At 42.5% G+C, this 72089-nt stretch overlaps 1 protein-coding gene across 1 annotated transcript; it reads left to right on the top strand.

The window, feature by feature from the left end:
- The first annotated feature begins 7773 nt into the window (after positions 1-7773).
- On the top strand, positions 7774-42071 carry ALPHA-SNAP2 (alpha-soluble NSF attachment protein 2). The gene is made up of 9 exons (XM_086482946.1): positions 7774-8045; positions 8293-8342; positions 9097-9169; positions 9250-9329; positions 40653-40804; positions 40888-41047; positions 41127-41174; positions 41278-41358; positions 41570-42071. The coding sequence occupies exons 1-9, from the start codon at positions 7901-7903 to the stop codon at positions 41645-41647; spliced, it is 867 nt and encodes a 288-aa protein (XP_086339072.1). The 5' UTR covers positions 7774-7900; the 3' UTR covers positions 41648-42071.
- Positions 42072-72089: the final 30018 nt, after the last annotated feature.

Here is a 72089-nt window from a genome sequence, read left to right on the forward strand (position 1 = left end):
ACGGCACCTTTTGGGCTTCAGTCCCTTGACATGGGGAAGATGGGATCTCCATTTCTTTGATAGGATCAACTAGTCCCTTTGTAAACATTCTTTCTATCAAGAAGTGAGTACACCCACTTTCCCATGACTTTAAGTCACTTTCTTCTTGGATGACACTAGGTATGGCTAAGGGTCTATGCACTTGGTGAGGTTGTTGTTGCGTAGGGAACACGGTGTCTGTAATCTGGATCTGCCTAGGTGCTGGTTCTAGATCCCTTTGGGTATCTTCTATCAAATTCCTTAATTGCTTGACTTGCTCAATCTCCTCTATAGGGTTTGGATAAGTTTCTATCTTCTTCTTGGATCCCTTTGCCTAGATCCCTTTGGGTATCTTCTATCAAATTCCTTAATTGCTTGACTTGCTCAATCTCCTCTATATGGTTTGGATAAGTTTCTATCTTCTTCTTGGATCCTGGCCATTGTGGCTCATGAAGATCTTCCTTGTTGGTTTCTATTTTAGTGGTCATTTTGGTCTCCATGGTTTCTCCTGAATCAGAATCCTCTTCAGTATCGTTCATATATACGGGGTCGTCACCAGTCCCTATGTTGGTCTTTGAACGGGGGTCTGACTTCGCTGCTTTTTGCGATCTCTTCCTTCGTGTTTTCTTCTTTTTTTGAGATTGGGCAATTGATGTCGTGTCTCTTTCCTCAAGAACATAATTTTGTTTTTGGAGCATTGATCGTGTGAGTACGTTTACTAGTACCACATGTGTACTTTGTGATGACTCCTCGGTAACCTCAATCAAGTTTAATGGCGTGATCTTCGATGCATTTGGATTATTTGGACATTGGGCAATCAAATGATCTATGCCACATCGATTACACATGAGTATCGGCATTGTTGACGTGCTCGCTTGATTGGTTTGCATTAGTGTGGTGTTCTTTTGTAGCCTAATAGGACACACAGCCACACGATGCGGACCTCCACACTCATAGCATAGAGGAGGTGGTCTCTTAGCAGTGTAATTGATATTTTGGCCTCTTGCAGCAAGAGCAGCTACTTGATAGACATGTTTGACTTGTCCCCAATAGTCCTCCATGTAGTATTGTGGACTTTCTTCAAGCACATCCATCCCATAGGCAATATTAGGATCTATATCTTCCTCACATCCTTCCAAACAAGCAATAGATGACTCACAACCCACTTGATTCACAGAAGTGATTCTCGGATGTGGTGGTTGCGGTCCTAGCACTGGAGGTGGTAAGAGTGTTGTTTGAACAACATTTTGGGCCCTAGGGACCATGTGTTGCGCTGTTTGTTCAAGAGGTGGGGCCGGCATCAATGCAAGCACTCGAGGTGTGTCCGTTCATGCTAAGGCTGGTCTATTGGCCATCGTGCGCTTAAATACTATGCAATCCTTAGCTTGATGACCATACCTCCCACATGCATTGCAGTTCCCATTGATTTTTACTCTAAAAGTAGGGCATTCATTGGTACTATGCGGTCCATAGCATACCAAGCACCATTGTTGCTCCCTTCTTGGATACATATGATTGTTTTGCAGAGCATGATTGTCTCTAAAAATCTCTTGAATAGCCTTGGTGAGATCTGCTAAAGTCATTTCAGATATCTTTGTCTCCTTAGCAATAGGCTTTAGGGCCATTGGCTGATGCCCCGATGCTTGCGAGCTAATAGATTTAGGCTCAACAGACATTCTTTCTCCTTGCATCATTAAATTATCCTCCAATTGGATCGCATTGGTGGTGAGTGCTTCCCAAGTGGTGATACCTCTAATGACTAGGCCATTGTAGATATCCTCATGTCGTAATCCCCTAATGAATCTATCAAGCAATTGATTATTATTGAAGCACTCATTTGGATTACAACGAGAATTCAAATGCTTCAAGCGACTAATAAAGTCTCTCCCCGACTCTCCTTCCTCTCGTTGGGCTTTCTGGAGCTGAGAGGCTATACCCCAAAGCACTCCCTGTTGTATGTATTCTTTCAAGAATAGTCTCCTAAGAGTAGGGTTTTCTTCCACCCTTAAGGTTCTATACCAATCCCTAGCCTTTCCACTTAAGGTTAGGCTTAAAGCATTACTCTTATGCAGGTCATTGTGTTTTCCTAGAGAATGGCATATTTGTTCAAACACTTTGATATGCTTTCTCACATCCCCGTCTCCACTAAATTTTTGTGTGAGCTTGGCTATTTGTACTGCCTTACTTCTGGGTTCTCTATCAGGCGTGTTACGCATATTCTCATCAATAGATCGATTGATAGCTTGAGCAAATGTTGCCAAGTCACCTAAGTGAGCAGGAACCATGGGTGGAGGCGCTCCAAAGACTACATGTGGAGTAGGTATTGGCATTGGGCTTGGCGCATAGGAAGCCCTTGGGTTCCACATTTGGTATGGTGTTGTGCTATGTGGCGGCCCAAAGTTTATATGGGTGGCCTTGGGCATAACAAATGTCGGATGTGACATGCTAATGCTAGCCGATATGGTCCCATGGAAATAAGAGCTTGGGTGTTGTGGTTGTGGAGCATAGGTTGTTGAAACAATGGGAGGGGTAGGAACTACATAAGTACGAGGATCCATGGGTGTATACGATTGGTACACACTTGTAGGTACTGTTGCAGGCATTGAGCTACCATGTAGCGGTGCTTTACTAACAAATGAGGTCCATGGCGTGTTTCTCGGCATGCTCATCATTGAGGTAGGCATGGTAGTTGTGGTGTCATCAAGGGAAAGATGAGCTAGACTTGGAAAGGTAAAGCTATCATTTGTGGGCTCAGATTGCACTGAGACCCCTGGCGAAACAACATATGGAGGATCCATCGGACTTACCGAGCGAGTCTCCATTTGTGATAAGGTCGGTTGTTTAGCCTTCCCTGTATCCAAGAATCTCATGAGACCCGTTGAAGGCATGTGGATCCCTTATTTTGTCTCTTTAGCTCAATAACCGTGTGGATGACCTCACAAACTCTTTGTTGTTGATCCTCCACACTAGTAGCACCCGTTGTGGATTGTAGGACATCTAACCAACCCACGTGATAGGTGTGACCTGTGTATAGGTCAGTTAGAGTTTCCGTTTGTAGTTCGTACTCCCAGTTCTCATTTCGGAATGCTCCATCTAAGCTTGAGGTGCTAGGGGTGTCTTTGAACTAAATGCAATGTGGCTCTCTATGGGTTGACCCTTAGTGGTGGCTAATTCAAGAGCACTTGATTGCTCTTCTATCAAAGATATTGACATAGGGGCTTTCTCTTTTAACTCTCTTTGTTGCTCCACCTTGCGTAAGCTCTCAATTTCCTTTTCCCTAGCCGCGATGATATATCGCTCAACCTCTTGCACTTCGGCAAGGCTTCTACCATCAGGTAATATAACCTCGAAGGTAAATAACTCTGAACAGTCAGGGGGTGCAATGAATGGAGTATTCACGTGCACATTCTCTAAGGGCATAGGGTCTACGTTGGTCATGAATGGAGAATTTACTTCCCCACCCCCCTCATTTACATCATTAGCTCCATGTTCGGAGCGAGTGGCTCTACTAAAGGTTTCCTTCAAGCGGCTAAGCACGCTCGGCCCGGACCGTGGGCCCATGGCATGCATGTCTTGGCTTGAGCGATCAGGATTAGGCATTGGGAAACCCTCCATGACATCGTAGTCAGAGAAAGAGTCCCTAGCCGCTATGTTTGGGTCTTGGTTTATACTACCTTGGGTCCCTGCCGAGGGCCCGGAACCTAAGGTAGGTGGATATTGAGAACTCGCGTAAGTCAAAATTATCTCTAGTTGCTCCGTCTCTAGCACACGACCAGAGCGCAGATGCATGTACCTTTGGCACCCTACAAGCGTCGGCGAATAACCTCGAAGGTTAACCGCTTACTTTTTGAGCCATCCGTTTTCACTCATTTTTTATGTTTTTTAATGATCGATTTTTTTATTAAAGTGTGTGATAGCTCGAAACAAGCGTATCACGGAGAGGGTTGTGGTGTGTTTTACAACACAATGTTCGGTTACTTGAAGCTTCGTTGGTCCTCAAAAAGATCGATTTTTAGCTACGTGTGAGGCTAAAATACGTAATTTTAAAGGGCGACTGAGGCCTGAGCCTAAGCGCGAGCTTGGGCTTGGGTCTAGGGAATATTTCCGATCCCGGTCCCGATCCTACTTTTTTTTTTTTGGGATAAGGTCGCCGTGACCATGCTGTGCGCACGAGCACACACACGCCTAACCTACCTACTTACAACTAATATAACTACTGTTACACACTAACACACTACTACAGTAACTCACCCAACTATCCATAAAACATTCAACGACAGTGTGCAGAGGGTGGGAAAACACCACCCCTTTCAAGCTCCCATATCCATCCAAAACACAAGGCCTATCATGACTAAGATCAATAACCCATGTAAAAAGCATCAGTATCAAGCCAACCTCCAAGCATATCAGTAAGCATCAGTAATAAGCCTGGTCCTACCCGTTCGCCGTGCTAAGTGATAGTATAAAAAAACCAGTTGAACAGTTTATCGAACAATAGCCAGTAGGTAAGTTTCTTTATTAAAAAACCAGAGTTAAAGCGGAAGCCGCTAGTAAGCCATACCCCAAACCACCTATACAGAAACCTTGAAAAAACCTTTAGAACAGAAATTACATGGAATCGATAGCAACCAAAATCCCTGTAGTGGGATTAAAGCTATGCAAAAAACACCAATGTACCTTATTATACTGTGTGAAAACCACTCAAGGTGCCCTACCATTAAAGCAACACAGTAATATTGCCCTAAAAACGTAGGAGCGAAATGAAAAACTTATGAGTAAAAGTAGCCGACCTGTGTTACTTGTGTTGTGAGCTCCATACTTTGGTGCAGTAGAGGAACAAACACGCAATTCTATTTTATGCAAACAAAAAGGAGCACAAACAAAGCTAAGTGAGGGGCAGAGTTGCGCCCTCACCTTTTAAATAAAGGAGGGAGGAAGGTCGCCATTACAGCATAGTGTGTAGATCGCCATGAGTGGAGAGATCCCCAGCTGAGACGGTGAGGCCGCCTACAAAGTGTAATGAAGATACTACCCTAGTGACTTCACGACCGGGTTAACCCAAGGTAGTACCACGACGTATCACTTATGTTATAGAAGGGACGTGCCCCATGGTGGATACCATAGGAGGCATGTTTCAGTAGAATCCAAGGTGCCAAATAAGCTAGGGATTCATTAATAGGTGGGTAATACTGTGTGTGTGTGTGTGTGTGTGAATATTAACCAAGGCAGTAACCCGCCACCCCTTTTTTTGACCAAAACATATTCCTTGTATTTCAAAAGGTCAGGTCCCATGGTGGAGATCTAATAAAGTGAAGCTTAGGAAGTACATGACCTAATAAGTTAGGGGTTTTGAAGTAATACAATGTGTGTGTGTGTGTGTGTGTGTGTGTGTGAGAGAGAGAGAGAGAGAGAGAGAGAGAGAGAGAGAGAGAGAGAGAGAGAGAGAGAGAGAGAGAGAGAGAGATAGATCAGTATCAGAAATTGTATGACGAAGCCAGGAAAAGAGAGGCAAAGGGGAAAAGAGAGGATAAAAGGCAAGTATCTATCATTATGTGGGCCCACTAGGCAAAGAGACACACACGCACGCGCGCACACACACACACACACGCAGAGAGAGAGAGAGAGAGAGAGAGAGAGAGAGAGAGAGAGAGAGAGAGAGAGAGAGAGAGAGAGAGAGAGAGAGAGAGAGAGAGAGAGAGAGAGAGAGAGAGAGAGAGAGAGAGAGAGAGAGAGAGAGAGAGAGAGTATAGTGCAGGTGCTTAAATGCTTCATATTGTGCAAAATCGAAGATGTCTGAATATGGCCAACCAATATTAAGACACACAAAAACATTAATACATTGGGCCCTTTGTCGGCTCTGTTTTACACATCACCGATAAGAGAGCACCCACTAGCAGCATTGTGCTAACGTTCTTGTTTTTGGCATCTTCTTCTCAATAATGCCTTTGAGAGTCTTACTCTGCCATTTTTGGCAGAGCTGGATTTTGCAAAGCTTCGTTGCGAGGAAAGGACAAAGGTAGTAGCCAACTTGTAGGTTGAATGCAGTGTTCGCTAGTAGCTCAACGACAATGAAGCTCACACAAGCTTCAATGAGGCTTCAAGCCCGTGCGAGACCTACCAAAGAGCTCCATGCGTCTTTTATCGCACACTAAAGCTGGCTTGGGGCTTCGTTGGTTTGAAGTCCACAATGATCACCCACCAAAGTGGGCTGTTACTTTTGGTAGGAGTCCATAACTTCTATGAGGTAGTTGTGCTCCACGCCTTGGATCTTCTTACAACACAACAATGTAGTTGTCAAACTCCCTCCAAGGGACCTTTGGCAATCATTTGTTGCAAAGGAATCTGCCAATCCTTGATGATGACGTTTACTTGCCGATGACAAGATGCAATTTCTTCTTTTTATATGTAGTTGCCTCATCCTCTAAGCATCTTGTGAGCACAATGTACATGTTCAGTCCCACACCCATCAAAACTAAGTCATAGTGAAGCAGCTGCCACAATAAGAGGCTATAAAACACTTTGTTTGGAGAGTAGCAAGTTGCATATTTTAACATGCACAAGAAACACATGCAATGTTTGAGTATACTTGTGCTCAAGGCCACCTTCCTCATATGTTGTGCTTGATTAAGAAGGATGAATACAACAAACTATCTCTAGTGAAGTGTACAAGAATAACCTTTTAAGCAAGAGGATTTTCATAGAGAGATACTTATGTTTTCCCATTGCTCTTTGCCAAAGTGATTATCTCTTTTACTCATTGTTTGCTTGAGAGCATTGTGGTAGTGACATCCATGTAGATTATGGGACGTATATATGACCACATGTCTTGATTGAGTGTGACCAAGCCAAGTGACAATTTTGAGAATTTTGGATGGAATGAGCAAGCTGCAATGTGTGATGATCATGTTCAGGTTAGACTAAGATATGGAGCAATAACAACATGGGTTTCGTGGCTCATGATCTCTTAGCCTCTCTTTAATACCATATTCCTATGGCTTTCACAAGAACTCAATCAAAGTTATGGCCAACAAATCTCTAGGTTACCGTTTAACGTCTCTCAAGCTTGCTTTGACCCAAGCTTCCCTATAGTGCCTCTATATGAGCCATATATGCATTGAGTGCTTGTATAATAAATATAGAGGAGAGGAATGTGATCACATAGGGTTAAAGGGGCTATTAAAAACCAGGTCCCTGTAAAGGGACATGTGGCTCCCCAAGTTTATAATGGTATTGGGACAACAGGAGCCTAGTGGTGGAGTGGATAGATAGCTCACGTGAAGGTTAATTCTTGACCATTAGATCTGGGTTCAAACCTTGCTGGTCACATTGGCTCTCTATTCACCCGAGTGTGGCTCCCTTCACAAGGCCATTTTTGATACACAAAATTTTTTAGCTGTTGTGCTGCATAGTTCGCGCGTCTTGGATTAAAGCGTCGCTTTTACTGTGTGCGTGCCTTACAACACTCTTCCAATTGAGCTTCTCAAATTGAAAATCTCCAAAGCAGGACTTCGAAAATTGTCCTTCTTCTTAGGCGGACTTAACTTGGGCCCTTTACCCAGCTGCACCACCAAATTGTTGAGGTGTCAAACAAGCTAAGCTATCTCTTAGGATAAAATTTTTAAAGAAGGGAGGGCCTAGTTAGTAATGTGTCATCAACGTATGTCGTTATGTGACTTTTGAAAGCCCTAACGCACATTTTGGGAGCTCTTATCTTCTTCATGGCAGCACACAAACTCATTCACACTTTTGTCGGCCGGACATGGTCTAGTGCCTTGTATAGTCAAGTTTTATACAGGGAGAATTTCAAGTTCGCCAATATACGTGCGCCACACAGAATCTCTCTTTCTCTCTCCTGCCTGTGGGTCTCGTGCCTGCATCGGTGATGGGCGATCAGGAAGCGAAAGGGGATGAATACGAGAAGAAAGCAGAGAAAAAGCTTAAAGGATGGGGGATCTTCGGCTCCAAGTACGATGATGCTGCCGAGCTTTTTGAGAAAGCGGGAAACTGCTACAAACTCGCTAAAACCTGTAAGTCTCTCCTTCATCAATGCCTATTTTTTCATCAGGTTTTCATGCCCGCACAACCTCGAAATGGAAGACATAGATGCGAACTAGCGATTTATCTTCTCCTTAAAATTTTCAAGCAACATGAGATGTAGTGTTTCTTGTGTTATCCAAATGTGCACATGCAAGAAATCGATGCTCATACATGTGATGTCATATTTGTTGCTGTGATTTCCTCTTAATATAAATGATCTGGCTGTGTTTGTTTCAGGGGATAAAGCAGCAAATGTCTACATCCAACTTGCAAATTGCCACATGAAGGTTAGAAGCGCACAGCTTGAAAAGTCTGTTCCAAGCTTGAGATTTTCTCCTTGTAATGTTTGCTTTAGATTTTTTGAAGCTGCATTTGTGCTGAAGGTAATTGCTTCCTTCTTTATTTGCTTTGGGACAGCACTTTTACTTTGTTGTCCAGGGGGTGCAGTAAGTGGAAGGGATTAGAGAGTGTGTTTTGGGTCACTCAAATCAGTGAAGAGCTCCACACCCAATATTGGGCACCACTAACACAAGTTGGAACACTAAGCAAATCTGCGCTAGTCTGGTGGATAACCACTATGAGTTTTTGAACTTGCACTTCTCTTATGTTTTGCTTCTTCTGGCTTATCGAGGGTTTAAATTGGTCAAGTGGGATTTTGCATGCTGCATGTCTATCTGTCTGGACAGTAGTGGAAAGCAATGCATTATGGAGTCGATATAGTCTGATGGATGACTACTATGAGTTTGAACTTGCGCTTCCCTTATGATTTGAATCTAGGCATCTCCTGGCTTATCAAGGGCTTAAATGGTCCGAGTGTGGATTGTGCATGGTGCATGTCTATCGGACATTAGTGGAAATAAGGTGCAGGATTGAAATCTGTCCCATTGTTTGTGTTTCACTTTGACTGATATCCATTGTACAGTTTTACTTGGAAATCAGACAAATGAGAACAATGACATTCACATGCACTTAAAGGCTGCTTGTACAGTTCTCTTTGAAATATTTGGACTTTGAAATCTTAGTTTTTGCATCTAACTGCAGCTTGAGAGCAAGCATGAAGCTGCTTCGGCATTTGTTGATGCTTCTGTTTGCTACAAGAAGTTTGACTCTAAAGGTAAGAATCTACTCCAGCATCTCTGATACCTTTAAAGGCTTTCTGACATTATAATGCTCTTCATGGCTTTACTCCTGCAGAAGCAATAAAATACATGAATCTGGCAGTTCAGATGTATATGGAAATTGGAAGGCTATCAATGGCAGCAAAATATTTTAAGGTTTGAGATTTGGTTCAACAACTTGCAGGCATCAAACTTGTCATTTTTTTTCTCTCCCTATGCAGGAGCAAGATCAGATAGCTGTTTGTGTTGTGTTATGTAGCTATTGTTCTTTACTGTGTTGATGATATCTGTAGCACAGATGGTGAGATTTTACTGACAGTAGGTGCACAATTGCTTGGATGATGCACTGATGGTTTTAAAATTTTTGCATTAACAAGAGTATTCAATGGCCAAGTTTTGGTATCTTCTGTGCTGTGTAAGGTATTTCTGATGAAAGTGACTGAATCAGCTGCCCGGCAGTAAAGGCTTATTCAGTCGCTTTCACCAAAATGCCTTACAAATCACAGAAGATACCAAAACTTGCTGAGGGAGTGCTGCTGGGTCATCAGTACTAATGTGGTAACCGCCATATTGCAATTATCCCATGAGAAAGTTGACCTACAGCCTGAAAAAGCAGCAGTAGTAGGGATCCTAGCACTACAACAAGATCAGAGCGAGTTCTCTATGCTTTTTGTCACAAAGTGATGACGCGGCGGACAACAGAAACCCTAATTTCTGCCAGAAACCCTAAAATTCCTGCAAACCTAATTTCTGCCAGAAACCCTAATTTCCGGAAATCGTGGAGGTTGATTTTTTTTTTTTGGAAAAATGATGAGCGACGCGAATTTTGCTTTTTTTTATAAAAAAAGAGAAAAGACTCTCTAAGAGAGAGAGAGAGAACCGATGCTTTTTTATTTTTAAAAGCTTTTGGGGCTCTGCTTTTGGGCATCCCTTGTAATCTTTAAATTAGTGGTGAGGGCCTCACTTCTCAGAGCATCTGGACGCAGAGTCTGAGAGTGAAACCCTAACCGCTCTCTTGTACTTTGATGATTGATTAATACAAAAAGAAATACCGAAAGGGGCGCCAGTCTTTGGGGCCAATATCTCTAGGCACGGAACTCCGCTAGGCCAGTGCAAATCTATTGTGATCCGTGAATTGTTTTGAAGTGGTTATTTGGTGCTGTCGCAATTGATTTTTGACAGTGTCCAAGTGTGTTACAGTGGTATCAGAGCACGGCCGATTTCTCTTCTACGGGAAATCCGATCCCCGATTTTTTTTTTCCGTGGCACCTATGGCTTCAGGCAATGATTAGTCGACTCCCTCTGCATCTGGAGATGCGGGCAGGGATCACAACGAAGATTCCGGCAGAGAGTATGGCCCGCCTTAGCCTACTTAGGCGGAGCGGTGAGAGATGGAGCGTCGCCAGTTGATTGGCGATGCAACAAAGATGATGCTCAATTTTGCCAAGGACCCGAAGATTGCAAAATATATAAACCAGACCTCTTTGGAAGAGGTACAGATGGAGTGGCAAAGAACCACAACACCACTCCCGAAACCCACTCTCAAGAAACCTTCTGCCTCCAAGAAAATATACGGAGAAGGAATTGGAGAACGTGGTTGATGCACGGATTGCTCAGCTTTTTGACGTGCAAAAGAAAGCCAAAAAGCATGGCAAAAAGTAGAAGAAAAGCACTGACATTCCTGGTTATTTGGGTCGTCGGTCGACTTTTGACAAGGCAAAGAAACAGAAGAAGCGTGTTCGATTTGAAGGAGTACCCAGTTCTTCTTCTTCTTCTTCTTCTTCTTCTGATAGTTCTTCTAGCTCCTCGGATTCGAGCGAAGAAGACAGAAAAGGTAAAAAGCGAAGCAAGAAACAAAGCTTCGGAAAGGGCAAGAAAAAGGCAAAGAAGGCTACATCTCGCCCAGAGACTGACAGTTCTACTGAGGACTCGTCTACAGACAGCTCAGATTTCGATGACGGAAAGTTTTATGCGAACAAGAAGAATTTTTACAAAGCCAACCAGTATGACTTTCTCGAAGATAAAAGCAAGAAAGTCCGAGAGTTTAAGGAAGGTGGCCACTCGATCAAGTTTGATACTTTTCAAGATACTCAGATGCTTCGAAGGCTTTGTCTTTTATACAGCAGTTTGACATCGCTTTCGCGGGAGGACGCTATTCAGAACACTCCAAGATTCGGAGAGCTACCTCTTACCTTAAGGGGAATGCTCGTACTTGGTGGTCCACGCTTCTTTTAACAAGAGTGCGCCAGTTAAATGGCTGAAATTAAGAAGCTTTTTATTTCTTCTTGGTTGACGCAAGAATATGAACGAGATTTACGAGCTGCTTGGAACCATCTTCGGATGACCAAGAAAGATACAATCAATGCTTATTGTGAAAGATTCTGGAGCTCTTTTCTACCCGCCTCTTCATTCAAGAAGATCTCATTCAGAGAACAGATTCAGCGGTTTACCTTGGGTCTACCTACAGAGATCCGAGATCACTGCTTGGAACAGAAGTCAGCTTCTATTCAGGAGTTGATGAGTCATGCGAAGCGGGGCTTTGCCATTCACTATGGCAGTCTGACCTACCCCACAGATGAGGCCATGACACAACGAGCCGAACAGACTTCTGGGAATGAAAGTAGAAAGACAAAGAGCAACCCAGAGAAAAAGATGCACGACCCAAGCTTACTCCCGAGGAGAAAGCTCGCTTCATTAGAGAGGGGAAGTGCTTTGGATGCGGGGAATAGGGACATCTCTCCGCGAAGTGCCCTAATAAGGCACAGAAAGAACAGAATGATAAAGACGACGACAGGTTTGAGAGTTCGAGAGCAGCTGAGAAACGTGGCAGAAAAGACAGATAGAAAAGCAGAACTGGTACCACATGGCGTGGGACTTGCACCGAATATAATGAATGAAAGTACAAACTTTGCCGCTTTTGGGGCAAAGTGAAGGATCAGGAAGCTCTTTTGAAGGAGCCAAGGCCAACTTCTTTTCACTTGGAATTGACGGCTCGATTTGGAATTACGCCCGACAGACTGACGCCACAGGTAGAGGTAGTTTGACTGGCACCCGGATGGGATGTTGCCATTACACCGAGCATTGGCAAACTTTGTTTGCAATGATAGGGGTGTTAAGGGCACGCGAGTGACGTTCTACTCAGGATTACTTGGTACCACAAGAACTACGCCGTGGTTGACTTCCGGGCCGAGAAAGCGACTTTGATAAATGAAGGGCTTAGAGATTGTACTTGATGTTACTCATTCTTTTGGGAGAGAACTGAACGCTGGATAAAGGTTGAATATGTTTTGACTTGATTAAAAGAACGCCAAGATTTTTCTCCACACTCATGCCGATTGCTTTTCAGAGGGCCTGAAGATCAAACCATTGATCTGATATCCGGAAGCACGCCACCGAATTGGCCACCTTACCGTGTGAGCCGAGTACATAATGAAAAGATTATGAACGAGTGAAAGACCTCTTGGAAAAGGGTCTTGTCTAGCCTAGTACTTCACCGTATTGCTCTCCAGTGTTGTTGGTTTTGAAGAAAGACGGATCTTGGAGAATGTGCATCGATTATAGCGCTCTCAACAAAATCACCATCAAGAACAGATTTCCGATTCCTAGGATCGATGATATACTCGACGGGTTACAGGGATCCTCGTGCTTTAGCAGGATTGACTTGAAGAGTGGATATCATCAGATTAGGATAGCGCCAGGAGATGTCTACAAGACAGCTTTTCGAACGACTTTTGGGTTATTTGAGTTTTTGGTGATGCCTTTTGGCTTAACCAATGCTCTTGCGACATTTAACCGGATGATGGACAAGATTTTTCGAGAGTACAGGCTATTTGTTGGCACTTTCTTTGACGACATCATTGTTTTCTCCAAGAATGAGGCAGAACACAGAGATCATCTGCTTCAAGTCTTTCAGGCATTACGAGATCACACGTTAGTGATTAATGCAAAGAAAAGTGAAATTTTCCTACCAAAAATACACTTTTTGGGACGCATTGTGTCAGCAGCAGGAGTGCAAATGGACCCGGCCAAGATAGAGACTATCCGTGATTGGCCCGATTTGAGGAATGTCCATGAAGTTAGAAGCTTCTTGGGACTGTGTTCGTACTACAGGCGGTTCATACGAAAGTTTGCAGAGGTTGCTTCCCCTTTGCATACCTTGACACCGAAAGGAGTACCTTTTTCATGGGGACCCACAGAGGTGACTGCCTTTCGGACATTGAAAGAGAAATTGACTACAGGACCAGATTTGACTTTGCCGGACTTGCAGAAGTCATGTGAAGTATTTTGTGATGCTTGTGGTCGTAGTCTGGGTGCGGTCTTGATGCAAGCAGGCCATGTCATAGCTTACGAGAGCCGTTTGTTCTCTAGGCCGGAGATGACAGCACAGATTTATGAGAGAGCTTTTGGCGATTATCCATGCTCTTACTCAGTGGTGGCATTACCTACTCGGAGCGATTTTTACTGTCTTTATAGACCATCAGAGTTTGCGCTACTTCTTGTCACAGAAGCAGCTTTCGGAAAAGCAGATGCGGTGGGCGAACATCTTGTCATAGTTCCACTTCCAGATTGTCCATGTGCAGGGATAGAAGAATGTGGTGGCAGATGCTTTGTCTCGGAAACCGTTGGTTCTGGCTGTTTTCGTAATACATCATAGAGCTTCGAGGATATGGTCGATCAGTATGCCACAGATACAGATTTTGCAGATATTTTCACACGGATACGGGATGGGGAGACAATAGCGGGATACTCCCTTCGGGAAGGCTACTTGATGAAAAAGACTAAGTTGTGCGTTACACAGCCGTTGAGGGATAAGGTTATGACTGAATGCCATTGTCCACCTTTTACGGGTCACCGCGGCATTGCTACCACCATGAAGGGGGTAGAGGGAGACTTCTTTGGGCCGAGACTCAAAAAGGATGTAGAAGAGTTTGTGCGCAGTTGCTTGGTATGCCAGAAGGTCAAGTTTGACAGGCATAAGGCACATGGATTGTTACAGCCTTTACCCATACCCACCTACCCCTGGGAAAGTATTGCAATGGATTTCATTTTTGATCTCCCAAGAACACAGAATGATCACGATGATTTTTCGATTACATGGCGTGCCTGAGACAATTGTCTCCGACAGAGACCTTAGATTTACGAGTTTGTTTTGGAAGGCAATTTGGGAGAACATTGGCACGCGGTTGTAGTTCTCATCATCGTTCCACTTGCAGACTGACGGACAATCTGAGATTGCCAATTCAGTGATTTTAGATTTATTGAAGTCTTGTATCTCGGATCAGAAGACTCAATGGGAAAGGAACTTACCTTTGGTGGAATTTGCCTACAATAACACGATACACTCTTCGACGAGGAAGACGCCATGTGCGATTGTTGAAAGTGCTGCGAAGGTTCCATCCTTCCTGAGCACGAAAGATTAGATATTGGAAGTGGATGAATATTCGCGAGATTTGGATACGGCTTTTGCCAAGGTTCGCGAGACTTTGCAGGAGTCTCAAGAACGACAGAAAAAGGCAGCGGATCACCATCGTCGCGACTTGAAATTGAAGGAGGATGATTGGGTGCTCTTACGTTTTGAGAAGGCACGCCTATGAAAGAAAAAGGGAAAGGAGAGGCTTTTTCCAAAGCTTAGTATGCGATACTACGGACCTTTCCAGATAACTGAAAAGATAAATGATGTCTCCTTCCGATTGAAACTGCCAGATACTTGGAGGATTCACAATGCATTGCATGTGAATCTCTTGAAACCTGTTAAGGGTGATGTGCCTGATGATGGGGAGCCTGATGAGCAACCCGAAGTGGAAGAAAATGAGGAGATCCTTGTTCCTGAACAGATTTTGGCACATAATGATACGAAGAAAGGTAAAGTCCGAAGGCGGTTCTTGGTTTAGTTCAAGAACTTTTCTGCATTTGATGCTAAGTGGATGGAGGAGGAGGACCTAGCAGATACTCCTCGGATTGTGAAACTTTACCTCGATGTTTTGGTTTAGCATAGTCTACTCCAAACGGAACCCAGAAATTCAGCTTGGCCGAAGATATGGTGCAGTGGGATGCACAAGAGGGGAGTCACTCCGCTCCTTTGTCAACAGATGCCTTGATTTTGATACTAAAGTCACTGATGTCTCTTTGAGCTTCAGGGATACTGAGAGCTGACAGTATTCTGTTGGATGACATTATGAAATGGAATTCCTGATAATGATACTGATTTGTTCTTGACTTCTTGTGAGTGCATGAATTGATAGCCGAAATGACTGCAGCATTTTGGTCAGATTGATCTCGAATAGACATGGTTGCAATAGGGGTTAGTCAATCGGACATTGTTGAGGTCCCGATTGGACCTAGATGTGATTGCTAGCTACATTGCCAATAAATCATGGTCTAAGATCTGAATGAATGTTGAATGTCATGTGATGTCCTGTGATGTCTGGTGATGTCCTGTGATGTCGTGTGATGTGATTGTCGATTTTGTACATGTGCTAGATGTGTGTTTCTAGTACGTAGGTACTAACAGTCAGTGTCTGCTAAGACGGTTTATGGCTTTTGTCGGTTTTGCAGGCGTAATCACGGTCGATTACAATGCTTTTAAGAGGGGGGTATGTCACAAAGTGATGATGTGACGGACAACAAAAACCCTAATTTTTGCCAGAAACCCTAATTTTCGAAAATCGCGGAGGTTGATTTTTTTTTTTAGAAAAATGATGAGCGACGCGAATTTTGCTTTTTTTTATAAAAAAAGAGAAAAGACTCTCTAAGAGAGAGAGAGAATTGATGCTTTTTATTTTTAAAAGCTTTTGGGGCTCTGCTTTTGGGCATCCCTTGTAATCTTTAAATTAGTGGGTTGGGCCTCACTTCTCAGAGCATCTGGATGCAGAGTCTGAGAGTGAAACCCTAACCGCTCTCTTGTACTTTGATGATTGATTAATACAAAAAGAAATACCGAAAGGGGCGCCAGTCTTTGGGGCCAATATCTCTAGGCACGGAATTCCGTCGGGCCAGTGCAAATCTATTGTGATCGGTGAATTGTTTTGAAGTGGTTATTCGGTGCTGTCGCGATTGATTTTTGACTTAGAGTGTCCAAGTCTGTTACACTTTTAGTTGCAAGAAAACCTGTGTTTTTTTCTAGGCCAGTGCTCTATAATCTTCTGGGTTTATGCCTAGATCTAGGGATCTTGGTGGCTGTGCCCAGGTCTTGTGATGCTAGTCTCCTTGGTTGGGTTTTGGATTTGTCCAAGATTTAGTCCGATATGGTCTGGGACCAGTGGGGTGCTGTGTTTTGGGGGAAGTGACTTTGGGTTCATCGATAATTTTAGGGGAGTTGGGCAGCAATTTTAATCCCCTCTTATTAGGGGGTTGGGGGAGCCCTAGAGATAGTATAGCCCAGTTTTATTTGCCATAGCTCTTGTATAGAGGTGTCTAGCAGGGCTTGTTCCCACCTCTCTCTCTCTCTCTAGGCTGGGATAGGGAGGACATTGCAGAAGAGTTGGATGATTGTATCCTAGAGATAGATGTTCTCAAAGCCCAATTGAGGAAGACAGGCCTTTGTGTTGACCTAGGTGTCCCCTTCTTCATTACACCCAAAGGCACTCTGTCAAAGGTTTTATGCATGGATGGATCTGAAAAAATAGGAATATTGAACCAGACAAAGTTTCTTTAAGGGACCAAGGTATGGATAGCTACTCCAAGGATCCGAGTTTTGCCATGCACAGTCGAAGGTTTTATACATGGACAGATTTGAAAACATAGGAGTAATGAAGCAGACAAAGTCCCTTCAAGGGAAAAAGGTATGAGTAGCTACTCCAAGTATCCCAGTTTTGTCATGCATATTCTAGAGGAGAGCATGAAATTCATTTTCAAGGAGTCGAAAAAAATTGATTTTTAAGGAGCGGAAGTGAAAGCACCCTGTGTTCCTCCGAAAAGGGGAAAGTCATGCCTCGATTGACTTCAAAGAGGAAAGTTGGATTATTGACTTCAAGGAGGAAAGTTGGATTTGTTTATGGATTACTGGGGTTTGGATATGGACAAGGTGTTTTCAATGGATAAGGCATGATCCCAGGTTTTCAGGGATATCCACAGGGATCCATGTAGGGTATGATATCGGGTATTTTCCTAGATGGTATCTAATGTTCGAAAGAACTAGGCATAGAAGAACCCCACATTTTTTGATGAACAGAACAGGGAAAGATCTAGGTAGGAATTGTTTCAGCAGGGAAGGTGTCTCACTTGTGAAGAACTGGGACATTTTTGCACAGCGTTCTACCATGGAGGACGATAGGACTATTGAACAAAGAAAAGACAAGAAGAGAGCAAGAGCTTGGGTAGAATAAGAGCCGGGTCTCACTATGTTTAATTAGGATTTGTGAGATTTACTTGATTGTACAAAATAGTGGTTACACATATTGCGAATGATTTTAGTGGTATAAGGGAGAGAGCTTTCACAAATATCAAAAAGTTGCAAATACAATAGAATTCGTGTGTATGAAGAGACTTCAATGGATATAGCCAATGATAATACATACCTTCATTCTTGGAGAACGGGTAAAACACCCTTTTATATGTAATTAGTAAGTGAGACTTTGTACTCTTCTTTTCACGTTTTATGTGAGACTACATATTTTACTCTTAATTTTTTATACCACAAACGGTTAGACATGGGGGGCCTTGGCTTCAAGTGCCTTTGGACACAATTTCAGGGATTTGCAAAATTTCTTTGTAATTTTATTTTTTTAGTAATAAAAGGACAAGTTTTTTGTAGAAGTAGAAAATATGCAAGTTGTTGTGTGCAAGATCCTTTTGAGCGAGGCATTAGGTAAAGAATATTTTATCTGTTGATGTAAGCAACAGGTGCAAGTGAAAGATGATTCAGGTAGTGAGCTACTTGACCTGACATGTCACGTGCACATCTAACCCTATGTGCATGTGGACAAGCTACTTCATGACAAGGGTTCAGTCAACCTAGCTTAGGAAGTGTTATGGCACTTTTGTGAGTCTGTTCGCAGACCGTGCATGTCCAGACACTTAGAGTAGATGCATATCCTCTGGTTGCACACATCATGATCATCAACATTACCATCAGAATCCATCAAGAGCATTTTACAGTGCACAGAACATATTTTCCCTATTTTAGCCATGTTTAATAAGTGACTGTTGGAAAACTGGGTAGGGCAAAGTTGCTAAGTTAATATATAAGGAAACCGGCAGTCACTTAGTGGAAGCAGAAGAAGCAAAGAGATCACAGGCAAATCCTCTTGGAGCAGGCCCTCTAGCTACCCTTCTGAAGCAAGAACCCCTCAACAAAACCCTAGCATTTTCAGCCTGAACTACTAGCGTTTTTCAGTCGGATTTGACAGCGTTTTCAGCCCTGGTTTGCTGGCGTTTTCAGCCAGCTGTCCATAGAAAGTTTTCAGAGATCTGCATCAGCGTTTTTCAGCAAGGTTAAATCAGCATTTTTCTCGTGCTGTACCAACGTTTTTTACAGCCTGCTGTCCAGCGTTTTCAGCCATAAGAAACAACGTTGTTCAACACTAAGAAGCAGCGTTTCCCACAGCCATCAAGCTAGTAGATCAGCCCCCGACTTGGTGCAACAATTACCTATTTGCAGCATTCAGTTTTCAGCCTTAGCATCGTCATCGTCATCCTCTCTGTTGACATCGACATAGCATCATCTAGGACTCATAGCATCCGCACCTTGTATCAGATTCGTGCAATCAATAGCAATAGACCAGCTTTCGCCATAGAAAGTGGGGCCTTCGGAGGAGGGTTTGACAACATTCTGGTGTCGTATTCTTCTCTCTCTATCTCTCAGTCTCAGCACCTTCATTCACAGTGTTTACCACTTTGTTTGTGATCATTTGCACTCTCTCACTAAAGGAACGGAAGGCTCTCCCTTCCGTAAGTAAAAGGAACCCTTGAGCACAATTCGGAGCACTCGTCTTGAGCAAAGTTCAATATTCACTTTCGCTGCACCTTACATTGGTATCAAAGCTTTGGTAGTGTTCTGTATCACTCAAGGAAAGAATGTTAGGTGCAACGGAATGAAAGTTTGCGCTTTGCTCAAGATGAGTGCTCCGAACTGTGCTCAAGGTTCCTTTTGTTCTTATGGAAGGTAGAGCCTTCCGTTCTTAATGAGAGAGTGCTATGATCACAACAAAGTGAATGGACACTGTGCAAGTGTATGAGACTGAGACATAGAGAGAGAAGAGAATACGACACCAGAGACGTTGTAAAACCCTCCTCCGAAGGCCCCACTCTCGTCGGCGAGAGTGGTCCACTAATGATTGCACAAACTGTTACAAACGGTATGCACGAGACTAATGCAAGTCTAGGCTATGTCGATGATGATGACGGGGATGATGACACCGGTCTAAGGGCTGAAATCTGCAAGTGAGTATTTGCTGTCCGAAAAGGCTATGGGCTGAAATCTGCGACTAGTCCAAAAATGCTGATTTGGGGGTTGTTTCTGTAGGTCTTTGATGCTGAAAATCTGTAGGTTTAGGGCTGAAAACTGAGGTTCTTAAAGGCTGAAACTGATGGTCTTTCCGGGCTGAATCTGCTACTTTCTTAGGGCTGAATTTGCAGGTTATTCATTGCTGAAAACGCTGCACTATTGTGGCTGAAAGTGCTGCAAATTTGCAAACGCTAGGATATGCAAAAACGCTAGGGGAGTAGCTTTGCAAAAACGCTATTTGATGGGGGATGTGTGGCGATGATGTTGAGGCAAAAAACGCAAGGCTGATGCAGGGGCTAGGCGATGATGCTTTCCAAAAACGCTAGCTTGCTGAGGCTGTGGATGAAGAAAACGCTAGATCTGGGTCTTGCTTGAAGGAAAGTCCACCAAGGGGTCTTGTTGAGAAGTTGCCTGCTGAGCTTCGCTCTTGTTGCCTCTTCTGCCGAATAGTGCTAGTTTAGGTTTGCTTATATACAAACTTACTCAATTTGCCCTACCTACGTCCCGATAAAAGTCACTCAAAAATAATAAGTAAAAAATTGTCAAAAATAGGTAAAATAGGCTAAATGCACTTGAAAATTCCCCTGATGGAATTTGATGGATTCTGATGGGAATACTGATGATCATGTTGTGTGCAACTAGAGGATATGCATCTATACTAAGTGACTGGGCATGCACGGTCTACGAATACTCACAAAAGTGCCAGATCACTTCTAATCTAGATTGATTGGACTGACTGAACCCTTGTCGTGTTGTAGCTTGTTCACGGACACACAGGGTTGAACGTGTCATGTACATCCCCTTCTTTTCAAAGTGAGGTACTGGTACCGAACTATATGGCGTCGAGGGAGATCGCTAGTAGCATCCGGAATCCTGGAAGGGACTCTTTGCTGGCCCACTCTGATGTGTGGGTCGTGCGGTACTTGAACTTCATAAAGGTCTGCAACGCTTGCTTCTTTGGGCCGCGCCGAAAGCGACACAAAGTCTTCTGTGGCTCCTTCGATGCTTCAACTTCGTCGAGAGTCATACTTCTTCCTTCTTCAAGAATCTCCATGGCTGAAAATTCCTGAAACCATTTCTAGCACAAAACCATGAACATACCTATTCCATGTAAAGTGAGTGGAAAAAATCCTGTCGTCCTAATAGACTGTGCATGCAATGTAGATGAACAATTAGACGGAGTGCTGACCCGTTCACCACACACACGCAAACAATGAGATCGAATCTGTCTCTTTTGGTCTAGAGCAATCAACTCTGGCAATTCACAACGGAAATGCGCATGCTTGGTGCTCATACTTCATGTGCTCATTCTACGAATGTGTCATGCCAAGGAAGAGACATGGAATGCGACTTCCTTGAATGCATACTTTTCAGCTTTTCATGAAAAATCCGCATACATTCGTGCTCATTCATGAGTGAAACGTGCTCAACGTACAATATGTCATGCCTAGGAAAAGGGATCACATAAAGACGCTGACTAAAATATAGGAAACGATCACGAATGAAACCCTCGAACAATGCATGCGTATCAATCATGCGAACACATAATACTTCCTGGGGGGTTTCTTTGGACCTAGGCTCGAGAGCCAAGATCGATCTTTCGTGATTGATCGAATCTGCAACGAGGTTAGCTTTGCTAGAAAAAGCATCAACTAACTCATCATCCTTGTGAACAATCACGCCATCTTCATACAAATCATCATGCTTGTGAGAAATCACATCTTGATCATGCAAATCATCATACTTTGTCATTGTCATCCAAATCATCATGCTCATCATTGTCATTCAAATCATCATCATGCAAATCATGTGTGTCATGCTTTGGAGAAGAAGAACTGAGAGAGAGTCTCCTTCTCCTGAATCCTTTCAATCTTGTCCTGCATATTAGCAATGAGAGAGGGAGAATGAACAATGTCCTCTCCACGAATGACAATGGGAGAATCACTTTTGGCATGGAGAGTGAAAGTGTTAGCCTCCCAATCAATGAGAGGGTTAAGATCACGAAACCATCGAATGCCCAAAATCATATCACATCCTGAGAGAGGAGAGACAAAAGATCTTCTAGTGAAGGCAGCTTGTTGTTGAATTGTTAGGTGCAGCGGAATGAATATTTGCGCTTTGCTAAAGATGAGTGCTCCGAACTGTGCTCAAGGTTCCTTTTGTTCTTATGGCAGGGAGAGCCTTCTGTTCGTAATGAGAGAATGCTATGATCACAAACAAAGTGAATGGACACTGTGCGTGAAAGTGTATGAGACTGAGAGATAGAGAGAGAAGAGAGATACGACACCAGAGACGTAAAACCCTCCTTCGAAGGCTCCACTCTCGTCGGCGAGAGTGGTCTACTTATGATTGCACAAACTGGTACAAATGGAATGCATGTGATTGATGTAAGTCTAGGCTATGTTGACGACGACGACGACGAGGCCGACACTAGGGCTGAAATCTGCAATCTTTCTACTGCTGTCTAAAAACGCTATGGGCTGAAATCTGCGACTGAGCCAAAAATGCTGATTTTGTGGCTGTTTTCTGTGGTTCTTTGACGCTGAAAATCTGCAGGTTTAGGGCTGAAAATTGAGGTGTCTTTAGGCTGAAAACCGCTGGTCTTTTTGGGACTGAATCTACTACCTTTTTAGGGCTTGAGTTTGCAACTATTCCATGGCTGAAATCGCTGCTTTGCTGTGGATCCAAAACGCTAACGGATGCTTGCCAAAAACGCTAAGTACTGGGTTCTGTTGGCGATGCAGATCAGATGCAAGAACGCCAGGCTGAGGATGTGTTGCAAAAACGCTAGCTATGGTTGGAATGCGGCGAGGACTTGCTGATGTCAGAAACGCTAGGCCTTGCTGATGTCAGAAAATGCTAGGGCGGGTGCTTGGAGAAAACGCCAAGGCTTGGGATCTTGCTTGGAGAGGGAAACCGCCAAGGTTCTGCTGAGAAGTTGCCTGCTGAGCTTGGCTCGTGTTGCATCTTTTGCTATTTAGTGCTAACTTTGGTTTGCTTATATATTTTCTTACCCAAATTGCCCTACCTACTTTTGTTGGAAAGTCACTTAAATTAATAAGTGAAAAATACCAAAAATAGGTAAAATAGGCTAAAATCACTGGAAAATTTCCCTGACTGATTCTGATGGATTTTGATGGGAATGCTTATGATCATGCTGTGTGCAACTAGAGGATATGCATCTAATCTAAGTGACTGGGCATGCACGGTCTACGAATAGACTCACAAAAGTGCCAGATCACTTCTAAATCTAGATTGACTGGACTGACTGAACCCTTGTTGTGCTGTAGCTTGTCCACGGACACATAGGGTTGGATGTGTCACCTGACATGAATTGTAAACAAAACACCAAGACACTCCTGCGTGATGAGAGAGTCCATACCGGGAACAAAGCCAGAGACCTCGAGAGGAGATTTCTGACTAACTTCTAGGCGGGCTCTCTCAACAAGAGAGGGACTGATCACATCATGCATACTACCTGGGTCAAACAATATGACAAAACGCTGCCTCGACACCTGACTTTAACATTTAATGAAAGAATCATCAATGGAAGGGTCAAGAGAAACTTGGGGCACACTCGTGCTATCAGTAATTGCATTGACAGAGGAAGTGGGTTTTGTGGATTCTTTAGATTCATTCGATTCAAGCTTAGGGCATGTTCTTTTTATGTGACCCTTAATGTGACAATGAAAACAACGACCTTCCTTAGAATAAGTGCTTTGCTCTTCCGTCGTGATGTATCCTCCTACAATTTCTTGTGCTACCTTTTCATCTAGAGTAAGCTTAGGTTTAGCAATTGTGTTAGCCTTACCGTTAGGTTCATTGGAAGAATTCCTTTCTGAGAGACTGTTGGAAGATTGGTTAGAAGAGTAACCATTCTTACCATTCTTACCGTTCTTACCATTCTGAGGGTTCTGAGAAGTCTGCGAGGTACTTGTGGAAGTCTTGTTCTTCTTAGGCTTTCCCTTGTTGTGCTTCATCTCCTATGCGAGAGCTATCGCTACCGCCTTGTTGAGATCGATTGGATCGAGCACCTCGACATCGTACTTGATATACTTGTCCAATCTATAAAGGAATGCCTCTTTGCGCTCATCATCCGACTTGCGTAATTGGGTATCTAGCTGCAAAACACGATTAGAAAAAGACATAACCGACATACCATTTTACTTGAGAGCGCACCAATCGTCCTTCAATCGTGCGAGGTACTGAGGTGGCATAAACCGCGCCTTGAGCTTGTCTTGGAAATCAACCCAATTGAAGGAAAGGGACGTGAATTCGTCGGCTTCCTCTAGGTGCGCGGCTAACTGTGCCTCTTGCCATGGTGGTACCAATTGATGGCATCACCGGCAAGGTACATGGCTGTCGTCAAAACTTTGCTATTTCCTAATCTTCTTAGTTGTCTCAAAATAAGCATTAAATTGATGCAACCAAGAATGAATAACCGTAGCATCCATCTTACCATCATACTTACTAAAAGTCAACTTCTCTGTGACTGGATTGTTGGAATCCGCATCGTGGCTTGCGCCACTTGAGGAACTCCCACGATCTTTGGCTGGTTTAGACTTCGAGGCAAGTACTTGTCGAACCAATTCTTGAGTGCGTAGTTCTCTTTGAGTTTCACGCTCGACCTCCAAGGCCACTCTTTGAGCTTCACGCTCGGCCTTTCTTTCTGCTTTTCTTTCCTTTCGTTCATCGCGCTCGCGTTCTAAAGCAATGCCATTTGATTCTTGTTGTGTGGCAATTCTTTCGTTTCTTTCTTCGCGCTCGCAGTCCTTGGCTTCATGTTGTTCTGCTTTTCTTGCTAGTTGTGCCAACGCAACTCGATTCGTTTCTTGTTGTTGTGCCATCATCTCCAACATCGACTTGACCATCACCTCCATAGAAGTTGGTACAACTCGTGGCGTAGATGGCGAAGGGGGAGGGTCGGAAAAATCTCTTTGTGGGGAGAACTCTTCGTCGCCTCTCTCATGCTCACCACCTGTATGCGAAGTATCCATTCCGCTTTGGGTGATGACCATGCACTGGGGTCTTGGGTTCTTGGGTTCTTGAGGTTCTTCAGGTTTTCTTTCGCTTGCAATCTGTGTTTGAGAAGGATCTTCTCTTCACCCAAGTTCTACTTCTTTCCGCGGGGGCACCCCTTGGTGGCCTTGCGCTCACACCAAGGTTGCTTTTTTCCACCTCACGTCGATTGGTCGGCCGGTAAGTGCACGGTTCGCTCTCAATGAGTGAAAAGAGACACAAGGGGAGGCTGGACAAGCCCTTCTTTCTTGGGATTCCTATCACTCTTCAAAAGCACGATTAGGAATCGACACGCCTAAGCGAACAAGCAAAAAAAAAATCCTTGTGATTCTTGTGGTTCTTTCCTTGAGTGATACAGAACATTGCCAAAGCTCTGATACCAATGTTAGGTGCAACGGAATGAATGTTTGCGCTTTGCTCAAGATGAGTGCTCCGAACTGTGCTCAAGGTTCCTTTTGTTCTTATGGAAGGTAGAGCCTTCCGTTCTTAATGAGAGAGTGCTATGATCACAACAAAGTGAACGGACACTGTGCGTGCAAGTGTATGAGACGGAGAGATAGAGAGAGAAGAGAAATACGACACCAGAGACGTAAAACCCTCCTTCGAAAGCCCAACTCTCGTCGGCGAGAGTGGTCTACTAATGATTGCACAAACTGGTACAAATGGTATGCACGAGATTGATGCAAGTCTAGGCTATGTCGACGATGACGACGGGAATGACGACACCGGTCTAAGGGCTGAAATCTGCAAGTGAGTATCTGCTGTCCAAAAACGCTATGGGCTGAAATCTGCGACTAGTCCAAAAACGCTGATTTTGGTGGCTGTTTCTGTAGGTCTTTGACGCTGAAAATCTGCAGGTTTAGGGCTGAAAACTGAGGTTCTTAAAGGGTGAAAACGATGGTCTTTCGGGCTGAATCTGCTACTTTCTTAGGGCTGAATTTGCAGGTTATTCATTGCTGAAAACGTTGCACTATTGTGGCTGAAAACGCTGCAAATCTGTAGACGTTGGGATATGCAAAAACACTAGGGGTGTCACAAAGTGATGACGTGGCTACCCACAACAGAAACCCTTATTATGCAAGAAACCCTAATTTCCGGAAATCAGAGAAAAGAATACGACACCAGACTGTTCTCAAACCCTCCTCCAAGGGCCCCCCTCTCTATGGCGAGAGAGGTCTATGCTATTGATTGCACAAATCTGGTACAATGGTCTAGATGCAATGGACTTGCCGACGATGTCGACGACAATGATGACGACAAGGATGACGGGCTGAAATCTGAAAACACCAGGGGTGAAATCTGCAAATTTGCTAACTGTTGAATTATGACACTGTGTCGGCGAGGGCGATGATGGCGATGACGCAACGGCGATGCATTGAAAACGCAGATGCTGAAATCTGCGGACAACGGGCTGAATCTGAAAACACTCGCTGATTTGACGGTACGGCGGGGATCTGTTGCGGGCAGGTGAGATCTGCGAGGCTAGGGACTGGATCTGCGGGGTCCAAGTGCTAAAAACTAAAAATGTTGATGCACTGGGCTGATCTGACCCCGGAATTGCAAAACGCTAGGCTGAGTCTGCAATTGAAAAACGCCTCTTCGTCTGCACATGAGAATTGAGAGGCAAAGAATGCAGACCCTCCTCACCACAAATGATCATGGGAGAGTCACTTTTGGCATTTAGAGTGAGTATTGTCCGCCCAATCAATGAGAGGGTTATTCTCACGAAACCTTCTAATGCCCAAAATCATATCACATCCTGAGAGAGGAGATCGACAAATTTTAAGTGGAGGCAGCTTGTCGAACATTGAATAACACATCAAGGCACTCTTGCGTGATGAGAGTCCATACCGGGAGCAAAGCCCGACACCTCGAGAGTTGTTGTCTGGCTAACCTCTAGGCGAGCTCTCTCTACAAGAGAGACACCAATCACATGATACATACTACCTGAATCAAACAATATGACAAAATGCTGACTCTTCACATGACCAAAACATTTAAAGATAGACTTATCAGTGTGTGTGTCAGAAACATGTGGAGTCTCAGATGGTTCATTAACGTGCTTGTGGTAGCTGTTGGTGCTTTGGGTTCTTTAGGTGGTGCTGTCTTAGAACAAGCCTTCTTAATGTGATCCTTAACGTGATATTGATAACAACGACCTTCCTTAGCATAAAATAAATGACGTTCTTTTGCCGTTATGTATCCTCCTATAATTTCTTGTGCGGCTTTTTCATCCGGGGTTAGCTTAGGTTTAGCAGGTGTTTTAGCTTTACCCTTAGATTCATTTTGAGAGTTCTTTTCTGAAGGATTAGAGGAAGATGGGCTAGAAGAGTTACCGTTCTTACCGTTCTGTGGGTTCTGAGGAGTTTGAGAGGTACTGTGAGAAGCCTTGTTCTCCTTAGACTTTCCTTTGTTGTGCTTCATCTTTTGTGCGAGAGCAATCGCTACCACCTTGTCGAGATCGATTGGATCCAGTACTTCGACATCAAACTTGATATACTCGTCCAATCCATAAAGGAATGCCTCTTTGCGCTCATCATCCGATTTGCGTGATTGGGTGCCGAGCTGCAAAACACGATTAGAGAAAGACATAACTGGCATACCATTTTGCTTGAGACCGCATCAATCGTCTTTCAACCGTGCTAGGTACCGAGGTGCTTAAACCGTGCCTTGAACTTGTCTTGGAAGTCGGCCCAATTGAAGGAAAGGGGCATGCCTTCTTTGGCTTCCTCTAGGTGCGCGGTCAATTGTGCCTCTTGCCATGCATGATGCCAATTAATGGCATCACTGACAAGGTACATGGTTGCCGTCAAAACCTTGCTATATCCTGTTTTCTTAGTTGTCGCAAAGTAAGCATTAAATTGATGCAACTAAGAGTGAATAATAGTAGCATCCATCTTACCGTCATACTTACTGAACGTCAACTTCTGAGTGACGGGGTTGTTGGAATCCGCTTCTCGACTTGTGCTACCTGATGATTTGTCCACGTCCTTGAGTGGCTCAGACTTCGAGGTGAGTACCTGTAGGACCAACTCTTGCATGCGTTGGTCTCTGTGCGCCTCACATTCTAATTCAAGGCCGCTCGTCTTTCTTTGGCCGCCAAGCGCACACGCTCGCGCACACGCTCCAAGGCTACCCTTCTTTCTTCTGCTGCCAAGCACGCTTGCTCGCACTCACGCTCCAAGGCTAATCGTCTTTCTTTGCGCTCGCGATCCAAGTCTGCCTTTCTTTTTTCGGCCGCCAAGCGTGCTTTTCACGCTCACGATCCAAGGTGGCGCAACGTTGTTGTAGCATCATGTCCATTATCATCTTGACCAAAGCCTCCATAGGATTTGGTACAACCCGTGGGGTAGATGGGGAAGGGGAGGGTCGGAAAAACCTCTTGGTGGGGAGAATCCTTCACCACCTCCTCCATGCTCATCACCTTCACGCAAAGTCTCCATTCCGCTTCGGGTGATGACCATACATTGAGATCTTGGGTACTTAAGTTAATGAGGAACTTGGGGTCTTGAGGTTCTTGTGTTCTTGAGGTTCTTGAGTGCTTGAGGTTCTTTAGCTTGCAATTTGTGTTAGAGAAGGCTTTTCTCTTACCCGACCTCGACTCTTCCCTGCGGGCGCACCCCTTGGCGGCCTTGCGCTCACACCAGAGTTGCTTTTTCCCACCTCACGTCGATTGGCCGGCACGGTCCGCTCTCATTGAGTGAAAAGAGGAACAAGGGGAGGCCGCACAAGCCCTTCTTTCTTGGGTTATCTGTCACTCTTCAAAAACACGATTAGGAATCGACACGCCCAAGTAGACTTGGGTTACGTCGACCGCAACAAGCAAAAAGTTTCTTGTGGTTCTTTCGTTGAGTGATACTGAACATTGCTAAAGCTCTATTACCAATGTAAGGTGCAACGGAAGTGAATGTTGAACAGATGAGTGCTTCGAATTGTGTTCTAGGGTTCCTTTTACTTACGGAGGGAGAGCCTTCCGTTCCTTTAGTGAGAGAGTGCAATGATCACAAACAAAGTGAATGACACTGTGAATGAAGGTGCTGAGACTGAGAGAGAGAAAAGAATACGACACCAGACGGTTCTCAAACCCTCCTCCAAGGGCCCCCCTCTCTATGGTGAGAGAGGTCTATGCTACTGATTGCACAAATCTGGTACAATGGTCTAGATGGAATGGACTTGCCGATGATGTCGACGACAATGATGACGACGACGAGGACGGGCTGAAATTTGAAAACACTAGGGGTGAAATCTGCAAATCTGCTAACTGCTGAATAATGACACTGTGTCGGCGAGGATGGCGATGGCGATGGGCTGAAAACGCAGATGCTGAAATTTACGGACAGCGGGCTGAATCTGAAAACGTTGGCTGATCTGACTGTACGACGAGGATCTACTGCGGGTAGATGAGATCTGCGAGGCTAGAGATTGGATCTGCGGGGTCTAAGTGCTGAAAACTAAAAATGCTGATGCACTGGGCTGATCTAATGCCGGAACTGCAAAACGCTAGGTTGAGAGTGCAATTGAAAAACGCCAGGATATCTGTAGCAAAACGCCAAGGCTGATCTGCCATCTGTTGAAAACGCTATGCTGAATCTGCTGTAGAAAACGCTAGGCTGATATGCAACCAAAACACTATCTACTTCTTGTTGGCTGGAAAACGCTAGGCCTCCTGCCGGTCTTTCTGAGAAGGTGCACAACAAGTTGCTGGAACTTCTGTTGCCTCTTATGCCAAAAAGTGCTAGCGCTAGGTTTCTTATATACTAACTTAGCAAATTTATCCTACCCAGTTTTCCAACTTTATCCTACCCAGTTTTCCAACAAAGTCACTTATTAAATATTAAGTGAAAAATGGATAAATAGGAAAAATGGATTTTGTGCACTGTAAAATGCTAATGATTGGTACTGACTGTCATGCTGATGATCATGCTGTGTGCAACCAGAGGATATGCAACTACTCTTAAGTGCCTGGACATGCACGGCCTGCGCACAGGCTCACAAAGGTGCCAGAACACTTCCTAAGCTGACCTGAACCTTGGACCTGAAGTAGCTTGTCCACATGCACATAGGGTTAGATGTGCATGTGATAAGCGTCAACTTCTGCCGCTCCTCCACAACAATCGAGTTCCCAACCGTCCAAAGATGGATTATGCACACTTTGCGATGGACCTCATCGATGGTTCCAATGTGATAAGCGGCCTCAACCGTCTAATCTACGACGAAACGCTAATGTAGAGACACCTTCATTGTTACCTTTTATTTTGACCAATCTGCGGATTCTACTTCACAGCAAGGCAGAGGCAAAATGTATTGTTAAGACAATACACGTTTCCAAGGTAGCTACATTTCTAATGAAAAATGCCAAGAATACTATGTCCATACCGAGCAGCTTGTCTAATAAGTCTTAAGTCTCCTTGGCTTCATTCATGGAAAATCAATGAACATTTTGGTCGATAGCGGATGTTCCAATAATTTTGTGAGCACCAACATTGTGCATTGACTACAATTGCCTACTGTCCAGAGTACTCAGCCGTACGATATTGAGCTAGCAGATGGTTCATTTTTAACGTGCAACACAATTGTTCAGCAATTGCCCTTTGATGTAAGATTATCAGGACAACCTTACTTTCAAAGTAATGCCATTATCGACTTATGATATGATTCTTGGCCAATGTTGATTATACCAATATGATCCTCTCATCAGCTTCATCAGCTTCTGATTACATACTATAACCCTTTGCAAGGATGGTCAGCTTATTACTTTGAATGGCTTATTCCGCGTACAACTAGTGATTGTCGTTTTTGCATTGCAAGTTAAACGGATGGTACGAAAAACCGATAACTTCACAACACTTTTAATGATATGTAGCACCGAAGATGTCGCAACTGATACAATCCAATCCAAATCAACACCAAAGCCAACATCTTACCTTGAGCAACCTTTCTATAAACCATACTTGGATCTTTTTCTTGATGATTTGCCGAGCACTTTACCTCCTCATAGACTAGTAGATTGTCGGCAAGTCCATTGCATCTAGACCATTACACCAGATTTGTGCAATCTATACATAGACCTCTCTCGCCATAGAGAGGGCGGGCCCTTGGAGGAGGGTTGAGAACGCTCTGGTGTCGTATTCTTTTCTCCCTCTTTCTCTCAACACCTTCATTCACAGTAGCATTCACTTTGTTTGTGATCATTGCACTCTCTCTCTAAAGGATGGAAGGCTCTCCCTTTCGTAAAAGGAACCCTTGAGCACACTTTGGAGCACTCATCTTGAGCATTATCAACATTCACTTCTGCTGCACCTTACAGGTATCCTGAAATGCTTGCCATGGAAACCCTAGAAGATTACAACTTGCAATCTTTAGACATCTCTCAGCAGGTGTCTCTTGTTGATAAGCTTGGAGGTCCAGTGTGATTGCTATGTCTTGGGACGACCATCGCCGCCGGAAGAACACTGTCTGTCCAAGAGCTGATGGACCATATTGTGGTCGGCTACGATGTAATGGAAGGAACCTAACCCTAATTTTTGGTGCAGGTTTCAAGTTGGAAAGTCAGGCGACTTTTCGAGCTTGACTAATGTCAAGATTGTTTTTTTAAGTTTTGAGTTTTGTTTGAGAACTTGTTTGGTGATCCTGTTTGAAATGGATGGTATTTGTTTTGAACTAGTCTAGATGTCGCTTTGAACTATTTGACTGTGGTTTTAATATTGGTTTCAATGATTGGTGATTTTACTTCCGGGTGGAGTAGTGACAAATAATGTTTGAGAATACTTGCTCATTCATACTCATGGCCCGGACCCTTGTGGTTATTTGCGCGGGGAGTATTGAATGTTTGAAAAGTGCTGTTTTTACTTATGGCCGGACCCTTGTGGTTATTTACGAGGGGAGTTTGTTGTTGTTACTCATGGCTCAGAGTTCGATGGTTATTTACGGGAGGAGTATTAAGAAGTTTGAGCAGTCGCTCTCAGAACCTCCAAACGACGCATGCTGCGGTCTGGGGGGCGTTTAGGTCTGTATATCTCATGGCCCGGACCTTTTTAGGTTATTTGCGGGAGGATTGATGATGGAGTCGTTGAGCAGCTCATGGCCCGGACCTCGATGGTTGTTTGCGGTGGGAGTGTTCATCGGCGACTTTATGTTCATATGTCTTGTAACATGCATATGTTAGCATTTGTGTTGCATTGTGATGTGTCAACCACTAAATATTCCTAATTCGATGAGATTGCTTGGGTATGTACTTTTAGTGCATCAAGCCCCATGGAAGATCATTGCAGTTCGTGTGTGATGGCTAATTTTATTACGCTGAAATATCAAGAGTTTCGATCTGGACAAAAGGAGAAGCAAACTCCTTAACAAAAAGAGCAAACTGATCGTCTCTCAGAATGATCCTTGGAAATTTTTGAGCTAACTTGAGTTGTTTTGCAGCTATGCTGTAAGATTACTTTCTTTCAAGAAGGGGGGATGTCACAAACTGCTGACGTGTCAAGTCACTGAAGAACGGTGTAAGGTGCAGCGGAAGTGAATGTTGAACTTTGCTAAAGATGAGTGCTCCGAAATGTGCTCAAGGTTCCTTTTTACTTACGGAAGGGAGAGCCTTCCGTTCCTTTAGTGAGAGTGCAATGGACACAAACAAAGTGGTGAACACTGTGAATGAAGGTGCCGAGATTGAGAGATAGAGAGAGAAGAATACGACACCAGAATGTTGTCAAACCCTTCTCTGAAGGCCCCACTCGGCGAGAGTGGTCTACTATTGATTGCACAAATCTCTACAATGCTTTGGACTTGCCGACGATGTTGACGACGACGAGATGGGCTGAAATCTAAGAATGCTAAGGGCTGAAATCTGCAAATCTTTATCTGCTGAATTCTGACTCTATGTCGATGACGACGATGCGACGACGACTCGCTGAAAACGCAGATGCTGAAATCTGCATTTTTCGGGCTGAATCTGTAAACTACACTGGATCTGACCGTGTGGCGAGAATATGCTGCGGGAAGGTGAGGTCTGCGAGGTTCGGGACTTCTAGAGCAATGTGTGACTGCTGAAAACTGAAAACGCTGGTCCTTCTTGAGGTCTTGTGGCGACGGAACTGCAAAACGTTGACTGTTATGCTGCTCCAAAAACGCTAGGCTGATTTGGGGTCCTAAGGGGAGAATCTACTAACGCTAGGGCTGATCTGCTGTACTGCTGTCGCCGGGGCTGATCTGCAATACAAAAACGTTGGAGGCTCTGCAATGCTGAAAAACGCTAGGCTTGGTCCTTGGCTGAAAACGCTAGGTTTATCGCTAGTGGGGGGTCTTGTTGAGAAGGTGCCTGTTGAACGCGAAGTTCCTGTTGCCTCTTCTGCCAGAAAGTGCTAGCGCTAGGTTTGCTTATATACTTGGCTAGTCAAATTGCCCTACCGAGTTCCCAACAAAAGTCACTTAAAAATAATAAGTGAAAAATGTTAAAAATAGGGAAAATAGGTCTATGCATTGTAAAAAAGGCTCCTGATGGGTTCTGATGGAAATCTAATGATCATGCTGTGTGCAACCAGAGGATATGCATCTAATCTAAGTGTTTGGGCATGCACGGTCTGCGAACAGACTCACAAAAGTGCCAGATCATTGCCTAAGCTAACTGAACTGAACTAAATTGAACCCATGTCATGAAGTAGCTTGTCCACGTACACATAGGGTTAGATGTGGACGTGACATCCCCTCCTTTTCAAAGTGAGGTATTGGCACCGAACTGTATGGCGTCGAGGGAGATCGCCAACAGCGTCTAGATAAATCCTGGAAAGGACTCTTCGCCCGGCCCACTCTGATACGTGGGTCATGCGATACTTGAACTTCATAAAGGTCTGCAACGCTTGATTCTTTGGGCCGCGCCGAAAGCGACAAAGTCTTCAGTGGCTCCTTCAATGCTTCAACTTCGTCTATAGTCACGCGTCTACCTTCTTTAAGAATCTCCAAGGCTGAAAATTCCTGAAACCACTTTTAACACAAAACCATGAACATACCCATTCCATGTAAAGTGGCTGGAAAAATTCTAGTCTTTCGAAAAGATTATGCATGCAATGTAGATGAACATAGAGACGGAGTGCCGAACCGTTCATCAAACACACGCAAACAATGGGGTCGAATCTTGACTTTCGGATCCAAATCTATCAATTGTGGCAAATCATAAGGGAAATGCCGATGCTTGACGCTCAATCTTTCTTGTGCTCTTTCGGATATTGTGTCATGCCAAGGAAGAGACATGGAATGTGAATTCCTTGAATGCAAACAATTTATCTTTTCATGAGTAATCCGCATACATTCGTGCCCATTCATGAGTGAATCGTGTTCATCGTACAATATGGCATGCCTATGAAAAGGGAACACATAAAAACGGTGACTAAAATACAGGAAACCGTCACGAATGAAACACTTGAACAATGCGTGCTGACTAATCATTCGAACACATAATACTTCCTGTGGGGGTTCTTTGGACCTAGGCTCGAGAGCCAAGATCGGTTCTTCGTGATTGATCGAATCGGCAAGGAGGTTAGCTTCACTAAACAAAGTATCCACTAAACCATCATCCTTGTGAACAATCACATCTTTATCCTGCAAATCATCATGTTTGTGAGTAATCACATCGTGATCATGCAAATCATCATGCTTATCATCATCATGTAATTCATCATGCTTGTCATTATCATCCAAATCATGTGTGTCATGCTTTGGAGAAGACGAGACTGAAAGAGTCTCCTTCTCCCGAATCATGTCAATCTTCGCCTGCACATTAGAAATGAGAGTAGAAGAATGAACAACTTGCTCCCCACGAATGACAATGGGAGAGTCACTTTTAGCATTGAAAGTGAATGTATTAGCTGCCTAATCAATGAGAGGGTTATGCTCACGAAACCATCGAATATCTAAAAGCATATCACATCCTGAGAGAGGAGAGACTACAAATTTTCTGCGGAAGGACGCTTCTTGAACAGTGAACAAAACATCAAGGCACTCTTTCGTGATGAGAGAGTCCATACCGGGAGCGAAGCTTGACACCTCGAAAGGAGATGTCTTGCTAACCTCCAAGCGGGCTCTTTCGATAAGAGAGTCACTGATCACATCATGCATACTGCCCGGGTCAAACAATATAACAAAACTCTGACTATTCACATGACCATAACATTTAATGAGAGACTCATCAATGGGAGGATCATGAGAGGCTTGGGTCACACTCGTGTTCTCATTTATTGCATTGACAGAGGAAGTGGGTTTTGTGGGTTCTTTAGATTCCTTAGATTCAAGCTTAGGACATGTTCTTTTTATGTGACCCTTGATGTGACAATGAAAACAACGACCTTCCTTAGAATAAGTGCTTTGCTCTTCTGATGTGATGTATCCTTCTAAAATTTCTTGTTCTACCTTTTCATCTGGAGTGAGCTTAGGTTTAGCTCTTGTGTTAGCCTTACCCTTAGGTTCATTTGGAGAGTTCTTTTCTGAGAGACTATTGGAAGATTGGTTAGAAGAGTTATTGTTCTTACCATTCTTACCGTTCTGAGAGGTTTGAGAGGTACTTGTTGAAGTCTTGTTTTCCTTAGGCTTTCCCTTGTTGCGCTTCATCTCATGTGCAAGAGCAATCGCTACTGCCTTGTTGAGATCGATTGGGTCGAGGATTCGACATCAAACCCGATATAGTCGTCCAACCCGAAAATGAAAGCCTCCGTGCGATCATCATCCGATTTGCGTAATTGGGTGCCGAGTTGCAAAATACGATTAGAGAAACACATAACTGGCATACCATTTTGCTTGAGACTGCGCCAATCGTCTTTCAACCATGCTAGGTACTGTGGGGACATAAACCGCGCCTTGAGCTTGTCTTGGAAGTCGGCTCAATTGAAGGAAAGGGGCGCGCCATCCTTGGCTTCCTCTAGGTGCGTGGTCAACTGTGCCTCTTGCCATGCGTGGTACCAATTAATGGCATCACCGGCAAGGTACATAGCTGCCGTCAAAACCTTGCTATTTCCTGTCTTCTTAGTTGTCGCAAAATAAGCATTAAATTGATGTAACCAAGAATGAATAATTGTAGCATCCATCTTACCATCATACTTACTGAACGGGATCTTCTCTGTGACGGGGTTGTTGGAGTAAGAATCTCGGCTTGCGCCACTTGATGAACTACCAATGTCTTTGGCCGGCTCGGATTCCAGGTGAGAACCTATCGAACCAATTCTTGCATGCGTAGTTCTCTCTATGTCTCACGCTCTACCTGTCTTTCTTTTGCTGCCAAGCGCGCTTGCTCACGCTCACGCTCCAAGTGTCTTGTTTGTGTTGGCGTTCACGCTCCATGGCTTCCTGTCGTTGTGCTTTTCTTTCTAGTTGGCCATCGCAAAGTGATTCGCTTCTTGTTGTTGTGCCATCATGTCCATCATCGTCTTGACCAAAGCCTCCATAGGATTTGGTGCAAACCGTGGCGTAGATGGGGAAGGGGGAGGGTCAGAAAAACCGCCTGGTGCGGAAAATTCTTTCTCCCCTTCTTCATGCTCATCACCTTCATGCAAAGTATCCATTCCGCTTCGGGTGATAACCATACATTGAGATCTTTGGTTTTTAAGTTCACGAGGAACTTGGGTTCTTGTGGGTCTTGGGTTCTTGGGTTCTTGAGGGTCTGAAGGTTCTTGAGTTCTTGAGGTTTCTTCTTTCGCTTGCAATCTATGTTAGAGAAGGATCTTCTCTTACCCAAATTCGTCTCTTTCTTGCGGGTGCACGCCTTGGCGGCCTTGCGCTCACATCAAGGTTGCTTTTTCCCACCTCACATCGATTGGCCGGCCGCTAATTGCACGGTCCGCTCTCAATGAGTGAAAAGAGGCACAAGAGGGGACTGGACAAGCCCTCCTTTCTTGGGTTTCCTGTCTTCAAAAACACGATTAAGAATCGACACGCCCAAGAGGACTTGGGTTACGTGCGACCGCAACAAGCAAATTTTTTTTTGTGGTTCTTTCCTTGAGTGATACAGAACACTACCAAAGCTCTGATACCAATCTGAACTGTGCTCAAGGTTCCTTCTTACTTACGGAAGGGAGAGCCTTCCGTTCCTTTAGTGAAGAGTGCAATGGACACAAACAAAGTGGTGAACACTGTGAATGAAGGTGTTGAGATTGAGAGATAGAGAGAGAAGAATACGACACCAGAATGTTGTCAAACCCTCCTCCGAAGGCCCCACTCTCTATGGCGAGAGTGGTCTACTATTGATTGCACAAATCTCTACAATGCTTTGGACTTGTCGACGATGAGGACGACGACGGGCTGAAATCTGAGAATGCCAAGGGCTGAAATCTGTAAATCTTTATCTGCTGAATTCTGACTCTATGTCGATGATGACGACGACGCGCTGAAAACGCAGATGCTGAAATCTGCGTTTTCTGGGCCGAATCTGCCAACTATGCTGGATCTGATTGTGCGACGAGAATCTACTGCGGGAAGGTGAGATCTGCGAAGGACGGGACTTCTACTGCAATGTGTGACTGCTGAAAACTGAAAACGCTGGTCCTTCTTGAGGTCTTGTCGCGACGGAACATCAAAACGCTGGCTGTTATGCTGCTCCAAAATTGCTAGGCTGATTTGGGGTCGTGTGGGGAGAATCTGCTAACGCTAGGGCTGATCTGCTGTACTGCTGTCGCCAGGGCTGATCTGCAATGCCAAAACGCTGGAGGCTCTGCAATGCTGAAAAACGCTAGGCTTGGTCCTTGGCTGAAAACGCTAGGTTTACCGCCAATAAGGGGTCTTGTTGAGAAGGTGCATGGATTTCCGCAATTCACGTTGACCTGCTGACGTGGCAGATTGTACAGATTTCTGGATTTTGCGTTGGCAAACTATACGGATTTCCGCGTTTCACGTTGATAGTGATGACGTGGCAGCCTATACAGATTTCTGTGATCTACGTTGGGCAGTTTTCTACCGTCAGCTTTTGGACCAGTTGCTTTTGAGTTTAAGGCTTTTCATGTAAATTGCTTTTGGGCCTAGGGCCTTAAATATGAGGCTAGGGCTCATTCTTTGGCACTCTTCTGGGAGAAGGTGCAAAGCGTGGAGTACCGGCTTGTACTGTGTTGATGCAATATAAAGAAATACCGAAAGGGGTGCCAAGATTTGGGGCCAATACTCTCTGGGGCCACTCTGTGTCGCGTGTGCTCTCTCTCTATCAGTTTCAGTCTTAATGGAAGTGCTAAAAGTCTGTTCAGTCTGTTCTTTTCCGTTGGCACGTGGTGCCCGTCTTGTGACAAAATGAAATACGGAAAAGAGCGCCAGTCTTTGGGGCCAATACCGTTGGGCACAGAACTCCGCCGGGCCGTGTCTCTCTCTCTCTCCCCATTTAAGTTCAGTGATTATGAAGTTTCTGCTCGTGTATTGCTATTGATTTCTCGCCGAGCCGGTTATAGGGGCGCCTGTCTGAGGGACCCGGGCCCGAATCTTGTGAAGCAACAACTCGTTCGAGAGCTATGTCCCTGGGAGAAGACCTCTGATCACCAACTTCCCAAGGAGGGCTCTGCCCAGCCATGTTGGGTCTATGGTCTTCAACCCTCCCTGAGAGCAAGGTAAAGTAATGACCTGCCAAGAAACCTTGGCCCGAGTTGTCTGTGTGCGCTGAAGACGAACTTCGGCAAGTATGAGTTCAACTCGTGGATTTGCAATAGCTTTCCAAGGATGTCTCTATCTCTTCTCCATCATACTCTCCTAATTATACTACTACATCTGCTTCTCATACAATATACAAGCAGAAGAAAACTCCTACTACTTCGCTACGTAATACTAAAGAGAAGCCCAAGTTCAAGAAGGATAATTGCACTTCTCAGAGCAATCCGGTCCAGAATTGCAGCAATGGACTGTGGAAGCAGTGCCTTTTCATCCTCGAGATTTCACATGAAATCCATAGTTGGAGCAAGGTCGAAGCAGATACAACCCGCAATTATGACTCTAAATCACCAACAAAGAGTCTCCTATCATGAATCACCAACACACAGTGCTCAAGGAACTCAAGTTAGAGCAACAACCTGCCCCCTTCGTCTCTGACGTGCCGGATTCTGGCAAAAACATGTGAGTTGTTATACTCATGGTTATGAAGGAAGAACCATCATTCCCCTCCTCATTCATAGCATGAGAAAAGATGTTGTGAAAAAGTATCTTCAAGCTCAAAGAAACTCGAGTCGATCAGCCATCTAAGCATCTCGATCCCAAAACAAATCAGCCATCTCCAGATCTATGAAATGATCTTCTGAATCTCATTAGCCAGGAGTGCAATCATCTTGTAAATGAAACTCAACATCATGTGGGGAATCGAGTTCGATGATGACTCGTATGAAATCCATGTTGGAGCAAGGTCGAAGCAGATAGTGCCTGCCATCATGACTTTAATTCACCAACACACAGTGATCAAGGTACTGGAGTTGAAGCAACAACTTAACCCTTTTGCCTCATGTGCCGGAATCTAGCAAAGCATGTGATTAGGGTTATACTTTATGGTTATGAAGGAAGAATCACCCCCTCATCTCCCTTTGCATTCGTAGCATGACGAAGATGGAGTGAATAAGTACTCACGATCCGGAAGAAACTCTCATCGATAAGCCATTCCTCATTCCCTTTTGCATTGGTAGCTGGAGGAAGATGGAGTGAATAGTTAACTACTCACGATCTGGAAGAAACTCCAGTCGACCAGTCATCCAAGCACCTCAATCCCGAAACAAATCAGCTAGCTCCAGATCTATGAAATGATCCTTTGAATCCATTGTCCCATCATCCAAGAGTGCAATCATCTCGTATTGGAAACTCAGCAACATGTCAAGTCCATCATTGGAGCAAGATCGAAGCAGATACTACCTGCCATCATGACTTTAAATCACCAACATAGAGTCCGCTATCATGAATCACCAACTCACAGTGCTCAAGGAACTCTTAAGTTGCAGCAACAACTTGCCCCGTCTGTCTCTCATGTGCCAGAATTTGGCAAAATCATGTGACGGGGTTATTATTTATGGTTATAAAGGAAGAATCACCCCCTCATTTGCATTGGTAGCACAAGGAGGATAGAGTAAATAACTACTACAGATTCAAAAGAAGCTCCCGAATAAGGTACACAATGTATTGAAACGAAGGCATTAAATTATTATATTTCTACATTGTTGATCATAGATAAAAGTTTTGATAAACCACATACATAGAGCAAATATTTAAAGTGAGGCTACAATGATGCTATCAAACTGTCAGAAAGAACTTGAAAAAGTAAAGTATGGCCCTGCCGCTACACCTTTTCTAACTTTTAAAAATGTACCCACTGATAGAATACGTAGGGTATAGATGTACTTTTATTATATTTCTACATTGTTGATCATAGATAAAAGTTTTGATAAACCACATACATAGAGCAAATATTTAAAGTGAGGCTACAATGATGCTATCAAACTGTCAGAAAGAACTTGAAAAAGTGAAGTATGGCCCTGCCGCTACACCTTTTCTAACTTTTAAAAATGTACCCACTGATAGAATACGTAGGGTATAGATGGTACGTATGGTATTGGAACAAGGGGTTAGGTACACGAAGGGATGCAACCTTGATGGCAAGTACATCTATACCACCCTTTTGGTTGGCTCTCTTCACTAATTTGTAAATGACTATTGTGAGTAACCTCTTTTTTTGAGACGATTTGGGTTTACCTAAATTCATTCAGGTATTCTTGGTTCCATCATATTTTGGGGCTATTGGGAAGCTTTGAATACAAGAATTTATCTATTTTGAAATAAATAACATGTGATGCTTCTTTTTGGTACTGTGCACGTGCATGTGGATATATTTTCTGCTGTTTTTTCTCAAGAAGTGATCATCCCTTAGTTGCCTGTTTCATGTGTCTCACTCAAATTTCTAGCGTGTTCAGTCTTCAGCTTAAATTAGGAGTACTGCCTAACTTGGGATAACCTAATTGCTACCTTTCACTTGAATGAGAAATAATTCCTTTCAGTGTGTTGTTGATTTTTCTTCTTATTTTTTGTCCAACAAGGAAATTGCTGAGACGTATGAAAAGGAAGATTCCCTTGCAGAAGCAATGGAATTCTATGAGAAAGCAGCTGAGCTCTATGAAGGAGAAGAGTCCACCAGTCAGGGAAATCAATGCAAGCTGAAGGTTGCTCAGTTTGCAGCTGTGCTAGAACAGTGGGTGACAATAGCATACTGTAGTTGCTAATGAATTTTGTTTTTGCTATTTTGGAAAGTAATGATGATTATTACCCACGTAGGTATGAAAAAGCTATTGAGATTTTTGAGGCAGTGGCTAGTCACTCTATGAACAACAACCTAACAAGGTACAGCGTGAAGGGATATCTACTGAATGCAGGTCTGTGTCGCCTGGTTGGATGTGATCCTATTGCTATATCAAATGCTCTCGAAAAGTATCAGGTGATTAATTGAAATGGTGATATTACTTTGCCATGTTCCATCCAATGTATGATTTTTATATCTATGGTTTTGGGGTCAGGAAATGGATCCGTCCTTTTCAAATAGCCGGGAGTGTAAGCTTTTGTCGGTAAATTTCTCAGACTTGATCTGCTTTTGATCATCTCAATGCTTATATGAGGGACCCTTTGTTTTTTAATGATTTCATCCATCTTGTTGGTTTCATGAATCAGGACTTGGCAGCATCTATTGAGGAGGAGGATGTCGATAAGTTTACCGATGCTGTTAAGGAATTTGATAGTATGACCCGATTGGTAGGTTTTTTGGATCTTTGAATGTAACTGTGCTTTCGGTAAAAGATCTCTTTGGGAGGCAGAATTTCTTTACCATGCATCATTTGCTTAATCATGCGCCCGTACATCCCAACACACACACACAAACACCCAAAACCACCACTCCTCAATTAGGAGTTTCACAGTGAAGTTAACCACCAGCCGGCTTATTTGTGGATGCATGTGCCTGCAGGATCAGTGGAAAACAACTATTCTGTTGAAAGCAAAGAATGCATTGAAAGACTTGGCGCATCAAGAAGATTTTACATGATTCAGGAGAATGAGACACATCTGTCGTGGGATTGCAGGCAATCATCGATTCTAACAGAATGATACCCCTTTGTGTTGGTCCCCATGAGTTGGCCTACTCATCTGGAAGAGTCAAATCAGCTCTTTAATGCTTCAATTGATTCAACCTTGTTTTTTATTCCGGAGTTTTCCTCATCCGTATTGATTACTTTTGTATAGAGAGGGGGTTGCACCTTGTCGGCTATTTGACCATTTGGCTGTCATATACTGTACAGTACATATAACATTATGAGTAGTTACTGTGGCGCTCGAGGTGCATGATGGCCCCTGTTTCACCAATAAGGTGGGTTTGCAGTACAATTGTGGTGTTGTCTCAAGCGGTGTGCGTCACATTCCCAAATCTCTTTAGCATGCAAACTTTACTAATGGAATTTCTGTTCATCGAATCATTAGTTGTTCTCATCAGTTTGTGGCCTCCCTTTTATTTTGTCTTGATATCTGCAGGAAGAGTTGTTTTCCTTAGCTTTGTCTCCGGTTGCCATTAGGAGTTGTAGTCCCTGCACTGCTGCAAGGATTTGATTTCTTTTGCCTTAGAATGCAGGCTTCATGAGGATCAACATAGTTTGGCAAAAAGTTGCAGTGACTTTAAATGCGGCCCAATTGTCTGTGAAACTTCATGGGTGATTTGAAAATTTACACCAGCCCAACTGTTTGTGAAGCTTGATGAGGTGATTTTAAAAGTTTGTCCTCGAAAGTGTTTTTATTGGCCTACACAAGGCCTTAGTAAACCATAAAATCCTTGGGAACAATTGTAGACCGTTGGGTGAAGTTTGTCGACATCGCAAGGTAATGGACAAACATCGCAAGGTAATGATGGAAAACCTGTTTTTGTCCTTTTCCTTGCAAGAGGGGCATCAACTAAGCTTGTCTTATGTAATATGTCGGCCATGTGAGAGAGAGTCGGCATTTATTTTGCTATTCCTGGAACATTTTGTGGGTCACACATCACTTATTGTCTGATGCAGGCCATTGTGAGTTTTCAACTTGTTTTTTCATATTATCATGGCATGGAAATTTCATGATTGTCGTGTTGCAGGTCATTTGTGGTTATCTCCACAACATTCTTTTGTCTTACGCTTATGAATGTTCTTAAAAGATGTTTTGTGATTGCATGCATGCCTCTATGGATGCCAGGCAATACTCGTAAGTCAATAGATTTTTCTGCAGAATGTTTGTTTTCAAACATGAAGGATTGAAAAAAAAAAAATCCCATTTTAATGCTCTGAAAGTCGAAAGTGCTTATGAAGATTTGAGGGGAACGTTGTGTGAATTATGAGACGGTATCTAACGTGCACACAACAAGGGAAATGCACTACTTTGCTCTAGGAAATGCATCAAGGAATACTAGGTAGTACTTTAAAGTTTGAGTTGAGCAGTTGTGGTTTGGATATAGCTTGAGCTTTCGTGTGGGCATCCACTTTTGCATTAATGGTGTTATATTATGTGCGTCTTGACTATCCCCTAGTGCTTTTCTGAGGAAGATGGTAGTCCATGTCTCAAATTAATGCTAGGTATGTCTTAAATTGTATATGGCAAAATTTGAAAAGCTTCCATTCTTGTCTGAGCAAAGCACTGTATAAAAGCTGTATAGTTCTGCCAACAGCTTGCTCTTTGTTACCAAGGTGTCTACCTCTCACCTTGCAATCCACAAACCCCTAAACCGTGTTATGCTTGCATGTTGAAGAAGACGAAGAAGCCTTTAGTTTGTTAGAGAGAGAGAGAGAGAGAGAGAGAGAGAGAGAGAGAGAGAGAGATTTTATTATAATCCTTTGAGATCAAGTATGACTTATGGGACCAAAGTTACATGTGATGTGTGGTTGATGAGTGACCCTCGATGCTCCAAAATTGTGGTGATGAGAGTCACAATGGAGAGCCCACATTGTGGTTGGGAGAGGAAAGTGTGTAGGTCTTAAGTCATGGCTAAAACAATGAGGGAAGCAAGTTCGGATGTGACCAAACTCTAGTAGTGTGCAGTACTCAGACTCTCAAACTTGCAATGAGTATAATGTGCACAATTGATTTGACTCTTCTCCATTGCCTCAATGCCTTGTCTCACATCGAAGGGAGTAGCAACTAAGCCGAATGGTTGCAATAGTGCATATCATTGACAAGGGGATAGGCCCAAGCATGTAAGTGTAAGTACGGTTTCCTCTTTCAGCGAAGAACATGGTTTTGTAGTTGGGGGCAATATGGGTGGTGTAATGTATGAAGCGTGACCCACCGGATTCTTCCCAAGTAGTAATACATTGACGTAGAAAAGCTTCACTTGCTAGTCAACTGAGGCATCATGTAGTAGCTAGTGTAATGCATCCCATCTCTCAAACCATTTCTTTATGTCTTGCATCCATCCCGTGCTCTAAAATCTTGAACTTCTTTGCTTGCTTCCCATACAATCGTAGGAAGTCGATGTGAGGAGTTTTGACACATCTTTATCATGTACTCCACAACCCTTTCCATGCCCATAACCTCAATTGGAAGAGATTCTTACTCAAGAAGTAGGAGCATATATGGTGTTTGTGTTTTAAATTGGAGAAAGCTTGTAAGAAAATGCTCTTGTACATTCTCAAACTCTTTCCAAGTAGACTTTGAGATGCTTCCACCCCTCTTCAACAATTCCATAAAGAAGAACCGGTGTCACCAATGTGTTAAAAAACGTACTTCTTGAGAACCCAACACTTGATGTTTTCATTACACATGTTTTCAAATGCATAGTATGCTCTCTTTTCCACTTCCAAACGACGCATAGCATATTCATGTTACTTGTGATTGGTTGGAACCTCAAGGGCAAGGTACTTAAAGCTCTCAACAACTTCAAGTGTCTGATTGTTGTACACAATGCATGGCTTCTCCTTATGGTTGGTTTTCACAAGCGTAAACTTTTGTTTTGGATTCATTCACAATCAATCCACTTTACAAGAAAAAGTTCTCAAGGACAACCATAAGCTTTTGTGCATCTTTTAAATTGTGTGCTAAAAGCACTACATCATCTGCATACAACAAAAACATGATTACCGCATTGCAAATAGTGACCTCTTCAATGCCTTCTTCTTGCATAAAGTCAAGTACCATTTGTTCCAATTGATTGATGCATAGACCAAAGAGAGTTGGTGACAACAGACATCCTTGTTTAACCCAATAGTGCTTGCAATTTTTTTTGAAATTCCTCTTCCCATGCGCAATCGACACATCACTTCTCATAGAGTCGAGAAACTGTAAGCATAAACTCACTTGGAACTTGGAATTCTTCTATGCTTCTCCAAAAATTGTTATGCGGAATCATATCAAAGTCTTTCTTAAAGTCCACAAAACAATAATACAATTGCTTGCCTTTCAACCAACTTTCCTCCATGAGAACACGAAGAATGACAAGATGATCAATGGTGCTATGGCATCGATGAAAACTCGCTTGTCCTTTTGTACGCTTGTCATTCTCTTCAGTTCAATCACTCAATTTCATCTCCACTATGCACCCAAAAAACTTTTCCACAAGAGACCAAATCATTATAGTCCGATAGTTGTTTACATTCTTTACATCTCTCCTTTATGCAAATGCTTGACTCTATTAGTACTCCGATCATAAAGCATACCGTGTTGAAGTGCAAGATTGAACATATCATTCATCCACTCATGTGTAAAATCTCCCGTCCATTTAATCATCTCTGATTGATATCTTGAAGGTCTCCCACTTTGCGGCGAGTGGCCAACTTTTCAAGTCCACCACATACATCCTCAATTGTAAAAAAAGAGGGCATACATGACAACCATCAAATGATATTTTTTCAGCATTTGTTTGCTCATATAGTTGCCTACAATGTGTGTACATATCCACAAGACTAAAGTTATCAAAATTCTCAACTCGCTTATCCCTCAAGTTTCTCCAAAATCTTCCACATGCACGTGCCTTTTCTAGGACTTGAAAAAATTGTTGCTTTATTTCCCATCTTCTTCTTTTCTTTTGAATCAATGCCTTATATGTATGCAAATGACTTTGATAGTTATCTTTGTTCATAGTTGCATCAAGCTTTATCAAGGACTTTTGAGCATCTTAACATTCTTTATCAAACCACCTTCTGTGTGATCTATCTTTGTTGATACCATGGACATGCTTTATGGCAAAGCATTTTTTGGCACAATAATAAATAACTTTTTTGAAAGCTTCCTATTTAGTTTCCAATGGTGCGTCATATTGAAGCTTTGTCATCCATAACTTTTGCTCAATCATTTCAATGTGCAATGATACCCGTTTGAAATCCATACATAGTGATAACTTCTCTTCCCTTTGGTTGAAATTATCATGCATAGTTGCTTCCCCACATGCAAGGTTAATACATAAGGCTCGACGGTCTAATTCCGGGGTCCATTGACCAAACATAAAACTCTTTATGCGATACATGATGGCTTTGGATAGTAGCATATAGTCAATCACACTATCCCCATATAGTAAATCCATTGGTTTCACTCCACAAAGATACACCATTGGCAATGAGTATACCTGTGCTATTACACGTGTAAAAGTAACTATCCATAGTGATCCGGCTCTTTCTCAACCGAAGCACACGATCGTACAAGTGAACCTCCTCCAACTTCCCTGAAATTTATGGCATATTTAATTGTTGAGTATCATGTTGCAATGTTTTTGTGTGAGCATTCATATTGCTAAAGACAATAATATCCCCTTCATCTTTAAATAAGCAATGTCCTCTTCTAAATCAAAAGATGACCGATCTCTATTCATGCAAGCATAAAAGGAGTAATGATGATGAAGAATATAGCAATTGGCTACAAAAATGGATGCTCTTTTTGGTGTCATAATTTTCAGCCATACATAATGTTTGTACTTTTCATCTTTCACAATTGATACAAAATCTTTCAATCCTTTTTTAACCATACATGCTACCCCTCCTTGCCCTCTTCGTTGCTTGAGATTCTTTGACCACATCAATAAATGTACATTGTAATCGTCCAAGCTGTTAATCCTTTGTGTATTATGCTCCGAATTTTCAACAAGAAGTACAACATCGGTGTTGCTTGTTAGTTCATCAATGCTAACCCCCGTATTCCATTGCAATTCCAAAAGCATATTTTCAATTGTAACTCGACCTCATAGGTCGTGCATTCTTATTTGCTCGAGGGACTTGCGTCCTCCTTGGGACGCAAGTATTATCAAGGATAATCGTTCGTTTGATCTCATCCGGCATGGTGCATATAATTGGCCATTCTTCCGAGCAATGAGCTCCTTACTTACCTACTCTATGTGCTCCATGGACCATAACTCCGGACATGCCACAATGGCAAAAGAACGAGGTGTCTCTAGCTTCTCTTTAGGAATTCCACGAATAACAATGTTCTTGGAACATTGCTCCCGTTCATCTCCTCTACGTCCACATTCTCAACATCCTTTGTTTGAGCCATAACTTGCATGAGGGAGGAACGAGGAACCCCATTGCTACCACATACATCAGTCCAAGACTTGTTTGTCCGTACATTTTTCATGTCGCATACATCCCGACTCATTCATGGTGTCAAATTTCTCCTCTTTCAATACATGGTCATGCTATACTTCTCATGCGCTCCTTCAAAGCATTCAAATCTACAAGAGAGCATTTATATTCCTTGAATTCCTCCTCTTCAAGTTGCATCAAATGTGTTGTTTGCATCTCAAGTGTCCTCTTAAGATTCTCATTCTCAACCATAAGAACCCTCAACATGCCATTCTCCATTGCAAGTGTCCGTAAGTCTTCACCGTGTTTGTTTACGGTCTCTTGCAACAATACTTCCATCTTTTCATTTTATTGTTTATTTTGGACAAAATCTAGTCAATTCTTTGTTTGTCCATAATACCCACCCCAAGTGGAGCACCTAGGTGCCTGAATACAGTGCCCTTGCATATAATCTCCAGACCATTCCGCACGGTCAAAGCCGTCACTCTTTGAGAGAGATATCAATCTTGATTTCTGCACACTGAACCGAAGGTAGAAGCAAAAGTGAACAATGTCAAGGGCTCTTCTTAGCATTTTTTACTTGGCTTTAAGAAAGAGCAAAGAGTCATCTGCAAAAAGCTTTGCAAGCAATTGTTTTCCTCTAGGCAGTGAAAGACCTTGAATTTCCCCCTTTTGTTGCACTATCCTCAAGTGAAGTCACCAACTGGTGAGAGCCAATAGAAAAAATTAGTGTGGCAAGGGGAAAACCTCTCATGATTGAATGCTTGACCTCAAACCCTCCCACTATCTTGTTGTTGAAGAGAAGCTAAGAGTAACTTCCTTCCCTAAGCGTGTAAACTAACACATGAATTTTGGGTCCAAAGCCCAAAGGCTTCATGACTCCCTAATTGTAGGACCATGAGATTCTATCGTAAGGCTTATCTAGGTCAAGTTGGAGGAAGACACATTCTTACTTGGTGAAAGAAGCATATTCAATGCCTATTGGCAGCTAAGATATTGTCATAAATTGACCTTCTTTTTATGAATCCATGTTGGTGGGGGGTGATGATTCTATTCAAGGTTTTAGCCAATCTTAGAGCAATCACCTTAGCAATGATCTTGTATGCAATTGTCATCATGGAGATAGGTTGTCAGTGCTTTAACGAGCAACATGCCAACTTTGGAATAGGTTTGATCAGCCCTCTTTTCAGGCTAGCATCCAAATTGCCCTTCCCAACAAATCCATGTTAGCTATCTGCACTGTCAGGCTTTTAAGATCCTCCCAGAACTCTTTGAAGAATTCGGTAGCTAGTCCATCCCACCCAGGAGACTTTTCCTTCCCCATCACTTGCAAGGCAATCCAACATTCATCAATAGAGATTGGCATCTCCCATGCTTTAGCACTATATCACATTTGATCGTACAAAGCAGAATGGATCTAGCTTCCTCGACCCCTTGAGCGTAGTCTTTTGGATGACCAATAATTTGACTTAGATGGTCGAGCATGAGCTTGGACATAGCGTTATGGTCTCTTACTACGTTCCCTCTCTCTCATCAGTGATCGCTAGCAGTCAGGTCTTATTGATCTCCTCAGCTTGCAAATTAGTGAGACGCACTTTGGCCTCAAGCCATCTTTTCCTTCTCGCTTTCTTTTGTCTAGTTCTTCAGCTTCTTCCTTTAGCTCCTTGGTTGTGTCCTCTTGAGCCTTTTTCACTTTGGGACCTGCTCGTATTATCGCTAATTGGATTCTACGCACCAAACAGGGCCGTGCTTGAGGCTCAATGGCTCCCACATCCTGCCTTAGCTTGCAAAGGGTCGTCTCTAGCGAAAGATCTAAAAATGGGGTGTTTAAAGAGATGATCCCCTGAGACTAAATTCTTCTTCTTCCCCTCCAAAGAACACGCGTTATTATTGGCCCCAACTATGTGAAACTTTAGGGGAAAGTGATCCGACATGATTTTGGAAGTATCAACGCATAACGTCACCGATGAGGGAAGCTAGTTCGCCTAATCGGAGACATAGAGCCTATCTAGATAGGATGCCGTATTGGCATATTGGAGGGTTGTATAGGTCAAGCCAGGAGAGCTACTCCATGGACCTGCATTCCAAAAATCGAGCAGTACCCATTTCTCATAGAGTGCTTACCATTTGGATTTTTCAAAGCCAACTAACAGACTAGCCGATCACGTCTTGTCCTTGCAAACTTCAACCATCTTGAATCTCCCATGATGCACCAGTCACCTTTGAGAGGCTGTTACCTTCAAGAGGCTGTTCCCTGAGATCCACCCAAAGTTTGGCTCTCTCCTTAGCATTAGAAGGAGCCTAAATGTTGACAATGGTGAAGGATTGACCTACCCACTTGATCCTTACCCCAAGGACTCTACTTGAGGTGTAGTTAACACAACCTACGGCTCCAGCTTCTTTAAAAAAAATGGAGAGCACCCCACTAAATCCCAAAGTGCCATCTCCATAGAACACCAACTTATTCCCTATAGCATGCTTCCTGCAGCCAGAAGCATCAAGATGGTGCTCCTGAATTAGTGAACAATTTGTAGCTGCCTTTTTTACCTCCTCCCAAAAGAGAGTGCTTTTCTTCGTAGACTTGATGCCCTTCACATTCTAGGACTGAACATGTAAGGCATTCGTTAAGGGGAAAGTGGGACAAACTCCTCCACGTCTAGAGAACTATACCTCGCCGCCTCTTTTTTGCTATCCTTGTCCGCCACATTTAGATGAGGGGGGCAGATCCAAGGTAGGAAAGCTCTTTGGACTCCAATCCTGAAGCACCTCAAAGACGTTATCAAGATTGATGCAGGCTTCTTGATGATCTAGAGGGTTCTCCTTGTGGTGAAAGTTGCTCCGTGCTTATGTTTTTACTTGCTTGCAGTTAATCACAGAGACTTGCTGCCAGCCGTTGTCCATCGACTTGGGGGCCGTGAGCAAGACAGTTTTTTGACGCGGCTTCATGGGAGGTTTGATCATAGGGATGTAGTGAAATGCAAACTTGGTGAGGCTTGACTGTTGATAAGAGGTTCCACAGTTGAAGCTATAAAGCAAGGAAGAGGTGAGAAAAGCCTCACCATTCTCTATCTGCTCCACGTCCAAAGCAAAAAACCACACACCCACACACACACACACACAGCCTCCCACAACAAGCCTCATGCTTGGGAGGAGAACCGACTGAGAGAGAGAGGGGGGCATCCCTTCTTTTCTTTTTCCGCTTGTCCTTTTTTTTTTGTCTGCATAAACTCCGTCCGTGGGGGACAGACTTGTACCTGAGAGGGTGGGAGGAGAACACTTGAATGCGAGAGCTAAATGGCTCTTCTCTCTCTCTCTCTCTCTCTCTCTCTCTCTCTCTCTCTCTCTCATTGTACCTTCATCTTCCCTCGTTGCACAACTTTACTTTCACACCCCTTGGAGTTGCGAGAGAGGAAGGAGGCAAATAGATGCCATCACGTCCGACCAAGCCTCGGAGATGAAAAAAAAACCATCTCTTTGTTCCTCACACCTCCCAATGCAGCATGCACCTGCTAATTAGATCCATCCTCTACATTGTCAAGATGATGTAGACAATAATCTCTCTCTCTCTCTCTCTCTCTCTCTCTCTCTCTCTAGATGATCATTCCCTCTTGGATAACAAGTCTTGAGTTCAACTCTCCTCGTCGGATAGATCTTTAAGGTCTCTTGGGATAGTTTCCTACGACGTTCAAATACTCTTCCTCTTCTTCTTCTTCTCTTTGTCTCTCTGCTCGTTGACGCATGGCATCCCCCCCCCCCCCCCCCCCTTCTCTCTCTCTCTCTCTCTCTCTCTCTCTCTCTTCTCCTCTCCACGAGCCATGATTTTTCCTTTCTTCTCCTCAAGTCTTTGAGAGCATCTCCCCCGATTCCCCTTAAGCACCTCAAAAAATATTGAGCACACCCACTAGCACAACTAATGATTAATGAGATGTGTAAGTCTTTCACATGATGTTACCTTGAAAAACTAGAGCTATTGGTAGGACTAAGAGTCACTATAAGAAACACGCAATGGAAACACTCAGTATAATATTGAAAGTGAAATGCTAATATGCTGGCTAAATTGTGAACCCATTTTTTTAATGTGAATCTTGCGAGATACTTTGGTTTTGAATGGAAGAGGAAAAGTGAATGGCATGTGGAGAGAGAATTTAGAGAAAAACAAAGAGAGATATTTACTGACGTGTGTAAAGGTCGGAGGAGAGAGAACTCATTTTTGGACTTCCCCAAAGGGATGAGGCCTCCCCTTTTTGCTAATGAAAAAGAAGATGTTATCTTAGAAAAATGTAAATTTTTTGATTGGTTGTTGGAGAGAGAAGGCACTCATTGCAAAGATAGAACTTCAAAAGAGCTCATTTTGCAAGGATTAAAGACTCAGTAGCCACTCGCTTGTGTCATGAAGCTTGCAAGATACCGTACGAGAAAGGGCAAGGTTGTGCATGTGTGGGAAACTAGGTAATGGAGAGCAAGGTAATTGATGGCAAGACGAGCTAAGAAACACCAGGTGGCACGGCTATCTCGCACAATGAAAGCAACATAGTGTTCCATTTTCTGAGCTAAACATACCTATTGAAGCGATTGATATTAGCAATTTCCCCGTCCAAGAAGTATCGTTTTGGCAACCCATACATTGCATTTATTGAGCATGAGCTATTCTTGCAAATGAGGTGTCCACCACATTTACTTCTCTTGATCAAAGCTGGATACCTCATTCTAGAATGGATAGGCTTAACCCAACAATGGCCATCATACTTCTGATCCATCCCCAACATTTTGGGAACGCCATCTAGCACAACGTTGAGCTCATAAATGTAATCTCCATTGTATATTTGAGGAACTTCATCGACACTCTTATTAATTGAACATCTAGAGATCATTCGTCTTAACTTGGGGTACTTGTGGCTATTTAATGCAATATACTCTAATGTACTCTGTGTTTTTTCCACATGCTCAGAATCCACCCTTTTTTCTTTGTTTTTGGTATCTTCCTCTCTTAATTTGCCTGGCTTTCCTTCATTACAGGCATAAAAGGAATCTTTACTCTTATCAGATTAAATTTCGGTAGACCTGTCTCCTTGTTCTTCAATAGAGCTGTCAGACAACTCTACTATTGTCACCTTCGGTGTTGAGGACATTTTCCTAATGTCGTGCGTGACCAATAGAAACTTTGAAGACAAGGTTGAATTTAACACAAATTTAAATTGTTGACCTACTTGCACACCATCTTTCACCTCTGTCTGAATGTCACCATCCGGAGTTGAAATGATGCAAACATCTTACTATCACCACAACCCCCGTAGTCCCCAAGATTCACCATCGAATATCTTGCTGGGCAATCAAGCAACAACGGGACACCGCCAACATTATTCAAAAACAAACTCACATTGCTCGACGAGGATGAAGCCATTGCTCAACAAATCTAGTAGATGCAAAATGGATTTCTATGAATGTCCAATCTTTCCCCTTACCGTATATTTATAGGCAATTTTGTTACTCAAACAAAGATTAGGAAGCTCAATCTATCATATCATAAATTAGATGTGCAAATCAAAGACCATATTAGGATCAATTCCTCCTCTATACATATAAGTTAGTCTACCCCCACCTATATTTTGGTTTTTTCTCCCTCCTTCCTACTCTTTTAACCTCAATCTCCTAAATTTTATCTCAATTTGACACTCATTAACTATCCTCCTTCTACTTCAACCATCCTTTACTTTGTCTCTATCTATCTCCCTCACTCTGTCTGTCATTTTTTCTAGCTCTCACTATTTTCCACCCTAACTCTATATATCTAACACTCCAGCTTGTCGATCTCTATCTATTTCTCTTCACAATATACTCTATCATCTGGTCCTTTCTTTAAATTTTTCCCTATCTCTTCACAATCAATCCTGACATCTGACCTTATCTTTATTAGTACACTAAGATCAAATTTTTGATTGATTATGTCCGATATTCTATTGAGAAAATCTCTTTATTTGGTGGCGAAGTGTAGAGCGTGATGGAGAGAGAGAAAGATATTTTTCCATTTCAAAAAGGGAAAATGAATGGATGCCCCTCTAATTTGTGGAAATTCTCAAAATACCCCTACTATTTTGTCTCAAATTCCCAAAATGCCCTTCAAATTTTCCCAATTTCCCAAAATACCTATGGTTGTGAGATTATATATTTCTAAAAATAAAAAAAGTTGTAGCTTTTCATAAGAGGACTGCTTGTCTATCAATACAAGATGCTAAAAGTAGGATTTGATTTCGTTTTATAAGTTTTGGAAATGAATTGCTTCATTACTTCTAGGCATCATTGCCTTTTTTTGCTAGGTAATTTGTGACAAATTACTTGCCAAAAACTCAAAAAATAGATCTCAATTGTCAAATAGAAATGAAGATTAGAAAACCTTGAAGAATCCAACGAAAAGAGCTTCAAGGGTATTTTGGAAAAATTTGAAATTTGAGGGGTATTTTGCGAATTTCCATAAATCAGAGGGGTAATTTGGTAATTTTCCCTTCCAAAAATTTTACAAGCAATCGAATCAAGTATCTCTCTCTCTCTCTCTCTCTCTCTCTCTCTCTAAGAGGATCACCTTAAGTCTCTTTTACCCTACTCTCTTCCTTGCCTCTCTCCCTCTTTCTCTCTATCTCTCTCTCCCCCATTATTTTGTCTCAAATTCCCAAAATTCCCAAAATACCAATGGTTGCGAGATTATATATTTCTGAAAATAAAAAAAGTTGTAGCTTTTCATAAGAGGACAGCTTGTCCATCAATAGAAGATGCTAAAAGAAGGATTTGAGTTCGTTTTATAAGTTTTGGAGATGAATTGCTTCATTACTTCTATGCATAATTGCATATTTTTGCTAGGTGATTTTTTTTGCTCTTGCAATTGGCTAATGTTGAGTGCTAGCGCTTGGCCATTATTGGAGGAATGTTGTAGAGAAAGAGAACACACAAACGCAAATCGAGTCTTGCGGCTATGCAATATGGGCACTAGCGCTTGGAAGGGGAACAACCTAGAGAGAAGGAGAGATAGATAAGGACATTGCGTATATAAAGAGAACGAAAGTTGATTATTTTTATTCAATTTATGATTTGTGGTTGACAAGTGCCTCATGTGAATCTTTTTCTCTTACTCTCGTGCACACACAGTAACGGAGGTCCGACAACTAACGTAATAGATGGGCACTTGCCCTTGGCTTTGTTGGAGCCTGGAGAGAGAGAGAGAGAGAGAGAGAGAGAGAGAGAGAGAGAGAGAGAGAGAGAGAGAGAGAGAGAGAGAGAGAGGGGGGGGGGGGGGGGGGGGGGGGGGAGTTCAATGCTAGGAGGGCCAACGTTGAGCACTAGCACTGGGCAGTTATTGCACTGAGAGAGAGAGAGAGAGAGAGAGAGAGAGAGAGAGAGAGAGAGAGAGAGAGAGAGAGAGAGAGAGAGAGAAGAAGAAGAAGAAGAAGAAGAAGAAGAAGAAGAAGAAGAAAGAGAGGGAGAGTCTAGTGTTTGGCCAAAAAAGTCTAGTCGCAAGGCCTATATAAATAGAATAGCTTGCATTTTTTTAATTCACTTTTGGAGGTTGAATTGACAAGTGCCACAGGTGAATCTCTCTCTTGATTTCACGCGCACACACAAACACAGGGATGCGGTCAAGCACGGGATGAGCGCTAGCGCCTGGAGGTATGACCCTTAACTCTATGAAATATGGGCGCTAGTGCTTGGAGGGAGCACATTTTTGGAGAGAAGGAGAGATAAAGAGAGAGGGAGAGATGGATAGAGAGATAACATTCAATGGTTAATTGTTAACAGTCTAAACTTTGCCATGCTAGTGCTAGGAGGGAGTACTAATTTAAAAGCTTCCTGGGATCCTCTATCACAGTCAACTCAAGCAAATATCTCCCTCCCTCTCTCTCCCTCAAACTCATCATCATGAAGTCTGAGCAGTAGCGCTCAGACTCATGATGAGTTTGAGGGAGAGAGACGGAGGGAGATATTTGCAAATCCTTAATTATGCATGTTAACATAAGTTTAACTAGCAACTAACTATAGCTTCTCATGAATGCTTGCACCAATCACAGTAGCCAGCGAATATGCATGGAGGAAGCACTCACAAGTCTGTAGAGGGAGGACGCTCGCAAGCAAGGGGAGTCAACAATTGTATTTCCAGGTAAGCCTTCAATTACACTTTGCAAGATATTTTCCCTCGCTCTATTACCCTCTTATACTACGTTTTTCTCCCTCTCTCCCTCTCTCTCTCTCTCTCTCTCTCTCTCTCTCTCTCTCTTGCCCTCTTTCTCATTGTGATGCGCTCAGGCATCATGATGAGCAAGAGGTGAGAGAGAGACAAGGAGAAAAATGCAGTATAAGAGGGTAATAGAGCAAGGGAAATTGCCTATATATAGGGGGTCATCATGGAACTATTGAGAGTAACAAGATAAGGTGAAAATTGAGAAGTTGATTTTAAGGCGTTAGATCCCTCCCTCCCTCCCACTTTCACCCTCCTCTACTCCTTCTCTCTCTCTCTCTCACTCATTCACACACTCTCTCTCTCTCTCTATTCACTCAAGATCACCATGTAGCGCTCACCCAACATGATGACATTGAGAGAGAGAGAGAGAGAGAGAGAGAGAGAGAGAGAGAGAGAGAGAGAGAGTAGGAACAGAGGAGGGTGAAAGAGGGAGGGAGGGAGAGTGAATTCATAAAGGCACAATGGATTTGATTGAGAGCATATGGAGCATGAAAGAAATTGCCTATATATAGGGGTTCATCATGGATGTATTGAGAGTAGCAAAATAAGGTGACAATCGAGCAGTTGATTATAAGGTAATGATCATGTTGAAACCCTCCCTCCCTCCCTCTTTCACCCTCCTCGGTTCCTTTTTTCTCTCTCTCTCTCACACACACACTCTCTCTCTCTCTCTCTCGATGAGCACTAGTGCTCACCCCACATGATGACCTTGAGAGAGAGAGAGAGAGAGAGAGAGAGAGAGAGAGAGAGAGAGAGAGAGAGAGAGAGAGAGAGAGAGAGAGAGAGAGAGAGAGAGAGAGAGGAACAGAGGAGGGTGGAAGAGGGAGGGAGAGAGAGTGAATTTATAAAGGCACAATGGATGTGATTGAGAGTATGTGGGGACTTAAGAGATTTTGATAAATGACACCATCCATTGTTTGCAAGTTTATAATCACATTGAGAGTTTGTGGGTGATAGAGAGAAGCTTGGATATATAGAGAGAGCTAGACATTAGTGTGGCAACAGAGAATAAGAGAGCTTAGGTAGGGAGAGATATGAAAGAGATGATTGAGATAGGGTGAGGGAAAATGCCTGTAAAAAGGGATGTAGCAAGGAAGCTTTTGTAGTTACGATAGTAGGTTATAAATGACGCTTTGTAAGGTAAGACTCTGAGTAAGTATCAAGCGGCTATAAACAAAGTAGATTCAATGTATACACTCTTTATCAATGAATTTCCCACTATCCCCCTCTCTCTTGTGACATACCTCCCTCCCCTTGTCTCGATTGTTCTCTATTGAGATAATGATAAAAAGCACAATGATATAATGTTTTTTCTTTTGGTTGATTCTGCAGAGTATTCTATCTTTGAAATTACGTCTAAAGCGGAATGTGGCCAAGAAAATTGATGTTGGTGCATACGTTGAATTTATTTACAATGGAGAAGCTATTGGCGTTGGAAAAATAGACAAGACTTCAAATTTAGCCAAGCTTCATGGAAGCAGATTTCCTACTGGATGCTTCTTTATTGATGTGGTAGAGGTATATGAAGGAAAGGACACTCCTCTACCTCATGTTCCTTCTGGAAATGAGGAGATGACTACTTTGAAGAAGGCGGAGAACAATTTAGTTGCATGGCCTAGAAGTGATTTGGTAATTTCTGGTTTCATTTCACTAATGGCTTGTCATTGATATCCTTGAGTGAAAAGTGTCGTGTGTACATCTGCAATGGTTTAACTTGTTGAATGATCTTTGCTCCGCTTTTTGTTAAATAGCGGATCACCAAGACTACAAGGACAGAACAAACACAAATGTCACAATCCACTACTGTCAGACACTACACTAGTAGCCAGCCAGTTAGTGTTATCCCATCTCCACTTGTTTCGTCTGTGGACTCTTCACTTATGAGCACCGTCGTCATCGTGGCATTTCATTTTCACTAAGAAATTTAGCTTTGTTATGCAGATCGAACAGTTCGGTTGCTCTTCCGATTCACAACAAGAGGCTACAATGAAAGAAAAACGTGAGTTCTATTGAATTTCGTAAGAATCATAGTCTTGATTGTTCAGCTTGTTAATATGGTCTTGTTGTTCAAGGAAAAGAAGTGATATGTCTGTAGAGGAGTTGGTAAACTTCGCCACGAGTTTGGAAATAGAAATATTTCATATCTCGAACTTGCCATAATTACAATACCGTCTAATGGTAATTTCTAATCTCGATTGAATGGTTGTTCAAGTATGATACACACGCTTGTTTGCTTAGTTCATGTTTTTGTTTTGTAGCCGACACTGGCAAGCGTGTCCAGATTCTGCATCTTGGCTGGGACAAGACAGAGGATGACTTGAGAAATGCATTGCTGAGCAATGTTAGGCCTCACGCGGTGGAGATGTGTATGATGCCATTGCGAGAGGGGTTGGTCGTTGATTCATCGATGAACGCATCTATTATTTTCCTACCATCAAACGTGCATGTGTATGGGCTGTCTGAAACAAAAGTCCCTAATTGGAACAAGATGGAAGCATGCCATTTTGAACAACTCGCATGACTTGCATTGGCAACAGCCCAATGACAAAGGTTTATTTGTGGTTGTTTTTTCGTCAGATAATTATGGAATGGTGCATGATATGGCATCATCTGTTGGTTGGCGAGAAGATCACTTGAATGTGGTTGTGTGTAAGACACCTGCATGCAAGACAAAAAGTAGAACCGTGTGCACGTTGTTGGTGTCATCTATGAGAAAAGAGCATGCTGGGACTTCAGAGGCCATTGACATTCCATCAGACGATGCTTGGTACGATTCGCTCCAAGAGGATGATTGGACACAAGAGGAGGATGGGACACCAATGTGAGGTACATTCCATCTTTCATTGGATCTAAGTATATTTTTCCTGTGTCCTGTTACTAAATCCTTTGACAAATATTTGTTGGGTAGGGGGTATGGAACGTGGGCATTGGTTCCTTTGGCAGTTGCTTTCATAATAGACCAATGAGAATGACGTTGTCGTTCAATCGGGGGTGATTGCAGTGCATTGGCCTTAATGGGTAGCCAGATGGGTCGTACGATGACAGTGTTTGAGAGCAATGAGGATGTCACCATCAGACTAAACAATGTTTTAGAGATGTAATCCCATCACCTATGAGAGAATCAGGAGCAAGATAAGAGACTAGAAGATGGGATCAAGCGTTCCCTGAAGGCAACATCTCTTGTGGAGCCGCATCTAAACATTATGGAATTGGATCCACCAGCCCATCCCATAGAGTAGACTAACAACAAGATACCTCACATTTTTTAGACGATGTTTGTGGTCTGCCACTGTATACGGATGCTTTGAGCATTTTGAGAATAAATAGATGTGTTTTGTTCGCTCGGAAATACTTGTAGAGATGGCTTTTGCTTGTTGTCGCGTAAACCAGATCATGTACAGTGAAAGAGGAAGTACAAACTTTCTTGTTTTTTGTTTCTTGGATACTGCGTGTATTTTTCGCTATTTTCTAAGCACAACTAATCACTATGGTTGTCCTACGTAGGTGCTACATAGAGCAGAGAGAGAGCTTTTTTTGTATTTTTTACTCAATACAGTAAAACAAGCATAGAGAAAGCTTTTTAAAAAAATAATCATTTGTTCTATTTTTTAAGAAAAGCTTTCTCAAAAGCTCCCTCAGATCCCCTACTCCTTAATAACCTTGTAGGCTCACAACTAGGAAATGAAACTTGCATATACAAGATTTATATATTCTCAAATGTTGGTAACATCACCATACAAGCTTAATACTTAAAACAACATACAATCAACTTAAAGTGGTTTTATCAATGGATGCATTTATTGTGACCTTGTTTGTTTCTCAAATAACCATTATGGTTTTCTTGGATCTCTAAGATAAGAGATAGTTAAAGTATATCAATTTTCCATTGATCATATTTGAGTGTATTTGGATTATATCTCATGATTTTAGTATAGCTTTGAAAATTTAATGTCCGTTATGGTCTAAGAGTGGCATTCTTACCTACCTCTCAAGACATAGGCCCACATTAGATTCAAGTAGAATAACACATAAATTTCTTTGTTGTCAAAACAAATCAGAGGTAAAGCTACACGGAGGAGCAAGATTGATTTGCAACACTAGATAAAATCGTTCTATACATGTTTTTTGTCTATGCAAACAAAAATCCAAGACAATTTAACATATGATATACCCATCGAATCACTACTCTATATTTCCTCCTTAATATTTAGATATTGGCTATCATGCTTTATAAGCAGCAACAAACCCAGCTTGGTCTTAAAGCTTGTTAGCTTGTTGTTATGGCCTTTCACTCAATCTACGAGATGTGGAAGATTTCTCAAGTAAGTAGATCGGCTAAGGAAAGTACACAATGGGAGAAGCTATAGTATGCATGGCTTTACTTAAGCTTGAATTTTGCATCAAACAAGTAACAAATGTATTGTAGATTTTGGCATGCCTAGTCCATTGGTCACATGTACATAGGTTTTCCAATTTATAGGCAATTTGCATCCACTTTTCATCCCAGTCAATTGTCAGTTTAGCCAACACCAATTAATAGTGCAGATTCACTAGTTAAGGTAGCACATTCTGACTACAGATTTTCTAGTTCAAATGGCGCAACCTAAGCACGCTTCATCAATTTAGGAAGCACTAGTGCATATTTATCAATTTAGATAGAATTATTTTTCGGGTTAGATAGCATACCCATTTGGTGCCAACTTGTCGGTTTACGCAACACCACTTAAAGTTCATACAATATTGTGGTTGGCCACCAATATTATTTGTGTGATTTTGTTACTTAGGTATATGATGGAATTGATTTGGGCTATATTGATATGGATTTATGATGATGAAAAGGATATGATGATGACGTTGTTTATGGATTTGAACTTGGTATCCAGAGATCTTAGTTTATTGATATAGGACAATATATTATGTAGTATGTGGATAGTGAAGGCATAAGCAGATAACATTGTTTTAAGTATGTAGCATTTCATTTTGTCATATTATGTTTCTAATATGTAATTTTAATAACTATTTTGGACAACTCATCCTTGTGAGATAAAAGCATAGCAACTAAGGACAATGGTTTGATTAATTGAGAGGTAGATATGCTCACATGGGTTAAATGCAGGACGGATGGGGAGAGCTCGTGTCATTCTTCTCCTCTATTATCTAGCTCTCCCTCTTCTCTTGTCTCTCACGGTATACATAGCATCCCAGTCTTGCAGGTGCGCATGGAACAATCTCTCTTCATCTCTTGTTCTCTGAATCTTGTTGTTCATGTGGTGATTGCGCATGTGCAAGGTATGATGGATTCTTGTTTCTATTTTGGATATGGTAATTTGCATATGTTTGCAGGGTCACTGCACCTTTTGAATGTTGTACAAACACACACATAAACACATGAGCATACAAAAGTGTGTGTTGGTGAGGGAAAATAAAATGATTGGATTCCTCGGGTTGTTCATCTCAATATATTGAAGTGTAGCACTTGAATTGACTCGGAGGGTTATCTTTGTTTCAAATAGTTACAAATTTACACGTACAAGAGGGGTTAAAAAAGGAAAGTTTTTTCAAAAGTTAAAGATTTATCAGAGAAAATGTGTCTTTTAATCCATAGTGAAGTGTGTTTGTATGTGTGCAGAGGAATTTTATAACTACCTCTTGAATGCAATGCTATAGTTTTTTTTTAAGGTCAAGATATCTTTTGGTGCTTGATTGAAGTCTACAATCAGAGCACAATTAAGAAATGAAAATCGTTAGTCACCCGCAAGGCTTGAATTCTTCTTGGTTGTGGCCTTGGCATTAGCATAGAGTGAGAGAGAAGGAGATCTTGCATTAAGTAGGGCTAAAATCATAGCACCCAGCAATCCACAACACACTTAAGTATTTTGGTGTTTGATATTTTATTGAAGTAGGTAGTGCTAAAATTAGAGGCCCCTCCTTTAGACTAGAGTTTGCATGAACCATAAGGGTTGGTTCTCACAATTTATGCCTACAATGTACAAAGTGAGCCATGTAGGCTTATTGAGCAGGAATATATCTAAAGACACTTGTGCTAAAAGGAAATGGGTGAGATGGAAATATTGAATTTATTGCTTGACTTCACTAAACTCTTATCTTCAATTATTTGTATTCCAATCTTCATAGCATCAACTCACCATTATATAAAAAATAAAGATAGCGACGATAGTTAACCATTGAAATTCTAGCTACTATCCCAATTGTAATGCTAACCACATACAATAGAAGGGTGACCAACATCAAAACAAGTCAAGGCCATTTTAGAAGAGGAGACATTCTCCTTTGTAAAATGACCATATGGAGAACACCATCAATGTTAGTGAAGACACGTTATTGATCTTACCATATTTTTGAAATTCCCCCATCAAGGGAGACATTTTACAATACAATACTTTGTGTTCCTTCAATATCTAGCTAGTGCAATGAAGATGGAGACTTCAAGCACTAAGCAAACACTTTAAAACACAACATCAATTCCGTCACCGTCTGAGACCCAAGACCTCACACACCTTCAATGATGCTGAGAGCTAGCGGGGTATGAGACTAGATTGAGAGGAAGAAGGAGTAGTCTTACGAGAAAGAAGTATATCTCCTCACATAATCAATCATAATAGCTTAGCATAGCTTAGTAATTAGCATGGTACAGGAGATGAGCATGCTTTGAAGCTTGGCTCTTGGTTGGATTTGCATCACAAAGCCAAGAGTTGTTGGTGTAGTCCTCCCTTCTCACAAGCTTGGAGTTGGTGATGAGCTTTCCATTAAAGCTTGAGAAGGATAATGCCTTGCCAAAATCAGCCCCCTCTCTCTCTTGGTCGACCCCTCTTGCAAAATACTCATGTTGACACCCCATTGGACCCTGCAAAGCTTAGCCAATGAAAATTGAGAAGCATAAGTGATAGCCTTGTGACATGTGTCCCCCTTTGCCCTTTTGTGAGAGCTTTAGGTAACTAATTATGCAATTAAACTCTCATTGGACCCCTTTGTCTTCTGGCCAATAGGAATCAGGCAAGCCATTGGGCTGCTGAATGCTCATTGGACCCCTTGGGAGACTGTCCAATAGTCTTTTAGAGAAGTTAATTCTCATTGGTTCTTTTATTAAGTGTTTTTAAATGAATTAATATAAATTTACTCTAGGCTAATTCTCATTGGTCCGCCTATATGGCCATCCAATAGGATTTAAGTGCACCTTGTGGGCAATTGGGCTAGGGAGCTGACATGTGTCCATTATGCCCTTTGTGTAAAGGGAAGCATTTGAGTGTGTGTGTGTGTGTGTGTGTGTGTGTTATCTCACAAGCTTCTCTCTCTTCCCCTACCTTTAGGGCTCACCCCTTCCTCTTTAGGAGTCATGGAAGAATTTTTGGTCATCACTAAACCATCCAATTCCACTAAGCTTGACCATTTGAACTTACCTTTGAATTTTGGAACCTTAGCATTTTGGAAGTCTTCATGGGTTGAACCCTAAGGTCTTTGGAGCCCATTGTTGCACATTGCTCTTTTGCAGATGGCCCCCCCTTTGGATCCCTATTTTCCCTCCTTTGGATCCCTATTGTGGACGGTCTGCCAGCTTAACCAATATTCTATCTTTTTCTCCCCTGGTACTTCCCCATATTAAATGATGAGTTTAACATGAGAAAATCATTTAGGAGAATTAGATATTAGTCATTATGACATTACCTCTCTCTTGAAATTATCATAGTCGTCCTTGTGTATGGGGTAGAGAAGATAAAGCCTATTCATTAGTCCTTTTCTAGCGGGTAGAGGATCCCTATCTTACCCTACGACATCATTCCAAAATGGATGACTAATCCATTTGGCGCTTGAGAGCCTAAGGCTGTCGCAAGCATGTCTGCCCATTAGTCCTATCGATCTTCCATAGTAGAGTGACAAGCTCTACTTGGTGTTTGGAAGACGTCGTCTCCACAAACTTGATTCTAAGCATGCATACTACTTAACATTTGTGCACAAATAACAAAAAGAGAGTCTTATAAGACAAAAGAACTTTGTTCATTTTAAACATTCGTACATTTGTTTACTCTAGGGAAGCATTGTAAGCATTGACAAGGTTTAGGCTATCCTTTAGTTGTATGCCTTGCATCCATCTAGCATCTTCAGAAGGATAATTTTAAGTCGGATAATTTTTCGACTTAATAAGATACTGTCGGATAGTCTAATTTCCTCTTAATACCTTGTCTTCATGTCGGAGAATGGAATCGGGATCCAACACCTCTTCTTGGTCCTCGATCTCCGGTGGGTCTTCTCTAGTTGGTTCTTGAGGTGGCTCTCCTTTGTAAGGCTTTAGTAGGCTCACATGGAAAGAATTGTGTATGAGCCAATGACTGGGCAACTTGAGTTGATAGGCCATCTCATTAACTGGTCTTAGAATCGGGAAGGGACCATAGTACCTTTTTGCTAACTTAGCATAGTACCTTTGGTGTCCCATAGAATTCTTCCCCGTGGTGTGCCTTAATCGAGCCTTGGGAAATTTTAGCAAGACCCAATCATTTTCTTTAAAGGCTTGGGCTCTTCTGTGCTTATCAGCAGCAGCCTTTTGCCTTCATTTTGAGGTAGAGATAGCATCCTTAATCTTTTGGAAAGATTCTTGTAGGTCTCGGCTATACTCATCTGCAGCGAAGATCTTCCCCTATACTTTGAGTAGCAGGGGACTTTTGGATCTTCCCTCAATTACCTCAAAAGGTGCTTTTCTCGTGGAAGTATGTACAGTGTTATTGTAGGCATACTCCGCTAAGGGTAAGTACTTCTCCCATTGGGACCTTTGATCTACTTCTGTTACATAGGCTTTTAGTAGATCAAGGATTGTTAGTTTAGCTATTTCACTTTGGCCATCCGTTTGGGGGTGATAGGCCGAAGATAACTTTAGCCTTGTCCCTAAATTCTCAAAGAGACCCTTCCAAAAATTACTGGTCATTCTAGGATCTCTATCCGACACTAAGGACATCGGCAAGCCATGGTACTTGAAGATTTGGGATATGAAGAGGGTTGCCATTTGATGGGCTTTGATAATCTTTTTGATAGGTATAAAATGAGCTTGTTTGTTGAACCTATCTACTATCGTACATATTCCCTTATTTCCATGGATAGACTTAGGCAATCCAAAGATAAAATCCATGGATATGCTCTCCCATGGTGAATTAGGGATTGGCAAGGGTTGAAGCTATCCAGGTTGCTTCCCTCTATCAAACTTCGTCTTTTGACATACCACACATTTAGAAACATACTCTTGTATGTTTGATTTCATGGTAGGCCAATAGAAATATGTTTCAATCCCTTTTCGGGTAGACCGAGTCCCTGCATAAGGAGGAGCATGAGATTCATACATTACTTTCTCACGTAGTGAGTTAGTAACGCATAGTCTATTGCCATAGAGAAGATAACCATCTTGTAAAGTAAATGGTTCCTCTTTCTTCCCTAATGCAAGGGTTGAAATCACATCTCTAAAATCGAGATAATAGCATACTTATCTATCATAGAGGATAGATCATTGTGAGATGCTATGGAAACCGCATTCACTCTCGGCCGTCTTGAGAGTGCATCGGCTACTTGATTATGCTTGCCAGCAATGTAAGCAATATGAAAATGAAATCACGAAAGTGAATTTGCCCACCTCATTTTTTTTGTCAGAGAGCTTGGTCTATGGAATGAAGTACTTAAGGCTTTGGTGATTCGTCCGCAGAATGAAAGGAGTCCCCAGTAAATAGCGCTTCCATGAGTCTAAGGCATGTAGAACTATGAGGAGTTCCTTTTCATATGCCTAGAGCGTGCTCACAAGGTCGAGCCTTCAACTTTCATAGGCTATGGCGTGACCTTCTTGGAGCAAAACAGCCCCAAGGCAATCACCACAAGCGTCACATTGGACCTCGAATGGCTTTGAGAGATTCGGCAGTGTAAGCACAGGTTGAGAGATATGCTTTTCTTTAAGCTTTTCAAAAGGATTGTTCTCCTTTGCAGACCATGTATACCTAACGTTTTTCTTTGTTAGATCATGTAATGGTCCTACTATTAGTGAGAACTTTTCTATGAAGCGTCTATAGTATGCACACATACCTATAGAGCTTCTTAGTTCATGAAGATTCCTTGGATTAGGCCATCCTTTTATTACCTCTAGCTTTGATGAATCCATCTTGAGAGATAATGTGACCTAAATACTGAATCTCTTGTAAGAAAAACTCACTTTTCTTTTGGTTAATATAAAGTTATTCTCTTGTAGAACTTGAAATATTACCTGGAGGTGTGTTCGTCTAATGAATTAGTGTAGATGGTAATATTATCAAAGAACACTCCCCAGAAAAGGTTCGATGAGGCCTAAATAGCTTCTCCATCAAGCGGTTGAATGTGGTTGGTGCATTGGTCAAGCCAAAAGGCATGACTATATATTTGTAAAGACCAAACGTAGTGCGAAATGCGGTCTTTACAATGTCTTGATCAACTATCCTTATTTGATGGTAGCCACTTTTTTGGTCAATTCTACTAAAGTAGGTTGACCCTTGTAGCTTATCAAATAGGTCTTCTTCCCGTGGAACGGGAAACCTATTTTTGATAGTGATCCTATTTAGTGCTCTATAGTCGACATACATACGATATGTGCCATCTTTCTTTTGCACTAATAGCACGGGTGAACAAAATGGAGATGAGCTAGGCCTAACCATGCCCTTCTCAACTAACTCATGCACTTGACACATAATCTCCTCTTGTTGAGCTTGAGAAACTCTATAACGAGGATTTTTAGGCGGCGAACTTCCTGAAAGAAGTTCAATTGCATGGTCAACATTGCCTCATTTGGGAGGTAGTTCACAAGGGATGTCATCAATAAAAACATCTTGAAATCCCTTGAGAGAACTGGATAACTCTAATTCTTTGTGATTGTCTATATTTTCTTTTGCTAAAGCATTAGGTTCATTTTGAGAATCTTTAACAAAAATCATGTACACAAAAATAGAGCTCTTTATTGACTTATTGAAAGCTTGTGTATGTACAATGGGTATGGTGTTACCCAACTCCTTAGCATCTATGTACATATCTTTTTACTTGAACCTAAAGTAGATTTTTCTTTCAGGGAATTTAACATTGGCAGCCATGCGATCAAACCATGGTGCCCCTACGATTACATCCTTGTGCTTGAGAGGAGAGATAAAGAAGTCCTCTTTGTCCACATAGCTTTGGACATGGAGGATGTTGAGCCAGCAGAGGATCACACCCGCATTTTTGCTCACACCCATCATTTTGTAACCATTGATTGTAATAAATGTCTTTCCGACATTAATTTTGATTTGAGCCATTCATTAAGTAACGGGACTCAATTGAGTTTCCAGCTTGTAATCCCGACGTAATTTCACCTGCTGATGTAAATAATTAGAGATGTTCTCACCTCCAAGGCTGAGGTATATAAGCCAAAGTTTGGTAACCTAAAGGAGATTCAATTATTAATCAAAGTGAGTTTTTGAGCGCCGTGACTGTGTCTGAGAGAGAGAGAGTGAGAGAGAGTCTTATCTTCTTGCTACGCGAGCTACGGGGCCGCCATTGGAGAAGCGACACCACCATTGTGTTAGCAACGGTGAGAGCTACGCACAGATACTAAGAGTGCACGCTATCGGCTTCTATGTGTGGTAAGTTCCTACGAGCTTCGGTGTGAGTTTTCTTCCAACTCGTGTGTCGGAATAGAGCGTGCAGCATATCTATAGAACCACAACGAGTAGAGCTACACATTAGTACCATTGGGGTCAAGTTTCGGTCACCTGTATTTTTCGGCCTGTCTTCATACGCGTTTACCGCACGGAGTGGTTATAGGTTGATTTTGCAGTTCAAGTCTTTAGGGTGTTGTTCTTACCTAGTGTATAGACTTCCCCTTGAGTTTGAGATCGATTCGATGATTCTAGATCCTGTTTCGTATAGCATTCGTTCGTAGTACGGATTTCAGTCACTTGCGTATTTTAGAACTTAGATTTGATTTCCTTAGTAGTGATTGTCATTAGAAGGTCGAGTAGGTGATTTGACACCCACCTAGTTGTTTCCATGCGCCTGCGGGTCAAGCTTCGTCCTCGTCTGACAAATTCTGTTGTTGGTTGAGTTCTCGCTATTTAGCTTCCGCTAGCGGCGTAACCGCCCTAACATTTGGCGCCGCTGCCGGGGACGAGAGCCCTAAGTAGGTGACCTTAGACTAATCCTACGAGGTGAGTCGTATAAACTACTTTGTATACTTTAGTTAGAAAAGATCTAGGAGTGGTGGACTCCGAAGGTCTCGAGAGATACTAGGAAGTGGGGTATTCCTGGGTCTTCCGTGTTGACAGTATTTTTAGTTTAGCTTAGGTTAGATTGTTTTTGATGGTGTTTAAGTGGTTGTTGACATAAAAAGCATTTGCTACTCCTTGTGTGGTAGTAAATCTCTTTATATTTTCAATTGCAAAAAATCCATGTTATGATTAGAAGTAGCTTAGGTAGGGCCTGATTTGATCCTGATCTAGAGCTATCAATTGGTGTTCTATTTGCTTGATGTGTTTGATTGCATGTTAGATCACTGAAAAAGTCGCTTTGATAGTGAAATATGCAATAAACAAAGTTCAGAAAAATTTTCTGTGTAACTGATTGTTGCTGAGCACTTAAAAGAGCTATTGGAAGAGTTCTGTGCTGAAAAACTGGAAATCTGCAACTTTAGACATCATACGCGTATGATGTCTTAGGACCTAAACAGAGACTAAAATTGAAAATTTGGCATTGCCAGAGTGTTTAGAAGGGAGGTTTTACCCTAAGATCAACTTAAAACAAGAGCATTAACACTCAAAGAAACCCGAAAAGACAAGTCGGAGTCCAAGAAACGCAAAGAATAGGAAATTTTGGATTCAGATCTTGTTTTTACATTCAAACCTGACAAAAACACTTGAAACTCAATTATAAACATTGGAGAAGGCTTAAAACCAAAAATAGTCAAAATCTGGGACAAAAGACATCATACGCGTATAATGTCTTTTGGCACTTCCACTGCTTATTTTTGAAATCTGACCTGACAAGATTGTTACAATCACTGTTGGAAGCATAAATATCAAATTTGGACCCAATTTGATGAAAAAGACATCATACGCGTATGATGTCTTTGACCTAATTTTGGACATATTTTGATACTTTGCTAACACAGATCCATTGTAATAGCTGTCTAGAGGTTATATTTCAAGTTTCATCCCATTTGGATCACAATTGACCCAGAAAACAAGTCAAAAGCAGAAAATTGCGAAGAAAAGCCTGAACTAGCCATAACTTGCTCAAACAGAGTTCAAACTGAATTTTGTGAGTGAACAGAGCATAAAGAGGTCACTGAGAGTGAGCATAACCAAAATAGTCAAAATATGTGAAAAAAGACATCATACGCGTATAATGTCTTTTTCAGCATAACTGCAACAAAATTCTCACTTGATGAAACAGAAGTTGTCCAACTGACAAGATTAAACAGTTGACCAAGTATCAGTCAGTTTGGATCAATTCTAACCACAAAAACTTGAGGAAAACTAATTGCCGAGACTGAAAAGTTAAAGTCCTTTAGGGGAATTGATGAATTTGAGATCGGGCAGGATTCTCCGGAATAATCAACCAAAACAAGGGGAACCAGCAAGTGTCATATCAACCGAGGGAAGTGTAAACCAAAGTTGGGTGCAACCATTAGAGCCAATCTTTGAAGGAAGTGTTTCTGATACTTCTTCGGAGAGGTCTTACGAGATTTTCACCGAAAACTTGGAACACTTGAACCTGAACAACAGAGAAAATATGGCAGCAGGATCATCAAACCCTTCCGCCACCATGAAGCTATTGTTCATAAAATACCAGTACGACAATGAGCAAGGTGCCAAGATCTACAAAGATGGAATGGACCGCTATTGTGTAAAGATAGAAGATAGACCTAGTGAGTTCAAGGACTTAGTGCCTGTGAGCTATAGTGGAGATAGATATCTAGATGATGAGGGTACCATGTACTTGGTAGTCCTAAACCCTAACATTGTGGACAAGTGGGGATTGATGGGCACCAAAGCCAAAATAGATGAAGAACTCGAGGAGAAAGCACCAATAATAAACTTCCCTAATGCGAGGTTAAGAAGAGAGAATGAAACTACAAGGATCAACACTGATAACATCTATGTGGGGCTGTACAAATATAATAATGGGGAGCAAGATCTCTATTATAGATGTGAAGAACCCTACACCGGAGAGTTGACAGACCAAAAAAGACTTTATGTCTTTACCTACACAGAGGGATCGGAAGTGAAAATTGCCGCGTACGATAAGTATGGCAGGCAATACTCAACAATGGGCAAGAAAGAATTAGAAGGATATACATACTTTGGGGGACCACTACATCAGTATTATGTTACTTCTAGCTCACATAGACCAGCACCAACAACTGGAGTGCAAAACTCAATGACAACAGGAGGACAAAGAACTCAGGTCGCTGACTCTTTCAGTCAACCTTGGGACTCGAAGCTCGGACCAATGGGATCATTACATTCCAGAGAGTCAATGGAGACGAATCGAGGTAGTGCAGTTCCAATCCTCACCTATACCACGCTAGGTCCAAGGTTTGAAGCGGAACCATCACATTTACCTCCTAGTAGTAGATTCAGGGCGGGGGAACCGACAAGGGTAACCCATGAAGTCCATGATGCTAGAGAAAGCTTTAGCCGGGACACAGGAGCAATGAGATTGGTAGCAGATCATAGACGTATGAGACCATCTCAAGTAGCCAAGTGTATGCCAAAGAAGTATGGTGGTTCAGGAGATCCGTATGCACATGTGTCACTCTTTAAGCAAGTCTTAAGAGCTGAGCAGATAACAGATTTCCATACACAATACGAGGGATTTGGTCTTACTCTAGAAGGTACCGCATTGACATGGTTTCAACCAATGAACATAGGGGGATTCCATGACATTGACCATTTGCTAAGAGAGTTTGCTGAGGAATTCTCAAAACGAGGGATTAAGCACAATACGGTCTCACAAATATATGCTTTTAAACAGAGAGAACACGAAAAAGTGAAGGAAGCTTCACTTCGCTTCAAACAATACATTGAGAGATGTCCAGTACGTGAACGACCACAAGATGACAGACTATCTGTTCTCTTTATTGAGGGACTGAGGAACGACACTCTCAAGAAGGACTTGCACTTGAAAGCTTGTACAAGTTTCGAGCAAGTAACGAGAGAGGCATTGTACTTAGTGGATAACTGTACGGTTTATGGAGAGGTGTCAGCGGATACAGATTTTGCATCCAGTAGCTCCTCCTCCGTAGCGAGCGAGACTACCACTAAAAAGAATGTTCAAACAACAACCATGCCAAATGTAGAGCAAATGATAGAAGATGCTCTAAAAAGGATGGCACCATACCAAAAACCATTGCCAAAAACACTGAAATGGTGTGCTATTGAACAAAAATGGACAAATCATCCAACAGAGGAGTGTTATTACAACAAAGGGTATGTAAGGGAGCGCCAGTATGCACCTCCTGCTCAATTAGCACCACCTCAAGTACATCCAGTACCTCGATACCCAACGGGAAATGTACCAGGACCTATGGGGATAGAAAGACCGCAACCGGTATTGGGACAACAACCACCTTTACCAGGAGCAAGACCAGTGGGCATTAGATATGCACCAACCTTAGAGAATCAGGAAGAACAAGCCTTAGTGCCTGTTCAACACTATTACGAAGAATCGGGTGCACACATGTCTCCGACAGTTTATTACCCACCAGAAGAACCAAAACAACCAGAACCATGGGGCATGATGGGGAATGTTGGAACACCAACAGTTACAAGTGCTTCTGATGAAGAGAGATACAATTTGGACGCAAGAACATTGATGTTCATAGCTCATGGACGGTTAACAGGACAAAGACCATCCTATCCACAAAGGACGAATCAAATGGGACCAAGACCAGCACTAGGACCCTGTTACAAGTGTGGAGGTGACCATCTGATGAATGTTTGCCCACATACGGAAATCATTAGAATTAACGCTTATTGCACTGAGTGTGGGGTTACTCACTTCATTGAGGATTGCTTAAAGAATCCAAACAAAGTGCAAAAGACGACATTGAATATGCTAGAAACTATTCCTACCAGCAGTGGGTCTGAAAACGAAACTCTGATACCAACGCAAGTTGTTACTAGAGCTCAAACTAAGAAAACCACTAGAGAACCTGAGAATGGAAAGTTAGCGACTGAAATGGTTAGTCAAGGACCGCGGAGTCAGAAAAACACATGGAAAGCTAGAAAAGCACGCATGAAGTTGAGAAAAGAACGTGAAGACGCTATTCTAGCTGAGGAACTAAAGCAAACTAAAGCTAGATTAGAAAAACTTGAGAGTCAAAACGGGAAACGGGAGATGAGCCCGGAAAGAACGAAACAAAAGAGTATCAAAGAAACAACGAGCTTGAGCTCCGGGGGATCAGTGCTAGTCGACAAGGTACACGAACCATTGGATGCACTGATGAGAGCTTACGAAGCTAGGTTAAGGAACAACCAAACACAAGAACAGAGGTGGCTGACATACCCAAACGCGGAATTGGAAAAGCAGAGACTTGAAATGTGCCAACGAATGATCGAGACTGCACAAGCCTTATTAGAACCACCAAAAGAAACAATGAATTGTGGAAAGGAAAACCCAATTCAGCAAGAGACTATCGTTTCACGGGTAGCTGAAAAGACTCCCAGTGCACAAAAGAATGAAAAGACACA

This window comes from Adiantum capillus-veneris, chromosome 15 (genome assembly GCF_014529385.1).
Source record: "Adiantum capillus-veneris isolate H3 chromosome 15, ASM1452938v2, whole genome shotgun sequence".
NCBI classification, from domain to species: Eukaryota; Viridiplantae; Streptophyta; class Polypodiopsida; order Polypodiales; family Pteridaceae; genus Adiantum; species Adiantum capillus-veneris.

What these genes read in the sequence shown, in the direction of transcription:
- ALPHA-SNAP2 (XM_086482946.1), top strand. Translation starts at nt 7,901, where the DNA reads ATGGGCGATCAGGAAGCGAAAGGGGATGAATACGAGAAGAAAGCAGAG. An exon ending in GGGAGTGTAAGCTTTTGTCG is followed by an intron (nt 41,175 to 41,277) that starts GTAAATTTCTCA and finishes TTCATGAATCAG; the next exon opens with GACTTGGCAGCATCTATTGA. An exon ending in TTGATAGTATGACCCGATTG is followed by an intron (nt 41,359 to 41,569) that starts GTAGGTTTTTTG and finishes ATGTGCCTGCAG; the next exon opens with GATCAGTGGAAAACAACTAT.